The 72,089-nt window shown below is 43.9% G+C and overlaps 1 protein-coding gene across 2 annotated transcripts; it reads right to left on the bottom strand.

The window, feature by feature from the left end:
- Window positions 1–15,573: 15,573 nt before the first annotated feature.
- On the bottom strand, window positions 15,574–42,772 carry SV2B (synaptic vesicle glycoprotein 2B). 2 transcript variants are annotated; one of them, XM_050903411.1, is made up of 12 exons: window positions 42,256–42,772; window positions 30,817–30,997; window positions 30,028–30,179; window positions 28,044–28,177; window positions 27,189–27,278; window positions 24,900–25,010; window positions 23,670–23,758; window positions 22,771–22,935; window positions 20,025–20,158; window positions 19,143–19,343; window positions 16,713–16,872; window positions 15,574–15,757 (listed from the first exon to the last, which is right to left on the bottom strand). In XM_050903411.1, exons 1-12 carry the CDS (start codon window positions 42,770–42,772, stop codon window positions 15,574–15,576), a joined length of 2,118 nt encoding a protein of 705 aa, XP_050759368.1. The 2 variants fall into 2 exon arrangements, with proteins under 2 accessions (XP_050759368.1, XP_050759369.1); XM_050903412.1 differs by lacking the exon at window positions 19,143–19,343.
- Window positions 42,773–72,089: the final 29,317 nt, after the last annotated feature.

Below are 72,089 nucleotides of genomic sequence, written 5' to 3'. Positions count from 1 at the left end.
CAAAAATATTTCAGTAGGATGAATAAATTTTCTCTATGAGGTTTTAATGAGACCATTTAGCTTTTTTTTAAAAAAAAACAAAACCTGAAATGGGCATAATAAGCCAACTCCACCTACATCATGCACTTGGGAAAAACAACAGGCCCCAGTTTTAGACCCTGTCTGAGCTTAATTGTACTTGGAAGAGTACATAATGGAGGACTAATGGTACCTGTGTGTTTAGTTCACTTAGCAGTGCAGAGGGGATGATTTCCTACACACAGTATAGCACTTTGGTTGGCTGTTTTATAAGATAATGATCAGGACACATACATTAGTAACAGACTGCCAGGACTAGCATGTCCTGGGTTATAAACCCCAGCTGATCATGATCATAGTTATTAATGATAACAGTAATCTGCATTTCTAAATCACATCTGACCGCAAGAGCTGCCAGAGTCTGTTTATATAATATACATTATTGCAGTAAGTCTAATTTCATCTGTGTATAAAATAGGGGCATTTTTCAGTGTGGGGGCACGTTTTCAAAGAAACAAAAGCCCAGTTCTTAGAGCAACTCCGTATACTGTGCTGCACACAAAAATACAGCCAGGATTTCAGTACTTTTACTTTTCTGACATCTTCCCATAATATACACAGTGTGTCTATTAATTTCATTAATCCGTTATTGACAAGAAGAGCTCAGGACTTTGATTTTAAATCTCATCTGAGAGTCTGAAAGCCTCTACTCTCCAGCAAGTGCTTGCTCCTGGGTCACTGCTACTATTATATGCTGATTTACATTTACATGTTTTGTTTGGAGGCTGCATTGTATTTGCTTTCTCCTATCTGTTTTTCTTCCTGACACTGAGGATGAAAACAGCAATCAACATGGGACGTCAGCAAGAGCTCACAGCTGTCCCCATCCCTGTTCCCTTCCCTCAGCCTTTCTTAATGTTTTACTGATTATTTTTCAAAATGAGAGGCTTAGAGCCAGGAAATTCCTGAAAAATTAGTTCTGAACTCAAGTGCTAAAAATGTACGTTTCATATAATGCTGAAAAGAAGACAAAGTGATCTCCACTCTACATTTGCCAAAGCGTCTCTGAAATCCAAATAAATTAAACTTCTTATTCAGTCAGCATTGCCAAGTAGATGGGTACAAGCATCTTGTTCTCCTCCAGTAGTGAACATTGGATGACAAGTATATTGGCCATATTCTGGGACTTATTCTGGCGATTGTTTTACCCATAAGGGAGGCACCAGGGCCTTCAAATCCTTGCTGGAGCAGTGTCCTACATCCCTGCTGGAACATCTCCAGAGCTCCTGGTGCTGCCCCAAGCTATGGAGTCAGCTGGGCTTTCACTCTTCTTTCCTCTAAGGATATTCAGACACCACTTAGGAGTGAGATGTCAGGAATATATGGATAAAATGGCCCAAAAGCTGGGATAAAGGCAGCTCAGTAAGAAGCAATTTGCATTATAAAGAAGTCTTATAAGTATGCAGCCTGTTAATAACTGCCTCCGTTTGTGACAAATGTCACCAGGCTGATTTGAGCTGCTTTGGAGGCAGAACGGATAGCAATTATCTATCACCCCAGAAGATGCTCTCAACAAATGATTCACGATTGAAGGGTGGTGGGGTGGTGGGTTTTTTTGTTTTGTTTTCCTGATGAGTAATTTCAACACGAAAGTCCTGGTTTTCAAAGGCTTCAGAACTAGGGTCACCTCTGCAGGCCATTTGCATCTCTCCAGCCCATCAGCCCTATTACACTTTGTGTTGCACAAACTTGAAAGCAAAACGTGAAAAGGATCAGAAAGCAATGGAGAAGATTAAGTCTTTGGGTATTTACATAGCTTCAGAGCTATGATGGCCAAGGAAAAGCTTGCTGCGGCACCTGGAAAGGCAGCAGTCTGCAGATGCAGGCTTTTGGTTTGACATTAGCTCTGGAGTGGGAGAATGGCCCACATTACAGCTGACTCCTCAGCAAAGACCTGCTTAGGCATCCGTTCAACTCTCTCCAGGCATGGGCATAAATAGAACCAGCGTGGTAAAAGAAGAATGCCGGTATCAATATAGTCAACACAGATCTTGCAATGTGCTCCACTGAATTGACTCAAGTTTTCTGGAGTTGTGTCAATGTGGTATCTTAGAGACCTGACCCCTGAAGGTTCTGCTGCAAACTGCAGAAACACAGATGAGCTCAAGAAAATTAGATTCAGCTCCGTCATATGAAAATTTGAGGAATTCGAACTCTGTGGTGCCAGAATGTCACCTTTTTAATCCTGACACCTGTCATCTACACTTTACAGCCACTGTCTTGTCCTTCTGCCTCCAGCCCACTGCAGCCAGATCTTCAATGAACCAAGTACCTCTTGCACATCTGTTGAGAATCACTTCTAAACCTGCGTCTTTCCTCCCCTGCCTTTCTGACAGCTTTCTGTGTTCCTCAGGACATGCAAACTTTAGACAGGAAATTCCTGGGTTCTGGCTAGTCACAGAGTGCTGACTTTAGGACATAATTTTTCTCTTCCAATTGCACACATACCATTAATAGGCAATCAACTTTGAATTTTGAGGTAAGGCACTTGGAGTGATGAGTGAAGATTCAGGAATCATTTGAGTGTGCTTATCTAGCTTATTTATATTTGTGCTTAGTTTGGGGAATAAAATGTGAGTGTAATTGGGCATCTTGAGTGTAGTGTGTAGCTGGTGTAATTTCAGATGTGCGTTTGTGAAAATCTTCTGGAGCTACCTCTCAGAGTCTTCTTCAGAGAAAGGTTTTGCAATTACCTGACCCTCACCGTAGTCTGACACTTTTAAGCAATTTTCTGCAGAAGTGCTGTTACTGAACCCAAGGCATTCAGTGGAGGAAACAAACTCCCACAGAGGCAGAAAAATCTCTCTAATTCACCTGGTGGATTCACTCTTAGCAAAAAGCCCATGAAACAGATCCCATTACCCTGTCCTTGAGTTGGGGACAAGGGGAACAGAATTGGTCACTTCCTCAGGTATCACTGTAGATGGGAGCTGTCGGTCCTCGAGACACCATGAATTGCGGAAGATAGACAGCGAAGTCAGCTGCAAACATTTCAGTTTCCTCCTTCTGTCCCTGCAGATGCATCTTAAACTGGGATGTTTGCAGGGAGAGCCCAATTTCATGCCACCTGCCAGGGGCTGAATCTCCAAATCCCCTGTCATATTCTGCAGCAAGCTGAGACCTTGCTGAAGTCAATGGACTTGGCTCTTTGCAGGACTGGGCTTTCTGCTAGCAGAAGTGATCACACGAGATGTTGTGACAAGCCAGTATCCGATCACATACCTATCCCGATCCAAGCAGGCCCTAACTACAGGCTTAGGCCACGTGAATGGTTTTATATCCTATTATAAAGGCACCAGTTCCTCACTGTCATCCAGTCCTCACCATCTCTCAAGCAGTTTAAGAGACAGTAATGGCACAGTTATCAACACCTTCACATTTTCTGTTTTGTTACCTCCAGTACAAATATCAATTACACAGTCTGACAAGGAGAAAATGAAATTGCAAAGTGTTAGGCTGCAGGTATTTAGTTTAATGATTGGGGCTGTCTTTAAAACACTATAATGACACCATCCAAGCCAGCTAGCAGAGAGATGGGGTATTAAGTGCATTCCTACACTTTGAATTTAAATTAAAATTTGCTGTGATTTAAGATGTTATCTCCTTTGAAGGTCTATACTTTCCTTGGAGAAAATAATTATTCTCAGCTAATAATGCGAGTCGCCAGGCTAGTGATTAGTATATTTGCAACAGGGTAAATTTGCTTCCTATTGTCAAAGACTCAGCTGCATGATAATCTCAATCTGGAATGAATCTTTGACTTGAAAGGACACTATTCTTTAAAGTTCATCATCACCTTGTCCTGCTTTTGCTTATGTCTCAGTTTGGAAGGTACACTTTTCTTTGTGATTTGCAGAAGTCATTACCAAATGCTTGAAAGTCCATCAGCCAGGTTACCTTGATAATTTCTTTTATGAATAGTAATAACAACGACAATAAATAAAGCTAAATTACGTCCAAAAGAAAACAAAGTAATCACTTGTGATTTGTGATTGCAAAGATCGGTAGTAAGGAAGATGCAAGGACATAATATAGATATTGACAGCATCATCCCCCATGTCTCATTTTGAAACCAAATTAATCAGGCCCCCATCCAAGGACTTTACTCATAAGTGCAATGTCAGGCAATAGGTTCTTGTTACAGAGCGAAAGGGGAACACAAGAGCTAATAGCTCAGGGCTATGACCACAGAGCAGCTCAGGACAGAAGATTGTAATGCTTTATCCCTAAATCAGCTCGAGGGCAGACACCAAACTGGATTAGGATCCCTATGTGGCAAACAGACAGATCTAGATGTTACTCCACATTGGCTTTAGTGGTTTGTGCAGTTATACGAGAACGCTTGGTGTGCCCTTTGAAAAGCAGGGCCATTGCAGCGGAAATCTCTGTTGTACAGACATTTCACCTTGTGCTGATTCCTTGTCATGCACGAGGAAATCCTGGCTGAGATATGCCTGGAGATTAGCTCAGCCCTTATTTCTTCCCTGCCACTCTCTCACGTACTGGAGGAATTCATTCTCAATGATTATGTTGCTGATAAGGGAATTCCCAGGACTACAGTGACTGAACATATTGGATTTACATAATCTTGCTTAAAAATTTACATTGCATTTGCATCATGTCACCAGATTCCAACTGCATCAAACGAGGGTGGATACTTGGGGATATCATACCTGAAGATGAAGAGATAAAACAGAGCGAAAGAAAAGGAGACGGAAGGTGATTTTCCCAGATTTTGCTGTGCCATGAATCACCTCAGAGATCTAGTTCAGAAAGGTTTTCTTCTGAAGTGAGAAAGAACTGTCAGCTTTCCAGCGAGCCACACCATCACCCTAATTTTCATTCGGAGAACCTGCCACCCACACCTCCACTAGTTTGGGCTTGCATGCACAATAGGGATTTGGGCTGAGGCCTTTGCCTTTGCTTTGCACCTTGACCAGTGTTGTACTGGGAGAAGCCAGAAGCCATTGGAAAGGCCCATTGCAATGTCTCACACCAAGCGAATACCAATGGTCGGAAGAGGACTATTGTCTTCTGATTAGCTTGGTAATTGCTCATATTTTAGTGCATCCTTCAGCATAAGACCATTGGGGCGAAGACTTTTCAAGAATAGCTACCCTGTTTAAGATCACATGCCCACTTCATCGGAAGCAACTATCTCATGCTTTTTGTCTATGTTGCTTGTAGTTCTTGGAAATTATTTGAGATTGTTCTGTTTCTTTGCAAGGCCTGAGCATTCTGTGCTGGCAAATGCTACCAGAAAGACAACCCTGGAGAATAAAATGTTCTATTTGTCTGATAAAGTCCAGACAATATCACATTAAAATTCCTATGCAAGCCTGCCTCCAAGTCGTAAGCCAGTCCTAAGAAGGGAAAGGTAGTAGACTGAAGGTTGTTGACACATCCCAAGTAGCTCACTCTCTGAGTTTCCCCTCAGCTTGGGCTTGAGTGGAGCCAATCTCAAAGCTACTCCTCTTGTCAATGAATTTCTTCAAAACACCATGCCCATGTGAACAAGATTTCCAGCAAAGGGCCACGAATTCTCCCCTACAAGCACAGGGGGTGAGCTGGGAAAGGCTTTCAACTTGTCTATGACACCATTTACTCCTGCAACAGTGCATATAAGCTTTGGTCTTGTCTCTCTCAGAGGGTATAAGAAGTTTATCTTCTCACTGCTGTTCGTTGAGCAGTTTGAGACAAGTATCACTAGGCTGTTCAGGCTATCTGTGCATTGCCAAGGAGCAGACTGGTATGTCAAAATTTCCAGACAAGAATTTCTCCCACAGCTAAAAGTGGAGTGACCATGAAAACCTGCAATTGCTAAAACTCTGCTTTTAAGACCACATAATGGTCAGAAAAGGGTTTGGGTTTGAATATGGGGTTTTTGTTTGTTTCTTTTTCAACATTTCCCTGCCTCATTTTCCCATTTGGATTTCCTCTTCTTTGTGAAATCCTATCTCTAAAGCCTATCTAAGGCCGTATTTCATCCCCAGTGGACATCGGAAGGTTGCAATAATCATGGTCATGATTTAGGGATACACTTAACTTCAGCCTTGAACTCCTCTGTGGTGGGTGTGGCATTCACCCAGAGTTACTTCTTTTTTCTCCTTAAGCAGCATTTCTCCCACGCAAGTTTTATACTGAACCTTGACCTAAGCAGACAGGGAAACGGGTTACTTGGAGTTAAATTTGCACCACTTAAAAGAAAAAGCTGCTTTGACTGACCTGGAGGAGGGACATGCTGCAATACCAGAGATAAATGCCAGCAAAGTAACAGAGCTTCAGGACATTGAATAGTAACTGGCACTCCAAACCCAAAACCTCTGAAAATCTGCCAAAGAAGGTCTCTCAGGCCCCTAATGCAGGGGTGAACACACACAGAGCAAGAAATCTGCCCCAGAGACCAACACAAAGGTGACACTATTCCTGTCCTCTTCCCGGTGGGATGTGAAAGGGGATGAAGTGACTTAGCAGAGTCCTAAGAGCTGGGCTGAGCCAGGGCTGCAAACTCTTTATGGTCACTTTGGATAGGGTCAAATGAGGGCTGTAAAAAAGTTGTTCTGAAATATTTATAGGCCTAAGGGCTCGGTACGTGACTGGTTTCAGTGGAGCAGTTTGTTGTTCAGGGGTCTAAGGGAAGGAACAGGGCTGCTGGGAAGTTTTCAAAGCTCTTATCCTGAATAAGAAAGGATAAAAGCACTGAATTTATCATTCAAAGATGTATTTCGAGAAGCTGAGTACAATATTCTCTTCCCAGTCTGAAGCAGAAGATTTCAAGGCTAAGAGAGGGCTCCCTCTGGAGAAATATTACCAACTTCTTCTGAAACCCCACAGCCAGCACGGAGCCTGCCCCAGCTGCTGTCCTGCCCGTGGCTCTCCACCACAGAGACAGGCTGCAACCCTGGGAAGATATGTCATCCCTGGAGTAAGTCTCTTCACTTTTCCAGGGTTACAAAAGAGAGGAATGAAGCCACTTGAGATCTGGCTTTGGTCTCCTTGCGATTAGGTCTGTTTGTATTTACTGGATAGCTCTTTTGTTTATTTTCTATTGTGAAGCAAAAGCTTTCCACGGAAACCTAAACTCTTGGTTCTCAGAGAAAAACTGTCAATGTAAAATCTATGGTGGACAGCAGCTGCATCCAGCTGTGGTGGGAGTGAGCTCATAAGGCTGGGGTAAAGCCCAGCTTAACTAGATCACAGGCCTCAGGTTGGGCTCCACAGTTTCTACAAGCTGTAAGAAGGACAACCGCAATGTTCGTTGGTGTTATTTTGTTAATTTTCAGCAGGCTCAGTCCTCTGATCTGAATCACCTACCATCCATATAGGGAAGGCATTGAGCACTTGTGGCCACAGGTTGTTTTGAGGTGATAAGCAAAGCACTTACTTAGAAATATATGTGTTGTCCCTTGTCTTAAATTCATGATACCAGGATGTGGGAGGGGTTCATGAAACCACTCTGGGGAGAAAATCCTCATTTTAAGAGCTTAGATTTTAACTGCAGAAGGTTCTGCCTGTGCTTGAGGCTGGAGAAGGAGGAACCCATGAGGCAATGCTGGTGATATCTTGCCATGATTAGCTGGGCTGGAGACCTTGTCTACAAAACCCGTTCACTGCAGCATCTCAGCAGGCTGCCCTGGGAGTCACTGCTTGTGCTGACCTGTTCCTAGATCTGTGGGTAAGGCACTGGCCAGCCCAGAGCTTTTCTCCTCTAACTGGAGTCTCACCCCATTTTTATAAGGGATTTACATCTCCCCTGGAAAACACTTAGGAGATGCAGGCTAAGAAAGCTTGAAAACCATTGCACTAGTCTACTGAAGCAGAAACTGTCATACTTTTGCCCCCATAATTACATTTGTTTTGCTTCAGGTTTGCACAACTCCTATTTCAAAAGCTGTGGCACTACACAGGGCTATTTCTTCTCTAAACTTTCTAATCGCTGCTCTTTTACCCCCTGTTCCCTGACTTTCCTGGGGGTCAGACCCCTGTGAGGTGTAACTGATGGCACTGCTGCAGCACCCTGTCTGTGCATGATGTGGGTCCTGGCCAGGACTCCTGCTCCTGGGTGCAGCCTCCTGCAGATACTGGGGAGCAGGGAGCTGCAGTCTATGTTGTGTGCAACTGCTGCCATCTTCTGGTCTTATTGAGACTGATTTCGGGCCCAAAAAAGCTGAGACAGACTCAGTAAGGTCAGGTGTAATAATTTAGCTTTACATATAAATGCCTGTGCGTGCATATATATATGCAGGTGTAGATACACACATATTTTTATAGGTGAAACAAGTGCTGAGCAATAAATTTATATCTCACTTGTAATTTTTTCAAATAGTACTTTATGTGTTAGTGCAGTAATAACTGTATACATTTAAAATGTTAAAAATTATATATAAGCCCTAACTGTTTGCATTATCATGGGCCAAGGCAGCTGCAAGTACTTCAGTTAATTCTCCTTGCCCACTGAGAACAGTAAAAAAAAAAATCTGTGGGAACTTCTTTGGCTAGTTCTTTCTGTTTTATACACAGCTGCTTACAAGAAACTGGTCTGAGGAACACAGGCTCACTTAATATCAGCCACAAAGTCTTATCAGTGTTTGTGCGTTGGCAGGGTGCTCAGTCTCCAGCAATTTCTGCCGCAAGCTGGAAAAACAGAGCTCCATTTCCCAGCACCAAGTGCCTGGCCAGGTTATTGCTCTTCCCCTGACTTTTCAATGAATGTGAACTCAAATTGCCCAGTTTGATCTCTACTTTAAGAGTCCCCAAACCAGGGTCTGAGATATAGGAGCACTAATAAAATGATGGGCCAGCTTACCATAATCTAACTCAAATCATATTCCCAGTATCAAGTCACTTCACAATTCAGAAGCATCACTCAGACCTATGGCTGGATTTAGTGGCTGCTGGGAATGCCGTCATTTCCAGCCTTCTTCCTCCACCCGGTAACCTTCTGTGACAGCTTGGGCAAACCTGCACATCCAGGGAATCTGGGTCATTTATTGGTAGCTACAAGAATCTGTGCCAGAAACTCCACATAGTGAGAAACATGAGACAGTCAAGGTAGAATCATCAATACGGAAAAATAGAAACACACATCTGCAAAGGTTTTCTTATCATCCAGTCCATCCTATGCTATCTCAGGCAGTCGTGTCACATAATCCTGCTCTTAAATTTCCTGTGCCCTACTTTAAAATTAGTCAGGATTTTTTTATGCACAGTTTTTATCAGCAACCTTGTCTGAACATTCAAATATGGGATTTTCCTGCTTACTGAGATTTCAGCCTTACGCAGAATGTCAACTAGCCTGGAGTAAGGACCACTCGAAAGCACCTCCAAGGCTTTCAGTGCAAATCTCTGACCTTTATTTAAAAGCCACTTCTTAGAAAATGCTTTTTGACAGTGTTTGCTAATACACAGTTTCCTACATAAAGGCAGAACACACAGAAGGGGCTTACGGACTGTTGACTTCATAGCTCTGTACTCCACAGTCGGACATGAGCATTGCAAAATTCACAGCTGGCAGCTCCCACCTGAGACCAGTCTTTACCACCTCCCACCTGAGACCAGTCCTTACCACCTCCCCCAGACTGCTGCTGGCTTTGGTTCACCCAGTAGGACCCTGGCTCAGATGGCTCCTATGGGACCTAGCTGAACCTGAGCTGAGGAAAAATGCCTGATTTAGTCTCCTGATGACAGAGGTACCTTCATGGTTCCTTATTACATTTCCAATATCTTCTGGCTCTTTATCTCTCACCTGAATATTAGCTTTAGCATGTTGCATATGCAGTGTACGTGAAAAGAGAACTAAACGCTGATTGACCTGACAACCTTTCAGCACCTGAATGTCTTATCAACAAGCCAGAGCTGAGTCAGAATCAAAACCCTGCTGACCTTCATTGTGTCTGGTGGAAGAAACATCGCTGCATTTTATGGAATACATAAAGTTGACATTCATGTATAAACCCCATAGTCTGCCAACCAGCCTCCACTGCTTACACCATGAGCTCTTTTCCCACGCAGCTGATGTTGTGCAGGTCTCTGTCACCCTGCTCTGAAAGCACGGGGTGGATAGTTAGATTTATACAAAGAGCTGCAAATAGAAAAAAGAGCACATATATCCTTAGAAATACATCCATAAGAGTGTATGCTATGGTCAAAAGGTGTGCCAAGCTACAAGAAGAAGCACTTTTTTTTGGACATATTCTTGTTACAAAGCAGAGTTTAGCTTTCCGGTTTTGCATGGCGCTTAAAAATATTTTATGCTTCCTCCACCAGAAAACTTTTCAGAATAAAGATTTTCTCATGCAGTGTGTTAGGAAGCGCACAGTGTGAAAAAATTGTGATAGAAGGAAGACTTAATTGAGGCGGGATTGTATGAGAGAGCAAGGATGTACAAGTAGCAAACATCAGAGGAAGTCCCCACTTTGTCAGGGTACAAAGCCACCCGCAGCAGCCCTTGTAAAAGGACTCAAAGTGCACATTAAACACAAACACTACAGGAGTAATTCTTTTTCTTCCAGCTTTTTAATGTGACAGAGAGAACAAAAACAAAGTCCATTGGAACAGCTGCAATTTCCAGTGACAAGCAGACACAGATCAAATAAAAAAAAAAATAAAAGAAGTGAGGTTTCAAATGAAGAAAAGGAACCAAGGGACTGGAATTGGCTATTTCACACACAGAGTCGACAAAACATCTAAATGAAACGTTTCATTAAATGCATGACACCGGGTGTTATTTACAGGGGAACTTACAGTGTGTGTACATTTATACAGCACTAGCATCACATACAGCAAAAAAATTTCTTTCATTTTGTTTCCTTCACAGTTCCCAGGCTTGATTCTTCCTAAAAGCAGCATTTGCTAATATGAGGGTGAGAAACTGAGGGAGAAACTTGATGGAAATATAACGTATGGGGCTCAAATCTACATAAACCTAAAAATATACTCTCCAGTTTTATGTGTCCTTTGGAAAGTCAAAAGACATAAGCAGGGAACATAAATGGACCTCGGGCCTCCTTAACAGTACCAGAGTATATTCTGTTGTTGGAGGTCTCAAAGCAGGACCTGGAAGAGACCTGCACGTCTGCAGAAAGCTCAGCTCCATGCAGCCTCGCTCTGTGCCCCTGTGTAAACCCAGCCTTGGAGCTGGACTGCTCCCAGGTTCAGGGAATATCCCTTAGTGCACCTCTCCAGCATCACCAAAGGACATCAGGCTGCCTGACCACTCCCCAGTGTGCAGAACAGCTGGCTCTGGATATGGGTTTTCCAAGAGCGACCCTTTTCTTCATCCAAAAGATCCATACACCGCTGTTTGTAAGTCACATATAGCATTTCAAAGGGATGAGGATCATATGGGCAAGGAGGGGATCATTCCGTCCAGCTCCAAGCTGCAGCCACCACCAGTAGGATGTAGCAGAGCCAAAGGCAGTGGCGGGAGTTGTCCTGCACAACTACAGTAAAGGAACAGGCATATGACAACTAGTTAAATCAACAGGGACTATAAGGAGGCAGAACTCTTAGCATAATACCACTGGTCTTCTGTAATAGTATCGACAGTGCTCTAAATGTCTGTTTCTGCATGCTCAGAAGCTCAGTAATGAACTCCTCCTGTGACCCGCATTACACTGCTGTTCAGATAAAGACACGAAGTCACAGCCGGCCAGTTCGAGTTCCCTAGAACCACCTTTCCCATGCCATGAAGTCCCTGGCTAAGTGGCTGGACTGGTGTGCCACACATGCATGAAGAGGTCCAGCTGTCCTCTAGAAGAGGTCTTTGGGATTTAAGGCAAGTCCCCTGTCTTGGTCCTCTGTGCCCCTGTTGCAGTAAAGTTCATGAATCCAAGGAAATAGTGCTCTGCAGGGATCGTCAGTGGACCCGTGGTCAGCAGTTTTCCTCTTCTCTGTGGATGGTCCAGTGTATCAAAACTCCAAGACAAGGACGCTGTTCACTGTGGCAAATGTAGGCAGGGGGAACCACTGGAGGAGGCATGCTGGCCCTTGCACTGCAGGTGTAATGCTGTTTTTACAGTAGAAATAAAGCTGAGCCATCAGAGGAGGTGCCTGATGAGAAATCTCCCCCTGCACGATGCTCCAGGGCTCTGCGGCTCGGGCTCAGCCTAGCAGGTAGCCCATGGCTTGAAACTGATACACAAATCAAAACACAGCCAGTGCTGAGGGGACTGCACCCATCAACCGTTTTGCTCTGGAGAGCAGTAGTGTGAAGCCTACACTGATTTACAGCATGACAAGGACAATAAACAAACACATCAGGAGTATTGACTAAGCCTTGTTCACGCTGAAGTTGGATGGGAGACATCAGCCCAGGTGTCACAAAGGCAAATGCCTGAGCTGGAGCTGTTGCCCTGGATTTCTCTGTTACGGAAGAGGAACAGGGCTATCCAGGGCAAGCCATCTTCTTCTCGGCATGGTGCCTGAGCATGGTCACATATATTGCCTGTGCCTTTCAACTGAGAATAATGGGAACCCAGGGTGATGAGTTCAGATCCAGACATCTAACTCGTAGGTGTCTAAGGCTAGGCGTTATGGTTTCCCCTTAGCTTTTCCTTTCTTCCTTCTCTGTTCATTGTTGTCCTTTCCCAGGCCCTTGTGTACCAGCTGCAGTGTGTGTGTGCCCTTTCCTATTAGGTCATGAACTCCCTGGTCAAGTCAGGGATAGGAGCCTTCTCATGGCACACATGCATCGTCCCCTAGCCCTCAGGTGACTGAACCATGTATTTTAGGGGTGCAAAGAGTTTCTACAGTCACGTGGGTAGCCCGGGTGACATTGACAACAAGATCCTATTGCTCTTTACCTTGTCCCAGCTAATCTCTCGCAGGTGAGGTTTAGCAGCCTGTGAAAGAGCCATTCTGTAAAGAAGAAAGGTTTCTAAGATTGGATAATATCTCCTAATATTACCTTGCCATTTCTATATCTCCTCAAGACCTCAATTTCTTCCTTCTCTGAAAATTAACAGATAAGTTTTGCAAAATAAATTATGTCATTAGTGTCACTGCACAATTTCAATGGAGAACACAAATAGTCAGGTTTGCTGTCAAAGCATTGGATGATACGTAAATAAGAGTGCTTCATAAAATAAATAGAGATAAGTTCTGGCTCCACAGAGCAGCACAACAGAATATTCCAGAAAATGAAACAATTTTTTTTTCCCCCCCAATTGCAATGTGGTAATTGGCATGCATAGCCCAACAAAATGGATGAAACACAAAGACCATGGTGATCTTTTGTGTTGAAATACATATTTAGCTGCTTCTCACCATGCAAAAGGACCAGACATTCTTAGAGAAAAAAAGCCACATTCTGGGCTGTGATTCTCAACAGAAGCTGTGAACCACTGCCAAAGGACATAATTACATTCACTCCTACCTTAGAGAAGGAACCTTGCTGTTTTGAAGACAAATCAAAAAAAGGCCCTAAGCTACCCATAAAATGAAGAAATGAGGCATAATAAGCTCAGTTATTACAGCAGCTTGTGATTTTATCAATTTCATAAACCTCAGAATAAATCTCAAAAATCCCCAAAAGCCCATTGTAGCCTAGCTGCTCCGTAAGTGTTTATCCCTGATTGACATAATGATAAAAATGATGCTTATTATAGGGTTTTGCCTCATCGGCAAGGATTTGCTTCGTGTGATCTAACCACGCTCTGTGTCCTTCAGCTGTCCTCTGCAGCAGCACCGACACTGACTCCCACAGTTGCGTGGGGCTGGCCCTGGTGTCAGCTCTTAATGTATTTGACTGTCTCTGTGCAGCTGAAGGCAGAGGTGTTAGACTTCAGTCCTGCTGGATTTCAGCCTAGCCCTGCGTGTTTTCTTAAAAAAAAAAAAAAAGAAAAAAAAAGAAAAAAAAGAGGGATTCAAAGAAAGGTAAATAGGAAGATCATTAGCAAAAGTACAAAAGAATTTTTTATGTCACAAAATGTCCTGGTGAGAAAAATTCCCTGCATTATGTGACAGTTTCTGATCAATTCTGGTCTATCGCTGAGCTTGTTGAAAGGCTCTAATTAGTGCTATCTAGTCAATTGTGAGCATTGGTGTGTTATTTAACAGTATGCATTTCATTCTTGCTTCCCAAGAAAAGATATCCAAAAATACACAACTCACTCTGCTTCTAGGTGCAACAGGACTTAAGTCATACGATAAAAAGGGCATATGAATTTCAAAAATGGTCTTTACAGGATATCAAACTTAACTGTGCCGCTTAATAGAATTTAACGTTCTGTACAGCGAAAACTTGCTGCTTGCATTCCCTGTGTAACAAGTTAAATGGCTTTAAGTAACTGTGCTTACAGTGTTTCAATGAGACCCAAGTATATAAGAAAATCAAGCATCATATTCTTTAAATAATATGGCTAAAATGCTGGTAAATTCACAGTTACCATACTCTAGGTATTAGACAAAAAGTCCCCTATTTACACTGGATAATATGTACACATTTGGTTTGTGGAGTCCTCCAACATCATATCAATTTCTCCCCTGTGAAAGTTGTAGGAAAAAAATTCTTAATCATCATAGAAATATATATACCCAGCCATCAATACATTTAAATATTTCGTGTCTGGATATAAAGAATGCAGTGTCACTAAGTCGGTCATGACTCCAGATAATCTTGAATTAGTGGGATTAGTTTTTAGTGTCTCTCTTAAGATCTTCTTAAGGGTGCAGAAATTAAAAATTATAAATTTTAATAGCTGATCACTTCAATGTGTGTATGTATGTTTGCAAGTATGTGTAAATACATATATATATATATAAAATTATGTATGTATTTCTCTCCCAGACCAAGAAGGTGCCTAGTGATTCTCTATGCTCAAGTGAAGACAGTAAAGGGCTTTGAGACCCTGATTCTTCTGAGAGCCCAGCACCCGCCCTCATAACCTCCAGAAATCAGGAGACTCTCACTCTTTCAGACGGTTCAGGTGGTAACCCCAAAATCAAGACAGCTCGGGTCACCAGTCACATCTGTAGCTCTTGTCCCTATTGCTGGAGCTCCCCTACAGTAGCTTTGTTATCTGCCTCCCCTTCGGATGCCCCTCGTGTCTGAGCATAGCTGACATGAATTGCCAAGGAGTGCTGGGCCAGGCAGGCAGGCAGTATCTCACGGCTTGGCAAAGGCATAAGGGGGTCAGGATCTGTTCTCCCGTCGGACACGCTCACACCCACGCAGGCGCACACATGCACGAAGCCGCTGTTCGCATCCTGTGTTGTTACACGGGGATGGAGAGGGAAAGGGTAGACTCCCAGTGTAGGCAAGGTTAAACCCAAGCTCTGCAAGGGGTGTAGTAGCTGCATGCACCAGTCAGGGCTGTAAAAGGGTCAGAAACTAGGGGTTTCATTTTTATCCCTTTGGGCTCTTCTTTCCCTCTGCCCTCTCTCTTTGAGGTATCGACAGAACAGTATAGAAATGGACATTTTGCTTTTTCCAAACATGGCTCTTTTTTGTTGTTGTTCTATGTCTGCCCCCCTGGCCCCCCCGGCCTCAGTTGCTCACATCAGGACCTGTTCTCGAGTCTCTGGCAGGCGCAAAGCGAGCAGGCCACCTCCAACCAGAGCAGAGGAAGCCAGAAGGATGGGAACCACCTTGGTTATCCCTACGAAGGAGGCAAAGATTGAATTCCCCAGGATGGCACCAAACTTGCAAAGCCCATTGAGGATGCCAAAGGCCGTTGCCCTGCGGGGAAGAAAAGCAGAAAGCAATGGTTAGGAGGGAGGTGCTCGGCATAACTACAGAAGATCTGGACGGGTAATTTTGCGAATGCTCTTATGCAGCCCAGGCTACGCTTCTAGCAAGTAAAGCCAGGCAGAATAAATAAATAGATAAATAGATGTCGGTGTTTTGCATGTCTGTGTGAATGAGGAGAATGTCTGTGTGTACTCATTTCTCCTTTTCATCTCAGCTTTTCCCTAGCCCTAGAGTGGCCCACTCTGACAGCCTTTGCCCTCCCCAAAGACAGCAGGACACAACCTGCTCTAGAACTTGTCAAAGCCCTTCCAAGCACTGGTTGGTGTGAGCTATCACCAGAGGAACAACCCGGGCTCTCCTCCAAATTCTGCTTCACCCAGCAGCTAAAAGCATGCTGCCTTCAAAGCACCGTCTTTCTCCTTCCCTCCTGGCTTCCCCCAATAGCCTGAAAAAGGCAAAAAAGGCTTATAATGATGTTGCAAGGAAAGATTTCATCTGCAGCACATTCTCCCAAAGTTTCCTGCACTGCCTCATCTCCCAAACCATTCTGTGCACATGGTTGTCTCCAGGTTGTGGAGGGGAAGGCTGTCATGGTGATGAGCTATGACAAGAGGCTGGGGGATACAGTCTGAAAGGCCAAACCTCCATGCACATCCATGGAAATGACAGATTCCATATTTTGTCTGCCTGTAATTTCCATACCCCCACACAAGCGTACCCCCTACCCTGCGTACAAGCCACCGTGCATGCAGAATTATGCTTGCAAATGTCTGTGCTGATCCAACAGAGCTGCAGGACTACCCAACCCTTAAGGACTGGTGAAAACAAAAAAAATACACGTCCCTCATCTACATGTATCTAGAGTGAGCATTGACTTTTTCCATCAGGAACTGAGTGGCCAAAGTCAGAGGGTGGAGACTAAAAGGAGAAATATTCTGAGCACCTTTTGTCAGTGGGGTAGAGCTCCACGGTGATCACGTCCAGGGCGTTCCAGGCGGCAATGCTGGCCCCGCAGAAGAGGCACTGCCAGCCAATCATTGCTGACTCGCTGTTGCCAAAAAAGAGAAAGAAGCAGCACACTGCCGAGATCAACATTGAGCCACCTATGGGGGGAAACCAAGAGGAAAATGTTGGCACCAGTTTCCCCTGTCCACAGTTGAGCAAATACATTTGTTGATAAAGATGGCTTTCAAGTGACGGTGTTTCACCCCAAAACAAATGAATCAAAAAATACCTTGATGCTGCCTATCTGTCATTCTCTGATGCTGGAAACCAGCCTGAAAATGTTCTCAATGACCATCTGATCTTGTGATAGTCCTGCTCTACAGAGACTCTGAAGACAGGCTTTTCCAGGCAGGTTTCCAGCATCTCGGACTTCCAGATGGACTCAGGAAGAGCAGAGGCAAGTAAACATGAAAGTCAATGAGGAGGAAGAATTATTGTGAAGGTTTTCCAGCTTGAGTTTTGAGTGAAGAGCTGGTACATATCATATCATATTGAAATCACTTGACACATTTATAGTCTCAATTAGGATAATTTACAGTCAATTGTATGAAGCACTTGAGGTCTCTTTTAATTATAAGAACATCATTAGATTTCATGGCACATTTGCACAGGAGCCATAATTTTATGAACACCACCGAGGGAGAAAGTGAGAGCATTCATGCTCAGTTAGGCACAGTTCAGATTCAGAAATATTAATGGCTACATCACTGCCTTCTACCCCATAGGGAATTGTCACCTGAAAGATGCAATTTTTGCAAAATCAAAGTATCTTTCACTGGAAATTTCTGTTGTTGCTGAAATATCTCCATTTACTACCAGGAAACCAAACAAGTTTGTTTGTTTGTTTGGGGTGTTTTGAATCAATTTGACGCCATCCAACATAATTTGGATGCTGAACTGGAACTAAATGCTTCATTTTGGACATTATGTTGCATTTTGCCACTGTGGTGCCCTGCCTATGAAAAGCTGCTGTGCAGGACTCCTCTTCCATGGTACCTGGCCAAACTACATCCCCCACCGTGCGGTGTGGATATTCCCTCTGCTGAGGAGGTACAGTGCGTCATTAGGGTCACCGTGTGTGCACCAAGAGATCTGACATTCGGCACAGGAGAGGGTTTAGCAGAACACGACAAAACTGAACTGAAGTCCCAGCGAGGCACATAATGCAAAAGCAAAATTCAGTTTTTATGTTAAGCTGACCAGAAATAATATGTTCAACAGAGTGATACGGGTGGGATGCCAGAAGGCTGTTTCAACTGAAAATTCCATAGTGAAACATTTCAGTGTGTCGTTACTAATTTTTGTCCTGTACTTTTCATTCAGCAGAAGAAATAAGCATTTAGGATTCCAGCTGTCATCTCAATTCCAGATGAAAATGCTGAAATGCTGACACGTTTGCAGGGTGGACAATCTGATTCTCATTCAGCTTTAATTTCTTTCCCGCAGACACTCCGCTTTGTTTGGGTCTTTTCCAAATTCACTACGTGAACGCTTATTTTCCTCCCCAGTGTACATTCCTGACACACCAGTGGGGTCATCTTGCTTACCTTAACCTGTCTGATGGTGAGGCTAAGGTAACTAAACTTCTTCTGTTCTCAGAAGAGAGAGATAGGTGAGCTCAAGAAAGTGAGTCATCCCTTACCCCTGAGCCACATCCCTGATTTTATTAAACTCACTTGAGGCATGATTCCCACAGTACCTGGAGAGCAAGGTCTGAACCCTGGAGGAAGCAACACCAGAAATTCCCAAAGTAAACATAAAGCTGATAAGGTGATAACTTGTTCCCATAATGCTAAAGGGTGGCATCTTTCTTGGCTGTGACATGGTCAGCTATTCTACCATATGCTCTCTGAAGCTGTCTGTAAAATCATTTGAAAATCAGAAAACCAAAAGAGGGTACTCCTGGGCTGTCAAGCAGCCACATCAAATAATCTTTGTGAATATTCATTGCTACAAGCAAAGCGTTTATTTATTTATACAGAGTGCTATGGACATCAGCATCAACTCAACAGCACCAAGAGGTCCTGCTTCAGCTCCGACCCTGTTGTGCTGAGCACTGGATAAACATACAGGCTTTGACATAAAAGTCAAAATAAAAAAGGAGGATGTCACAGATACACAGAAAAGCAGGGTAGGGAGGCGGGGAGCAGGTAACTTGCCCACTGCCACGGAGTAGATCACTTGCCTCACCCTCAAGTCTTTTCTCCCTTCTGCTCCATTTGATATGGGAATGACTCATCCCCACCTGAGCCAGCTTGGCTTGCATTGGTGTGTGCAGATGCAGCGAGACCTTCACACTGACCTTGGCTCTTTCCAGAGTCGTGCTCCCGCCCACGACCTGTGCCATGCACCCATCGTCCCCACTCACCGATCATCTTTATCCTCCCTATTTTGTCCATGAGTAACGCAGAGATGATGTTGCCTGGCAGCACAGACAGGCTGCCCAGGAAGCTGACCAGGTAGATCAGGAAATCGTTGTCCTCCTCAAAGTCCAAGTGACAGCCTTCCTTCTCCTTCAGAAACGTGCTGTTTATGAGCCTGCAGTTGATGAATTTGTGTTCGTAGAGATCTGCAAGGGAAAGAGGCAAAGTCTTGATCCTGCTTGGCTGATCTCCCTTCATACAGCAGCAACAGGAGTCAGGATCAAAACCAAATGAAAGATCTGAGAGGAGCTCCTCATCAAATGGAAATGGCCAGGGAGTTTTTATTTTAGTGGCAAACTCTAGCTGCATGCTTGGCATCTGGTGGGTGTAAGCTCATTCACTCCTTTTATTTGTGGAGTCACCTGGACCAGTATCCCAGTGCCACAAGGACAGGGCAATGCAGGTTCTTGCTTTCCTGGCATTATAGTTTGTTCTCTATTAGAGTAGAAATGAAAAGCTTTTTCAGCACAAATTAATGAATATTTTACTGCTTATGATCATCAACCACAGGCTGGTTAAAATTAAATTTTAAGCCAAATTTGTTGAATCAAGCTGTTAAAGTGCTAAGCATTTTGCCATTACTTTAACCTGCCAAGGTCTGAGCGCAGACTTTTGCATTTCCCACGCAGCAGCCAATGATACCAGAAGTAAAACCACTGATGGAGCAACCTGAAGACTCCTTCCAAATGCATCACCCTCTTTTTTCCATCATCACTTTCATTACTCAGCACACACACAAACACACAGATCCCTATCATCCTTTCTCCCAGAATCTGATAAAATAGTTCCTAATTACAGAGATGAGACCATAGGAGGAATCCCAGTACCGGTATTATAAAAGACAGTAGAGATAATAGTGCAGTTTTCGAAGAAGGTCTCGCTGGATGTCACATCTTCAAAGTAGCATTCCTCAAATATTGAATCCTCAAATCTCACTTCCTTGAATTTCATGCCAATAAATCTGTGGGGCAGGAAACAGAACTTCATTCCGTGCTTTAAGGTATTTTCTACACTATATAGCATGTCATGGCTGTTTCAAGAGACAGAGCACTAATGGCGATTTCTAGGGTCATTTACAGAAAAGGTGCTGCTTGAATGCATAACTGTCCTTCCAACTCCATGCTTACCTATTTTGTATTTTAGTAGGAGAGAAGGGTTTGAAGAGGGTTTTTTTTAGAGAGAGATGGATCTTTTAGGATTTCTGGCAGTTTTTCTGTTCCTCAAAATAGTCACATCTAAGAAAATGTGTTTCTAAGGCTGAGTGGACACAAATCCTCTCACGTTCAGTACTAGCCATCTGACATAAAGCCAAGACATAATTTCACTCAGTGCATGGCATTTTCTTTGTGAGCTGACCTTGCTGCCTTCCTTATTCTGCCCCTTCTTCCAGCATAAATAAAAGCAGACATTATCAGGAGCCCACTGAGCCATTCAGTGAAAGGCTTCTAACAGTTGTTTAAACTCAAAGTGATTTTTTTAAGCAAAAATGCAGTAGGATTTCTAGACAGAGTGGGGAGACTTTCTGAGTTCTGCTTGTAACCATCTCTGTTCGAGGACTATTGCTTATCATGTAATGAAAATAGATTTCACTAAAAATAATCAACTGTGTCAGGTGATTGATTTCTCCTCTGATGGGAAACTTGACATGTCTGACCTACCTGCCTGAAGGATGACACAATATTGATTTACCTGTGAAATTTTGCAGGGACACTGAGAAGATGTATTAGTTAGTGCACAGGCATGTTTGGAAGATGTAAGGAGCTATTAAGAGCAAGCATTATTGCTCTAGTTAAGGAGGCCATGACTGTCACCAAATAAAAAGGCTTCTAACATATACCCAGAAACTTAATTGAATTGAGCACTTACAACGCCGCATAGCATGATGGCTGTTTACACCATTAAACGAGCACTGCAGGGCTTCTTAACTGAAGCTACTAACAGATATTATTAATGCGCAAAATACCACAAGAAGATTATTCAAGTCTTTTGCTCCATGTAGAAGGTCTTGTAGGTTACAGCAAAACTTAAGCTGTTCTGCATTTGCTCAGTAATAGCTTGTGATGTATTTACTCCCAAAGGCTGTTAGAAGTCCTTTTCCTGCAGTTTGCTTTCTTAACATCCATCTTTAAAGAGTCATATAGCAATGGCCTGGTGTTCAATGGAGTTTTAACTCACAGCCAAGGGCTGGAGGGAAAACACAGCTATAAATCATATTGAGATACGCCCTGGGCATTACTGGAATGTAGCTTGATCAGGTTTTGAGTTTTTGAATTGGAGAGGACCAAGGCAGGAGAATAGTGATGTACAGAGTTTTATGTCTTCATCTTGCAAGGTGTTGAGCATCCTCAATTCTCAGTGACGTTAGTGAAAACTGAGCATCTCCTCTGGGCATAAGAGAAGAGTCTCCAATCCCTAAATTTGACCATCATCCACTTCTCACCAGACTTTGGCTGCTTGATAGGCAGGAGAACAGGAATTATGGGGCTATGTTTGCACCATCAAGCACAGCTCCTTGCTGCAGGGAAGGTCTCCGGAAGGACATGGGGACACATGCTGGGGTCCCCCACCAATGTCTATCAGATATACACCAAGGAAATGGAGACAAATAGTTTCTGAGGGGAGAGGAACAACCTGGCTGGGCAATGAGGTATGGTTTCACCCATGAAGATTGAAACAATGAGTGTTTTGTGTAACATTGAACATCCAGTGGGACCTCCCCACACAGTGCAATGCAGCTGGAGCAACACCCTGGGTTGCTATCTGGGGTAATGACCTCTCCACAGAATTTACTTAAGGGTTTTTTTCTACCCATTTTATTGGGATTTAGAAAAGGAATAACAGCCTGCTACAAATCACTAAGATTTATATTGCTGTGGAACATAAACTGATTGGGGTCTGGGCTGGATGCAGAAGAAAAACCACGAGGCCCAGCCCAAATAGGAGAAGAAAGGGAGGAAAGCAATGATGTTCTGCTAGAGTAACTTCACTGACTTCAAAGCACTAAAAGAGAAGGTGACACACTCATTCCGTGGGGAGATGCCGGCCGGTGTGGGAGAAGCACACCAGTACAACTGGCCATGACACAGCTCGCACTAGTGGGCTGCAGGGTGGAGACTGGGGTAAGTCATATCAAGGACTTCAAGGGAAAATAGCTTTTTATTTTGGAAATGCAGCAGCAGAGCAGTTTCATTACAAGTGATGGCCTCTGCTGCCCAAGACCAGTAGATGTCAGTGCATGCTAAGGAAAGAGAAGTCACCTCTGCATCCAGAGCTGCCCAGCACAGCCAGGTGGGCGCCCACTGCCCGGCTCCCAGCAAGGGGCTGCTGGAAGCAGGACTCCTCACAGGCATCCCCTTGGGTCTGGAGATGCAGGTGGCTGAGACAGAGTGTGTGAAAAACAGGATAAAAAGGATGTCTGGTCTGTGGAAAACTGCCTTTGGGATTTGAGAGATGTAGACTGTCTGTCCAAAAGAACAACAGAGATTTTCAAGTTGGTGGAAAATGAAAAAAAAAAAGAGCTTTCTAGAAATGTATTTCAGTTCACATGCATCGAACCAAATTCTGTTCACTTACTTATCATTTCTGTATTCCCCATTTCTATGGATCTGGTTTTCCAGGGTGAAATTAAAGGTGAACTGTGACACTTCTTCCTCATCAAAGATCTTCACTCGGGATTCGTATGCCTCTTCTTGGAGATACCGGATCATATCAGGGAACCAGACAGTAAGGCCATAGTAACTATAGCAGGATGGGAGACATCCATTAGGGATACAAGATACTGGCACTGCAAATATTGCAGTGCTTTTCCAATGATCTACTTCATAACTTGTAAATTTGTTAAACTCCTAATGCAAATGCATTTCTGATACATATTCTTGCTCAGCTCTGACATAGGACCGAGCGAAGTGTCTCCCTACTCTAAACACTCAGCTGATCTCAGAAGGATGTTGATCCATTTTTGTTCACTTAAAGCAGGGCAATTCATTTAAGTTTGACTCCTTGGCTGGGAAATACAGCAATGTGCTATCCTTGCTGCCCAAGAGACTAGCAGAGCAGTAAGAAATTTGGAAAATCCCCCAGAAGGCAGATTTCTGCAAGTGTGAGGTTTAAGTGAGAGTTAGACAAAATGTACCTGTAGTTTGGATTTAGGCTCACCTGAATAATTTTGATCTAGACTAAGGAACAGCTGAGAATCAGGTAGGACAAGATCAAATGAAAGATCTAGAGGTGAGAAAGTCAATATACTACTGCCCTACTGACCACTTCTCAAGTCCTGATTTTTTCAAAGCACCTTGTACTCTCATATAGGCAATCAGATTCATCAATAGTTTGTAGGAGAGCAAGGCTTAGTATACAAAGACTCTTTAAAATAAGATCAGCATTAATTTTGTAATAGTTTATTTAAATGTGTAAATAATTATTCAAACCCTGAGGACCCTCCAGTTTCCTGAAAAAGTTAAAAAGTACCTTACCTTAAGGCCATTGTAAACCAAATCACAGCCAGCATCAGTGTGTTCATCCTGTACTGGGCTGTTAAACAATATAGCACATTGTCCCAGACCTACAAATCCACAAGAAGGAATTAGCTGCAAGGACACCCTAGCAGACTCTTGACAGATTAATTTTTGAGTGCATCATAAATCTAATGTCAGTAAAAAGGGCTCACTGGGGGAAGGTCAGATGTGTGGCTTATATTCAGTGTTTGTTCAAAATTACATTTATCGAGATAGATGGCTTACAAAAAGATCACTTATTCAGCTATGTGCCAGGGAACTTGAACCGAACCTTCTGTAATGAGCTGGAGTGCATGACTAGGGCTGGGCTGGGCTGATGCAGTTGTCTGTCTCAGGTTATATCAGTAAATGTGGATATGAGCCTGCTCTCAGACCCTCTGACAATTTTGTCTTTTCAAATATATGTATGGTCTCAGGGGTGCTTTCAAACCAAGCTCCAAAGCTCACTGAAGAGCAAAAACCCAAACACAGCTGGCACTTCAGGAGGGGTAAGATGAACTCAGGTAGGGATGAAGCCAAGCAGAGCAGGAGGCAGACCAAAATCTGCTCTTCTTGACCTGTTGCAGAAAATACTGCCAGGAACATGAGGGGATGTAACTCCTCATGTCTTAACTTGCCACATAAATATAGTAATAGTATAGCACCTGCACTGCTATTAATTAAGAAAGACTCTCCTTTACTTTAAGCTCATCCTCCTAGACTAGAAAATCTAGCAAGATTTTCCACAAAGTTCTGCATGGGCATAGGTAAGCAGCATAGCATGTGTGAAAGGTTAAATTAGCTGAAGAGATGATATAACATTGTTAGAAACTCAGTCTCAGCAGAACAAGGAGGAAACACTCTTCTGAATCCACTGCGGGTGGTAAATTCACTTAGGCTTGGGGGAGAGGGAATCAATATCTGCTCAGAAGGAGAGTCAAGCGCTTGGGGCTGTGGCTCATCCTGGAAGCTCTGCACAGCTGGACTGCTGTGTTGCTCACAGGGGCATTTGGGGACCTGGCTGGCAGTGTGGCAGTTTGCAGATGCACACATCTGCATAGAAAGTGCAAGCGGATTACAGCCCTTTGCAAACACCAGCAGATTTTTTTGAGTGAGAGTCAAGGTTTCAAGACACAGTGACCTGAAGCAACGAGGCACTGGAGCCCAAAGCTCAAAAGCCCTTGTGGGATGTTTTTTTCTTCTCTTTACCTGTTTGAAAGTAGTCGTGATCCTGACCAGCCACCGCTGGTACCAGGTCCCCGTTGAGCTCTGTATTTCAATAAATTCATCTACTTGCTTTGGAGTTTTAATATAGGAAACCTGGGGGGAAAAAAAAGGGAGAAAAAGAAATTGGACTGAAGTTTCTAGAATTAATCTTGGGTGGATTTTAAATTCCACTGTCTTCTGGGCAATGTTTCCACCTGATATCCCTTACTATCTTTTCCTTGAATGTTATCACTAACAATTGAGCTAACTGATTTAATTACAGCAAGAGATTTTGTTATAGAAAGAAGCCTGCCCTCCTTCCTTCCTTTCATCCGTCCCTCCACCCTTTCTCTCTCTCTCTCTCTCTCTCCCCTTCCATGAAATATTTTAAGTGCATCACATCCACTTCAATCTTTCATTTATTGGCTAATGTGCCTGTGTACTACCTTATTTCTCTATCCCTTAGATTCCCACTAGAAATTAGGACTAGGCAATTGTAGCAAAAATTATCTCCAAGATCAGCCACTTATATCTGCATCAAACTGTGCCCTCAGGATCTCTTTCTTCAAAGACAACTGTCAGGAATATTTCTCATTCAGCACCTTTTAAGTACCACTGGCAGAACTTCTATGACAAATGAATGTGTAGATGGGAATCTTTGCATCTGAGAATGCATCCTGTCATCAAGTGAGCCCACACCACGCAATCGATTCGCTTCACCAAAACTGTTTCAATTTTGAAAACTGAACACCTGAACTGGACCGCTCAAGAAGCCTTAAAAATGGGCCCCAGATAATATTTGCTCAGTCACTTTAAATAAAGGACATATTCAAGGAAACCAGATCTGTTTGTAAACACAAGAAGGAGGTGAAAATTTACCGAATAAATTTCTGAGTATGAATGAGCATTTGGCTCAGCTGTGGAGGCTCTGTGTTCCTCTTGCTGGCACCGTTTAAATGTCAGATCTGGGAACTGTCCTGGTACCAGCTGACTCACCACAAACTGGCAACTTCTGGACTATCAGAAAAACACAAAATCCGACAGTTTGTGCTACACCTGCCGCTCTGATCATCCACCCGTGCCAATGGATGTCAGTAAATCTTGATTTAGCCGGCGCGCCATACCTCAAGGTGCAATACTGAGATCAGCTCATGCCGTAGCAGTCATGACACTGTTGGATGGAGTAATGAGCACTAATGGGTGCTGTACAGCTGCCCCTTCATTCTCCTACTCAGCTTAAACTCTCATAGTGCCCTACTTTGAGAGAGACAGAGAGATAGATGTATATATATTTGAGTTTCAGTCCTCGTTTTCTCCTGCCACACGGCAGGACTGGCCAGCCCAGCTCGGCATTACAGCAACGCCAGGTAGGGATTTAAAGAGACTGTCTCTCTCACCTTTGCTATCAAGGTTCACATTAGTCAAAAGGTTGGTAGCCTAAAAAATAACACATGCTCATTAAGTTCCTACCTGAACCGGCACAGAATTGTCATGCATAGATATTAAACTTTAATTTTCTTGAAGGATCACTCCTGAAGGGCCCTGTTTCGTGACAACCCTTCTGAACACAGCACCTTGCTCTTCTTCTTGTTCAAAAAGACGTTTTCCACACAACCATATCTCCTTTTCTCCATCCTTTAAGAGCACGTCCTCTCATCTTTAAAAGCATAAATCAAGAGCTATTCCCTGGCTGGCTCACTAGGAGTTTACAACTGAATTATAGCAATTTGCAACTAACCCCAGCATACACCTTTTACCTGATTTTACTGTTAATGAAGTCCACTGGTGTGACCTTTTTCACAACAAGCAGCAGACTAATGAGTAATAGCCACTCATCCCACTTTCCCTTGGAGAGATTAAAGGTTGGGTATGAGGCAGGTGGAGTTTGGGAAGCTCATTAGAAGATATGTGAAGTTTAATCAGAGTTTGATTAGAAGCCAGAATGGAGAAAGGAGTGACTCCCACATGACTAATATCTCTCTTATTTGGTTTTAGTCTCTTAGAGCAGACCAATTAAGCGTGTGTGTAATCGGAAAATCACTGGTCTATATGCTGTAGAGTAACACCAGGAATGAAGAGTACTCACTGCAATTCACAGGATTGACTAATTCTTGAAAAAACAGACTAGCATCTAACTTTAAATGCACAAAATGTATCTCAGAGTCCTTTTTCTGATTGCTGGGAGAGGTTACGTTGAAAGAGTCCCAAGGAGGAATAAACTGGTGCTGTGCTGCACCAAGGAAGGTATGTCCAGCTTTTCTTTTTACATGCTGATGGCTTTGTTAAACTCACCGTAAACACCCTCTCTGGCTCGCCCTTGGCCCGCATGTTGGTGTCATGAACTTGCTTGAGGATCATCCAGGCTTCATCATGTTTACCCATCTGAAAACACCAAAGAAAAGGAAAACAAATGTTGGAGTTCCCAGCTCTGTAATTTATCAAAGCATAGAGAGAAACCAATTCTAGAGGTCCAATATAGTGGAGAAGCACACACACAGCACTGGCTGCATTAAACACAAAGAGCTGAAAGCACGGTTTGTATTCACAGAGTGCAGCATCTCTGTGCTGGAGAAAGGAGTTACCCTAAAACTGTCTGAGGCAGGAGAGGAGTCAGGAACAGAGCTTTAAAACCAGATGAAAGAAGAGGAGATGGATGAGGAGCCCTGGGTTCTAATCCCACCTCTGCTAAAGAATTGCAGGGTTAACTTGAGGTAGGTATTGCCGCATTTCACATTTGTGAAATGGGAATAAAGAATATTTGCTTAAGATTTCTGAGATTTATGTATTTTACTCAGTAAAATGTACTCTGTCCTTTGCTCTTCCACCAGGATTCAGTAGTTACATGCCCAAATTCTGTGAGATGTTTTCAAAATGTGTTTGTTGGACTTATAAAATTCCCAGCCCTCGCCACCTTCTTTCTGTACTGCATTTGGCAGCGAAACACCAACCATCATTGATTGACCCCATAGTCTGTAGTCTTTGGGGTTTAAGCAATCTGTGGAGCTAGCGTAGACATGTAGGAGTGGTTTTGCCTCTGAGCTTGTGCTATGCGTGTTTGATGGGATAAAGACAGACAGACGGTGACACATTAGGGACCAGCTATCCCCTGCTAATATCAGACTGCAACGTTCAGATGAATCGTCTTACCTCCAGCAAAAACCGCGGGCTTTCAGGCATGAATTTCAGTGCCACCAGAGAGGCGATACAGGGCAGAGAGCAGACAAGTACAAAGACTCTCCAGCTGTGGAAGTGGTACTTGGTTCCCATACTGAACCCCCAGCCTGGAAACAGCAAGAGCCAAAAAATAAAAATACTGACCAGGCATTCTGAGTTTTTCTCTCCTAAAGCAGCTCTGAACTTTACAGCTCTGTATGACACGGGGACAGGTTGAAAGTTTGCTATTCTTAGTAATGACGGCTCTTAAAGGCTCAATAGCATGCTCAGTAGATAACAGCAAGTGAGTTCATGTTCATTACAGAAAATGTAACATACTTGCTCAGGCTCTGCCTTTTAAAAACCTTCTTTTATCTTTGAGTTTAGAAATCATCTAGTGATAAGAATAGCTCCATGCAGCTGGAGGCAAGTAAGGCTGGGAATGGGTAGGGGAATCAGGGCCATAATTTATTGCTGCTTGGTGATGTTACTAAAAGTTTACAAAGGTTAAATCTTCTCTGATCTGAGAGGCATGTTAGAGACGGCTCCTTTCCATCTCGTACATCACACATGTATTTCACATTTTATAGAAGTTAGCTAGGAAAGCAAGTTTATTTTTTTCCAAACCTACAAAAGCTGAGCCGGGATTCAAATTTAGAAGAATCAAGATCCTAATCCTGCATTTGAGATTCCCCCTCTCCTGCTTTTTTCCTGATGTCTGACCAGGTCACGTATTCCCCTGCTAAGGACTAGAAAGTACAGCATCGTTCCTGCATTGCTCCATTTACTTTCCCTAGGCTCAAATCTCAGAAGGAATGTTTAATTCAATTTTTTTTGATAAACATTTTTATTCACACAATAAGGAAATCATCAAGCAATGGTTTTTGCAGAGGTCTCATCTGAGTCAATCATGATGTTCTACTCATTTCACAAAGTTCCAAAATAGTAGGTGGAACATGGGAAATAAAAAAGAGAAGCTATAAAAACACAACATCAAAAAGTCATCCGAAAAATAAATGTAATGTAAATACACAAGGGCTTTTTAAAGCAAATGTAGTTGCAGATAACAGAATTATTTCAACCTGACACCACTATGCAATAAGTTTGCCTATTTGTTCCAACAATCTCTGTCATATCAATCAAAAGCATGAACATTTCTTTATACTGAGTGTACTTGAAACATGGTAAAAATGGATTGATAGATAGGTAAGCGTTAAGTGTTTTTCTTCATGGTCTTTGTGGCCTGTCCTACTTTCCTCAAACGGGATTTTGCAAACAGCTGGTGTCACTCAATACTGAGGGAATTAATCTTTTCCAGTAGATATTTGCTTCTGATGTTTTCCTAGGACATACATGAGTTACAAGGAATACCATGTGACATGCAGATTTTTGCTCCTCAGAGCACGAATATGTTTCAGAGTATACTCATCTACTTTTTCTCTCCCACTTCCAGCTCTGGGCAGGGAACCCCTTCCACTCCTGAACCCATTTAGGTGAAGTCAGATGTGACTCCAGCCCATCACGTGCTGGGGAGACGTGTCACCAGATACATAGCCCCAAGAATGTTGACACTTGGCTAAGGAAAAGAACATGTGCTGTCCTCACTGCTATCATTCATAGCACCCAGTAATGCCCAGATTAAAGCTACTTATTTTTGATAACTGGATCAATTTGTGCAATATAATCTGAGTCCAGTTTTCCCTGAATGCACTGACATTTCGATTAAGAGCTCAGGCTCTGGCAGTATAATTCAAGGGGTGTATCTGAAGCTTTTGATACAAAGCAGCCCTCATTAGTCCTATTTACAGCCTTAGTATCAGTCAATCAATCATGCAGTCAATTTATCAGACCTTTTGTGTGCACTTCAAGTATCTATTATTTTCAGTGTTGTTTATGCTGGTACCTGTGCGGCATTTTGGGGTAGTGTAGTGATGCAGGAATACAGTGTTGTCAAAAGTCAAAAGCACAAACCAATTACCGTAATGTGGGATGATGCTCCAAGCCATTGCTGAAGCAAAAATGCCACCAATCATCCAGAACATGCAAAGCCAGCTCAGGTGTTCCCCCCTCTTCTCACGAGACAGGAACTCAGAGAAATAGGCAAACACGATGGGGAGGGATCCCCCAATACTGAGAAGAAAAAAACAGCACATGGGAAGAATAAGAGTATTCTTCAATGTCTTTATAGTTAGGATTGCACATATGAAGAGGGAAGGTCACACTCACAGACGCGCTGCACAAAAGTGAGACTTGTAGGAAAAATGCAAATCTCTCTTTGGCTGGACTGGTTTTAGACATCAAAGATCAACAAGATCCTTCTCATGCTCTGAAAGCTGAATTTACTGTACAGTTTGTATAAAGCCAGTGTAATGCCCCGCTCTTCACCTAGACATCTCTATTGTTATTTTGTGATCACTCATTTTAGGGAGGCAAAATACAGGCAGGCAATGGGAACTGCTGAGGGTCTCACTGGAGGCCCTGGCAGTCAGGATTGTAAACCGAGGTGGGCATTTATCAGTCTCACTCGCCTTTCTGCACAATTTGGGCAGTACCAGAAGAATGTCAATGACCAAACTTCCCTACTGCTAACACTTTAAGGGTCAAGAGCGAGGTAACGCAACCACACGTGCTAAACAGCAGTGCCATCCTGGCTCAGTACCAGAGAAGCATCTCCTGAGCAGCCTTCCTTCTGCCACCCCGCACACCCAAACTGCCGAGCTGTGATGGGACTCCTCTAGGACATGGGACGGATTCACCAGTTACCCACCCGAGGCCCGAGATAAGGCGGCAGAAGAGGAAGAATCCGTATCCCTGGACGAAAGAGGAGAGGAACGCGAAGGCAGCATTGATTGTAAGTGATATGATGAGGCATTTCTTTCTTCCCAGTTTATCAGCGAGGCTGCCCAGCATGACAGCCCCCACCATCATTCCTAAGTAGACTATCAAGCCTGGAAGTAAGAGAGAGAGACAGTGAGTTTGGTAACCAGGTGGAAATAGCATGCAATGTAGAAGCAGATTTTAAAGCACCCATATGGCAGCTGATGTTGATGTAGCATAATATGTAACAAAGCAGAGATACTCCCATTCTCCCCAAATTAGCTATATCTCAGGTGCCAGAAACTCTATCCATTGGCGGAACCTAATTTTCCCATCTTGTGCCCATGAGCTTGCATCACTCCCTACTGCACTACATCATGCAATCTAGATATACCCTCATTTGACCAGACCCACATCTTTCTTTCCCAACCTTGCTGCTCACATATCCCCTGCACGTAAGCAATGGCCAGGCATAAGCAGCTTAGGATGCACGTGTCCCAGCTATGTGCCATCAACGGTACAACAGAAGTCTGATGTCTTAACTCCGCTAACCCCCCTGAGCGCAATAGGACTGAGGATGTGTAGGGAGGAAGCTGTCTCTGGCTGCTGTTTAAGTTCAGAAAGCTGTGGGAGCAGAGAGACTGCTAAAGCATGGCTAAATCTCTTTGCAGGTTACCTATCCTACCCATGCTTCCTTTGCAGTATATCATCTCTTTCACTCTCTGCTTTTGCTAGCTTTATCTGAAAGGATCAGTCCGTTACCAAGACTCACCTTGTGTAGAACAGCTACTTCCTTCATTACTAAGCCAAGATCTGGCATCTAACTAAAGGACAGCTTACAGAAAAGAGTACAGTCTTGATCTGAAAGTTTGAGGACAAGGGAGAACCTGCTGCTTGTCTTGACAGTTTGCTCTATAGAGTTATCACTCTGACATTGTTAAGAGAAATGGATTCTTCTTTTTAACTTGACTTTGTTAGATCTTCTACTATGGGGTACTCAAAAAACAGTTTCAATGACTACATTTAGTGCCAAGCTGAATAGGAGAAAATGGTTTCCATCTCCAAATAGGCTCCCTGTACCCAACTCACTATGTGCTTGCAACTCTGGCCTAGAAAACATGGCTGTTGTCCTTGGCTCTTCTACTGACACTGCCGCCAGAAGGGCCACCTATTATATTGCCTTTTCCTTTATGTGCGTACCAGTGTAAATAGGACTAATCAATAATGCTCAAAGGTCCAGGAATATTTTTTTTTTCATTTATTTTATCTGCTTTCCAGATGTAGAGACTTCAGTGAGCAATAGTCCTAGGAAGAACCACAAGCTATGGTCCTTTTGCTGGCAAAATTCCTGTTGAAGTCTGCAGGAGCTACGATGTGAAAGGACAGCAGGATCAGATATTAAGCATTTAAAATCTAATAGCAATCAGTCCTGGAGGGTTGGAAACATTGATCAGCTAGAGTGAAATGATTTGCACTGCTGTTAAGGAATAACATCTGGGAACTGATCAGTCCAGCAGCTGGCAGCACATGAACCAGGTCTTTGAAGGCTGTATTGGCCTCTGGGCTTCAGATTTTTGTTTTAGGCTTGTCTGTGAACAAATCTCTGTTCATTCCTTTGAGCCAGGAAAGATGTAGGGATGAAGGGATCAGGCAGGAGCATACGTCTCTAAGGCTCCTCTGAAAAAGCCCAGATGAAGCAAGACCACAAGGAGACAGACTATTAGCAGGTGGCTCGATGCTACTGAAGTTATTCTCAGTTTCAAAGCCCTTCATGCTTTGTCTGCTTGCTCTATGTGGATGTGGCTGCCTCTGCCTTAACACGGCAGGACCAAAACACTTGGTGACCAGGTGACTTTCCTGCATGCTCTGATGGCTCTGCCAGCTGCTGACATAGAAGGCTTTGGGGCAGCACATCCAAGCACACTATTACTGCATTGGCAGCTCCTTGGCTACTACGCTGCCTATGTCTCAGAGCTCTCTACTGCAAGCTAGTGGTCCACAGAGTAGGAGCAGTGTCACCATCGCAACATTTCAGAAGAAAGTGGTGGCGACCACTGTGTTTCCTGGGGAGCACAGAAGTGCAGGAGGCTGTTCCCAGGACACCTCCTGTATCATCTCAGATGCCATAGGCAGGATTACAGTCTATGCTTGTAGGCTGCACAGTCCTGCTGTGGAGATCTTAATGGGGCCTGATCATGGCTGGATATGACCCAGAGGAGCTGAACTATGTCACGATGGAGGAATATATGCTTGCTGGAAGGCAGAACTTGCAGTGCAGGGAGTTCTTGAAGGAAAAAATGATGCTTGGAGATGTTTGGACACTGGGGGCATGTCAGGTTCAAGACCCAGCTGAGCAGGGGATGAAGGAAACACCACAACTCAAGAAAAGCAGCAGTGTTCTCTGCATCCCTGGCCCCTACTGAAGGCAATGGATGCTGAGCAAGTAGATACACTGCCTTAATAGGAAACATTCCTATTTGCTGACTGAAGAAATGCAGCTAAAAGAAACATTTTTCAGGCAAGGTTGAAGAACATCCCTTTAGAGGGTCATTCCTCACCTTCAACCAAGTGTTGACTTCTCTTGAGAGCGAACGTCTTCCCCAGGACCTGTTCTGTCAAACACCTCACTTGGGAAACCAGTGATTACAATTCATTAATGTTTAAAAAAGACGATCAGTCTGATGGCTGAAGGCTGTTCTGTGCCATCCAGCAAAGCTAGCTAAGGTCTAATGCAGAGAGTTATTTGGCAGTTGATTCTGTCTTTCTTTTGATTGCAAATGCCTACACTTGATTTGAAATGCATTACTAAATTAAAAGCTATGCAGCAAAGATCCACTGCAGCATTTGAAGGATGCTTGTCTCACGTTGAGCAGAAGTGGAAAACTTCGGACTTTTGAAATGTCCCCTGTTCCATAGCAGGGTGGTGGGGCCACCTCTCTGTCAACGGTTCTGCTTTCTTTTCTATCCATACGATGTCTAATGGGCAATCAGGATTTTGTAGGTCAAAGGCAAAAAAATCTGTTCTTGCCTCTTAACACCCTTTGTACCAGAACTGTGGCATAGGATTTTGCCAGTGCCATTGTACCTCCACCATAAGCATGTGGCTCTGTGCAATCAATACCCACACTCCCTGCCCTACCCTCCTGACCCGAGCTGTCCTGGTGAGGTGATCTGAAGGTGTGTAAAGGTTTCAGATACTGATCTGCAGCAGTCAGAGAAGATACGTACACATCTGAGAATCTGGGATCTCTTTCTCTATTAACTTTGGCCTCCAGCTTGTTCACTGAAGTGCAAACTACAAGGGAGAGCTGAGGCAAAAAGCTGTTTCAGTCCAAAATGTTTCTGAAGGAAGAATCTTAATGCAGTGCTGTAAGGCTTAATGCTTTTACCCTGGCTCCTGAGCTACATTAATGGAGCAGCTCTGATCGCAGCCAGCAGACGGAAGTGATGATGTACCCTGTATCTACTCACTGGTGCATCGCAGCCACCCATCTGACAGTGAGCCCTGCCAGCACCGTGCAAGCAGCTCACAGCACAGCTCAGCCCACACCACCAGACTCCGATGAGGAAGAAAAAATGATCTGCTAGAGTTAATTTTTTTTTTTTTTTTTTTTTTCTGGAGAAAATCCCTGGATGGCAGATGTTCATCCAAATCCTCTTAGTAAAAGAAAATGCCCCAGGCCAGGAGGAGGTGGAGGAGATTGTTACTGTCTTCTAGCTGGTAGTATATTGCAGCCGAGTACCCTGCCTGGTGGCAAGGAAGCCAACTCTCTGGCCAGGGGAAGAGTGGGCTTAGCATGGGATGTGGCAGTGTTTGAAACCAGGTATCAAGAAGTGGAGTGGAGCTGCTTTTGTGGGCAAACCCCTGCAGATTCTGACTGAGGAGCCACAACTTGTGATGGAAGGGAAGATTATATCTCTGCAACACAGCATCCATCAAACAGCGAGCAACATAAAACACAGCAGAGCTGTTAATGTCACAAACTCACTTAGAGGATGTGGCTTTAATTGGTTATCATATGTGATAAACCAATGGATGCATTGTCCCCTAGAAATTTAAAACAATTAAAATCTGTAGTAAAGGAAACCTCAGGGATGACCAGAGACTGTTCGCTTGGCCAGTTTCTGAAGGGAAGGATCCTGGTTATACAAATGCGTACTTCAGGGCTGAAACAAAATCAGCAGGACGCTTTATTATGATGGAGAGGTCTCTTTTGGGAAGACTGCATGTTCTGGCCAATATCATTAGAACTTCTGGGGCAGCTGCTATAAAACACTCTGTCAGCTGATGAATCTTGGGACCCAAGGTGCAGAACAACGTCAGGCTTTGCAGATTACTATGTCCTGGATTAACAATAAGGTGGCAGGGATCCAGGGAGGAGTAGAATAGTTACTCATACAGTCTCCATGCAGGAGAGACAGTCTTCTGGAGCACACAGTGATGGTTGTTACATCTGAAAGAGATCCAGCTCGTATCAAGGAAACTCAAATTTTAAGGAGAATTAGACCAAGAAAAGTGATCACTAAATGGTATTTCTTTTTCTGTGTTACTTCTGTCCACCAAATATTCTACGGAACAACGTTACAATGGTCTGTACCAGAAACTTGACTTCAAACCTCAGCTTCAAACCATGCAGACCTAGAATGTGCTAGAAGGGCTCAGCTTCCAAATTAACACATGCAGTGGCTACGTGAAATGTTAAGGGCAACTCTGCATAAGCCATTATTTGCGGACTATTCCGCGAGTAATGGAGTATAATGAATGCCTGTGGGAAAGTCTGCAATAGTCTCCCATAAAATCGGTTGAAAACCAAAGAGCAGAAATTCTAAGAATAAATTTTGGGTTATGACTCATCCAATGCTGAAGTTATAAGGAAAATATGTGACCACCGACTGGGCTTATTCACATTAGAAAAGAGGTAACATACATAGCATTTTCACACCAAGAAATTTATTAGCGTTTATGGTAGTTGTGTGCTCCATGTTAGACAGGAATTATGGACTTAAAAGCTGAAGTTCTAAGAATAAGGCAGATACAGTATAAGGCTATGTGTGTGCTAAACTGTATTTTTACTATTTCAATATAATTAAAAGTAGACTCATAAGGGTTTCAGAAAGAAAACAAAAAATTCAAAGTTTACCTAAATCTCCATCACAAGCATGAATTTCTTTCATTGACAGTTAATGGGATTGAAGTTCTTAAAAATGAGGCACATCTGAAAATAATCCCTTTCAAGTCAGGACAAGGACTCATGGAATAAATGGAAAATTTGAGCAGAAAAAAAACCCAGCTCAATGGGAAGAAGTCCCAGAGTCCTTGGGGCTGTCAGGAAGGTGAGGAGGCTGCCTAGGCCCAGGTGCAGGGTTGTCTCACCTCTGCTAACAGGTCTGCATGGAGTCAGTAACCACAGGAATGTGGAAGCTCCTACCTGCCTTCAAAGCCCAGGCCACTACCAGTATAGCCCTACAGTAAAAAAAGATGGCTTTTGAAGAGGGAAAGCATTTGGACAACAGAAAAGGATTAGGACCTCATATATCTTGCAATTCAAGCTGTAATAAAACTGAAATCCAAACACTCTTACCGGTGTAAGAGTTATCTTACGGCATCTGTTATACATGGATGCACTTTATGGACACAAACAAAATTTTGTGAGTCAGGTCTGGACAATTTGGGAGATGGATGAGGCAAGGCGCAGGATCCGATCGTGCATAAGTAATTTAAAGAGAGGAATAAACCAGTGGTAGTCCTGACTGTCTTGTGCTCTAGCAATGGCCGGCGTGTCCCAGAACAGGGGACAGTCTCAGCAGAAGATGAGCTGAGGGCTGAGCGGCCTTTTTTCCCCTTCTTCCTGAAATTTCTAATCTGCTTTTCCTTGTAGGCTTATTAGTGCTTTCCTCATGAATCTACTTGACCTTGTAAATGGAAATCAAATGAAAGGGTAGTCTCGTTGCACTTGCCTTGTTGATTAAGTACAAGCAGAGAGACTTCATCTACAGCTAATGGCTCTGCCACTGAGAAATGGATCTCCCGTGTGAAAGGCAGCTTTCCGTTTTCAGAGATCTGGGGGTGGATATCGGGCAAATCTGGCTGCTGAGATTGAGGGGATTCTGCACATTAAAGCCAAAGGTGGATGCGTGAATCCATGAGTGCTTTGACGCAGCACTGGCGAGGCAACGCACACCGAACACTTCAGCGAGCGCTGCCAGCAGGGTGTGGGCGGCTGTTTACACTCAGCCGGCTTCACAGTCCCCCCACGGGACTTGTCCATCACCACAATATTCATGGGACCATCTGGTTCCCCCCACCCAACCCCTCTGCTAAAGCAAAGTTTTCAACAGAGGAAGCCAAACAAATCCTTTGCTGTTAAACGAAAACCTGTTCATGCTGGCTCTCGTCAGATGAAATCCCCGCAGTGTTTATAAATGGGGATGCAAGCATCCCCATGTTGGACCTGCACAAGATGTGGGGTGTTCCCAAATCACAAAACCACCTTTTTTCCCCTAACATATCCCTACTGCTCAGGGTGATGATGCTTCTTGGGCTGCGGGAGCATTTCTGCCCAAGAGGAAACTTGCAGCCAGGAATTTGTGCCCGATGCTCGGGACGTGGACACAGGCAGGTCTCGTCAGGGTTTAGCTGGCTGCCGTGTTGGGGATTCACGTGGAGGTGCCAAACTGGCAGCCACAGGCCACGGCAGAGCAAGGGAGCCACGGCTGGGCTTGTCTGTGCTTGAAAAAGAAGTGGAGAAAAGCCACTGAGCTCTGCAGAGGGGATTAGGATTTACTGTCATATCAGGTCAATTCAAGTCAATGAGAAGCTGAGGCCAGATTTTATCTCAGCTGATAATAAAACATCCTCTTCACACAACTAAAAGCAGGGATATTGTTACACATTCTATTTAACTTGACTCACACAGCCAAACTTGAATTGCTACATAACTGCATAATTACTAATAGGATCTTTTTTCTTTTTTTTTTATATAACTTTGCGAGGTTAAGAGTCTGTAAGATGATATTCTCCTTAAAATATTATTATTAAATCATAAAAAGGAAAAGGGAGCTGCGTGCCTGAAAAACCAATTTTATTCTCAGCAACGGCGTGGCTGTTTTGCAGTTATGGGCAAAGCCCTTAAAAATTTTCTTCTCTCAGTTTACTGGACTGTGAAATGATGATAACACAACTGCAGCTCTGGGGATCTGGGAAGTCTGATGCTTTAACTGTGTCTTGAGTTTTTTATATGTAGGATGTGAAAAAGTTTAAAACATTACTCTGGCACTATCTTTTATACTTGCTGTGTACTTACTGCTCTACGCTTGCAAATATGATATTTAGTCCTCTGAGAGGTGATTAAAAGCACTTGAAGATACACATTTATATGATATTTCTCCAAATAATGATACTGTGTGCCTTTCAGCAAATGAGTAAATACAAATTTTATGACTCTTCATATGATTATCCTTAGCAAATAAAAAAAATTCTTTCTGACAGGATGTATTATACTGAAAAGGAATATTCTGTTTCAGTAAATTTAAGAAATAATTAACTATTATTACGACTACTGCTGGTGAAAGCTCAGCAAAGCAGATTTATCAAATGAATATGTAAAAATAACGTTGTTACAAGTTACCTAACTTATTCTTAACAACTAGTGTTAAAACCTGATGAAATCAAACTGCTAAATTATCTACAGTTGTTGTTTCTTTTTTTTTTTTGTAATACCCCTGCAACCATCTTCAAAATAGCATTTCGCATAACAGAAAAACTCCAGATATGTGTTTTATCCCACTAGGGATATTTATGGCTAAAATAGCTGTTAATTTGCATCTGATGGTGAGATGTTTATTTTCAGAACAAAATGTAAACGTTTTCTAAGATGTGTCATACTCATTTCACACATTTGATGAAACTCTGTGGGCATCTGTTTATTTGTAATTTTTGCATAATTTGGCCATAATTTGCTTGATATTTTTCCATGCTTGCTTTCCGAGGGAGGAAAAACATGCAATATACAGAGTATTTAATGCAAAATGTCCTTTTAGCAGAAGCTGAACTTCACTAAATTGGTCTTTAGGGGGCATCTACTTTAGCTCTCTTGTTTGTTCCTTCCTATTTCTGCAAGAGTTTGATTACTTACCTGACTTATTTCTCATTTTTTCCCTCCTGGCCTCTTTCATTATGATTGAGACCTTCTCATGTGTTTAAATGTTAGCAGCTGCCTGGAAGCAACCTTAGCTCCACCTGGGATAACCTGATTATGTTTCCTTAGCAAAAACGTGTTGAGATGAACGGTCGCTTGGGAATAAACACGAGCTCATCTGTAGACATCTATTGGTATGTGGGGATAAGGTAAGAGGTAGTAACTCACGTGTGGATAATAACCCCGCTTCCCTAAAACCTCATGATAATTTGAGGGAAAGCTGTGCCTTCTCTAATCAACCCTCCGTTCACTCTGTGCAGACACACTCTTGCAAGATCGTCACTGCACATTAGGCAGAAATTGAGGTGAAGAGCTCTGATCGCCACCAAGTCAGCCTATAAGTATCATTGAACCCTGAGTATTAGCAAGATCAATTTGCAGTAGCACAACCCATAGACCGTCGAGGGAATGGAAACACCGAGGGAAATGAGCATGTGTTAAAGGCTCTGAGCTTTGTTAGGAGATATCTTTTTTCTAGTTGCAGGTGGATGGGTGCTGAAGCTAATCCAGGAAAGGTTTTGAGGAAGGTTATGTTCTTGTCTCCATCAATAGCACTTCCCCAGCCTTTCCCTTCAGGAGTTGATATCTGTCTGTCCTTATCATGCCGTGTACCCGCAGCTGCTCAGAAAAGGGATGAAACCCTCTTGCAGGGACAGTACTTGGGACACCGGGCTGTGCTGGAGGCAGGTCTGCACCCAAACCTTGTGTCCCTGCACTGCCTTGCTGCCTGCCAAACCTCCAACACCCTCCACTGCCTGCTGCTGCCCTTAGTTTGGCAGAAAGCGCTCCTCCTCCTCTCCAGACCCAGAGATCTGCACTCTTCCCCTCTTTCTTAAGCCCTTCAGCAGCCCCACACCCACTCCAGCCTCCTCGCACCCTCACTTCTTGATGCCCTTGGGTATTCTTTACTCATGTCAGTGCACGGCTCTGCAATCTAAGGCTTTCTAAGCCATGCTTAATTCATTTTCACAAAGGATCATCTCACAAACCTCAGATCCAAGAGGAAACCTGCAGCAGAGAAATATCCAGCAGACAAGAAAGTATGTTTAAAAATAAGATGGACTGAATCAGAGACCTGCCTCATGTACAACACCAACCAGTAACAACTGATTGCTACCATAAATATCCACTTTCCTCTCTGCCTCAAATGAATCAACTTTCATTACTTTTAGGAAAATTCTTTTTTTTCTTCATATTTAAGCCACAAAATAGTGTGAATACAAGCTTTGACAGCAGATCCCCCAAACAAACAAGCTAAGGACAGAAGAAATTGTTCTGCAAAACCAGGTTCTCAAAAGTTGTCTTCAAAGTGGGCAGGAAAGGTAGCAAAAAGAGTGCTCTCCCCCTAATTAGCAGTTCCAGATTAGCTTGGTTAATGTGCAGGAGGCTGGAGCTGGGATTGCATATGGACCCAAAAGTCTCCTTGCTTATTCAGAGCTTATTAGAACACCCTGAACTTTCAGCCTTGCAAATACTGAGCTGGAAAAAGCAGAATGAGCTCTCTGGGGAGATTTCTTGTTCATTTTTACCTGTGGTTGGGCCAGAAATACTTCAAAGATAGATTTTCTTGTTACATTTGAAGTTTTCTGACTCAGGTGCCTGCCAGAGCTTGAGCTCTACGGAGACAGATATTTATGGGGTCAGAGTTTCAGAAGATCTCGGCTTTCATATAGTCACCAAAATAAATGACCCGTTTTTCAAAAAAGGTCTCATCACTGAAAAGGCACCCGGCCTGGTGTCCCATAGGGAGCTGGTGAATTCAGAAGTGCTTTTGAAATCAGGATCCAATTGTGAGTGATTTGCTTTTAGATATCTGACCTGAGATATTTCGAGCTAGAAATTTTAAGTGGTTTGTGACGCAAAAAAAGTTAGTAAACTCTTTAAGGCACAAAACTAAGTACAAATCTAGCTAACTGTAGAAATAAACATCCTGTTCCTCAAGTTCAAAGAAAAAAAGAAGAAACAGAAAAGAAAAGTGTCTAGGACCTCAGTACCCCAAGATGAGAGGTCTATATAAGGTCATTGCCTTTGTCACATGAAAATAACGCAAATAGAATGGAGTCAAGGGCTGGGGTCTAATCCAAAATCTGCATTTGCCTTGCATCAGGCAGGGCTTCTGGGTCAGAATGTATGAACTACAGGCCCTGGTGATTCCCCTACAACCCCAGTCCATGTCCATCAAGACACACTCTCCCCCTCCTAAAGCAGTTCTTCCAAGAGCTACTTTATTTTCCTTCCAGATGTGCTGTACTATTGCATGGCTGGCTCTCACTACAGGCCAGGCTGGATACTTTCCTGATTCTTGGAGATCTGGGAGGCTTTGCTGTCTTTGGCTTACAATGTGCAAGGGAAAAAATTGTTCATCCAAACCTTTCCACCCAGTCTCACTCCCAATAACTAAACCTTTGTATTTTGACCACAGGGAGATGTCAATGGTGATGCTAAAGGGATGTTGCCAGTAGCCTCAGCCTTTAATCCCCATGCAGCACATTAATTGCATTCCACAGACCTAAGAAGAAACCTCCATTGGCTATTTCTGATCCCGTACGTATTGGCAAACTGCTCTGACCAAGAAGTTAGCATGCAGAAGGAACCAACTGCACAGCTGATTTGCCAGTTGGGACTTTAGGCTGAACAAAAGGGGAACCTGGGCAAAGAGGAAAACTTGGGAGAGCAGGACAGCATCAGGAGCCACAATGGAACAGCCAAGTGATCCAGAGCAAACAGACCCCTGTCTTATAACTGTCATACTTGGATGGTACTGCTTTGTGGACTTCTCATTGCAATGCAGTTTCTAAAAGCACTGAAATCTGAGTCACTAGATCGTCAAGTAGGAAAAGCCACCTTTAACCTTTCACTTATTTGTCCTTGAACACCCCTATGAGTTTTGTCCTGTGGACCTTCTGACTGTGAGCTGCCTTGTTCAGATCCAGCCTGCAGTGACCAGCACTGGGGCCACAGCACATTCATAAGGTGGGCTTAGATGTGGTGCAATTCTACCGCTTTTGAGTAGCTGCTTTCTCAGCAGCATGCAAACTCCTCTTGAGTCAGATCCACCCAGCCGTGACTATGCATGACATACAACACAAGAGGAGAGGCATCAGAAGATCCTGAAATCAGCTGGTCACTAGAAAAAGATGATCTAGCTACTGTCTACTGCATTAGAATGGCTATTTGCAAGTGACGCTTACCTAGCATCCCTTTGTTCGAACTGGATAAGCACATATCCTTCTCAGCACTGGGAAGAACAAATCCAACCACAAACACTTCCACCCCATCTGCCATCAGTGCCAACCCTAAAACAAAGAAGAGGGTCCACTGGAAGCGTCCGTGGCCACACTCCTCAATGATGTTCTCGTACTGGTGGGCAAGTTGCTCCTCGTCCTCCATCCTCTCTGCCATAAGGTCAGCACGGTCTCTGTACTCATCAGCCACGGCAGGAGCTCGCTTCTTCTGCTTTTCTTTAATGTCATCTGGGTGCGGGATTCCTTGGTACTCCCCCTCATAGACCTCATCATCTTCATCATGGCCTTCTGTAACATCACTCTGGGCATCTTCTTCATGAGTGGGCTCATCCCCGCCACGGTAGTAGCCATCATTGGGTGCATACCCTTCATAGTTACCATCCTGGTACCTGTAGTCGTCTAAGACTTGATTTGCCTCCCTGCCCCCTTGATAGAGGTTTGTGTTTCTATATCCATCATCCATTCTGAATGGAGATTTCTAAATGCTGTAGATCACTGTGTGTAGATACTCCAATATATGTAATGATTTGTGCAATTTCTGGTATTGGTTACTTGAACATATCCTCTCTGTTCTTTGGAACTGATGGGATACACAGCTTCCCAGGCTCAGAAGGAGAATTACTATATAAAGTTTCTCTTTGACAGAGTCTCACACAGCTTTTGATAATGCTTCACTTTTCAGCTGTCATTTGTGACTTGCTGGCTGCTTCTGTGCTTTGGGTGGGAAGAGCTGCTGTCTGGTGAACAGCAAGGGAACAGCAAATTGCACAGCCAGGGAGCTAGGAGGATTTGTCAGGTTTTTCCTGATTCATTGTGGTGGTGAAGGTCATGTCCTGAGAAAAAGGAAACAATAGCAATGAGACAGCAGTAAGGTTGCAAGCACACATGCATGGAGTTTAATGCTCAACATTTTGAATACATGTTTTTCCATTGCAAAAAAATGGCAACCGCGTGTCTGAGGAATGTTTTTGCATTGTCAAAACCTAAAGCCTCAGAAGAAAAAAGCATTAAAAATTACCAAGTTAAGTGGGAACGTAAAGCAGAATGTGAAGTAATGTGTGGTCCCAATTTCTGTCGTTCCCAGAAGTCCTGCCTCCCACATGTGGTCCTGGTTTCTACAGAGAGCAGAACAGTACTGGGCTGGGTTGCTGGAACAGAGGTCTCAGGTTGCTAAATATGTTTCTGTCCATCTACCCAGAGCATGCTCAGCCCTGGTATCTACAACTGGCTAACATCATAATGACACCAAATATGAGCTTGGTTTTCTTTTTCTTCCAGATCCCAAACTTAATTTTATTTATCGGCTTCTTTTTTCCCCTAGTGTCTCTCCATCTGTGTGACAGATGTACAACTAGCATGCAGTGTCTGCCAAGATAAAGTCACCGAAAGTCACACCAAGTCTGTTCTTCCCATATCTAACCATCAATGGAGGATGATTTTCACAGAGAGCAAAAAACAAAGCTAATATAGAATCACTGCTCTCTGCAGGGAAAACCAAGGGAAGCCAAGTCACATCTAAACACATTCTCATTTTGGACACCTGATTTCCATTATTTTTTAAGCGGTTTTCAGCCAGCTGGCTCTCCAGTGTTCGCCTGCATTTGTTGCCGCACACAGCTGTAGACAAGAAGTTTGAAAGGACACTCACGTGGGAAACTGAGTAGAGTCACGCTAGAGGAGCCAGCACAGCGTAGGCATGTGGACTCCACTTCAAGCTTTGAGCTACTTGCCTAAATAAAGTGTAAATGAGCTATGAAATGACACGGGCAGGCACATGTCTGTATATATGTGGGCATTGTTACTTACACAGTCAGTTGACCTATAGAAGTGTACACAAATGCACACACTGTAAATACCAGTGCTACCTCTGCCCTTCGGGATCTTATTTGGCAGACAGTATGGCTTTAAATAACATGCAGCTAAAATGACTTCAGAGGAGAAATTCAGTAGAAGCACTCTCACAAAATGCTCAGAAGGGCATCACTCCTGCAAATGCTGTGATTTTTTGGCAGCCCAAATATTCAGCATAAGGAAAGAGCAGAGGCTTGACTTCTCTGCATGGAGTTGTGGCCATGCCTTGCCTATGCTGTTCATGGGAGCTGCTCCAAGAAACTTCATAAAAGCTTCCCCTTCATTTCTGTTTAGCTACCTATATATTTATGGCATGTAATTACGACATGGCCTCTGCAGGCTCCGCCAGAACATCTTCCTTTTCTCTGACCTCTCTGCCATTTGTCACTGCATTCAACGTGTTTCCTCTTCCCTTTCTTTATGCTGAATCACACAAAACATTTTGCGTGAAGTTAAGAAGGCAGCAGGGCATTCTTCCAGGGCTGAAAAAGAGCAATTAATAAAGTAAAAAAAAATTTTTTAAAATCCCAAAGGCATTCTGATCAGGTTAGAAAGATCAGGAGACTACAGTGCAGGTAGCAGTAAAGAGAAGTATTTGCATCTGCAATGGAGATGTTAATGTGCAGGGGAGTGAATACATCTGACAGCCATCAGAAGCACTTAAGTGGGTTCTACAGCTCTTGTTTCAATGCTAGAATGTCACCACTAATGGTTAAAAAATCCAAGAGTACTTTTGAGTCTCAGAACCTCCCAATCTTGAAGTAACTTTCTTGATTACACAAAGATTTGTGTCATGACTGAACATCATGTTCTCCAAGGCAGTAAAAATGTAGCTCCACAGAGACATATCTTCTTTTGAAAAGTAGGGGAAAGAGCCTGTTTTAAAAAAAAAAAGAAAGAGGAACAACATGTGCAAAGGAGCATTAGGCCTTGCTTTGGAAGTCTTTAATTATCATGTGTTGGCAGGTTATGTTTCAAAGCGACCTCAAACATCGGAGCAGGAAGCGCAGTGACCTCACCATATTTGTCCCCTTCTGGTTGCTACAAAAGTGCATTGAAAGCTCGTCTTAGGAAATGAAGTAATAATAACAGTAATGATCAGTAACAGAACTGGTCAGATTCTGGGTCTCCACAGACCCTACCCCTAGCCTTACACCTGCTTTTTCAAAAGGTAAAAGTATGTTCTTGAAGGCCCAGCACTGGAAATCTTTTCGTTTATTAAAAAGCTGTCAAGGCTGGAAGCTGGGGTCTTTGCCTCCCGCAATAACAGGACCAAAGAAGATCACACACTTAGAAAAGACCTGTTGAAGCATCCGTGCTCTTTCACTGATAGACAAAGATTATTATTTACCACATGGGATCACTTACATCTTGGGCAGCATAGGATATAATGTCATATACCAGTGACAGCCACTTGTGTCAGGAAGAATGTGTAATTCAGAAAAAAGGTCATGGCAAACAATAGTCACCGGGTTCCCATTCAGTTTGTAGGATGGATATTTTCTGGGATCACCCTAGGAGAAGGGGCAGTGCCCAGAGGCAGGCAACTTAGGACTCTTGAATGCTTTACTTGATACTTCACACTACATGTTTCCTTTCATTGCCACATATGCACAGGCTGATTCACTCTAGACCTTATTCTTTAACACCCTTTCACTCAAGCTGAGCGGCACTTACTCATATTAGCAGCCCCATTTAGCATTAGATGCGAAATCATGACTTATAAAGATTGCAGGCTTGGATTGCGATAATGCCCTTCACAGTGATGCATGAGAGCTTGAGACGAATATACACATCACATGGAGCCTATTACAACCTTGGGCCCTTCTAAACTGACAGCTACCTTTCTAAGACACGCAAGTGAGGTTTAAACACATGACAAATGTAAGGCTCCATAAGGCAGCGTCTGCAGGGGAGGGAGGAGTAGAGGCAGGAAGGCCTCATTCTGGGTCTCCCCAAAGTAGCCCGTTAAACTGAGCTTTGGACACAAAAACCTGAAGTACCTGGGAATACAGTTCCTTTCCTCGCTTGTAATTTTCCATAGCACAGTACTTATTTCTCAATACATTACCTTGCTTTTTCTTCCCCTCTAAGTAATTTTTGCACTATAGCTTTTCCTCTATATTCTGCTTCTTATTTACCTTAAACTTATTTCCTCACCAAACAGTCTATCATCTCATCAGTTATCTGATGCTAGCAAGCATCCTTCACTTAGTCCTGTATCTTGCACACTCTTATTTAACAGCAACTCTTTAACACACACTATTCACCTTGCAGTTTTCTTGCACTCCTTAGCTCTTTAGTCAGCTCAGATGTTGCATACTTAGCCAGGAATTCAGTCATTTGAGCTCTGCAACTTAAAATAGTAACTTAAAGTCTTGGTTATACTCATAATAGAAACGGTATCTACTCTAGGAAAAGGGACCTTTAAGAAGAGCAGCTTAACACCTCCATTTGCCCCTGTGAAAGAACATATAAGGGAGGTGCCTGGCATGCTCAGGTGATAAACTGTGGGCTGAAGGGCAGCAGAGCTTGGAGGGGATGCAGAGAAGGGTGAGTGCCTGACACTAAATGAAGAGACTCCAGGGCTTGTTAGAGAGCTGAGCTGTAGCAGAGAACAGACCTTATAGCAAATTAGTGAGCAGGGCAGTTATGGAGAGGTGATTTCTTATCAAATATATTGACCCTTGAGGTGCAATGGAGTTTCTGGAAAAGTAAAGAGAGTAAGGTTGTTGCTTTGTGGGAGCTGGAGCTGAAGGGAGCCATGGGTGCATATATGTATGCAGCAGGGAGAGAGCCAAGGCTAGGAGCTGGCATCCAGATCCTTCTCTTTGCCTTTGCATGGTCAGAAAGGGAAAACTCTCAAAGTCAACAGCTGAAGGGAGAGGTTGTATGAATATTAAGGATAAGGAGCAGTACAGGGACACCATAAAAATGCTTTCAAGGGATATTTAGCATTCACCAGAATAATCCCTGTAAAACAGATGGCAGAGCAGTTTAATATTCTGCCTGAAGGACAACTCCTCTAGCAAAACATCCTCACCCCCAGAGCTGCTTTCTGCTGGCAGCAACAGAAAGATGCCCAGATCCTACAGTGACCATAAGGACACTCTGCAGTCACAAAGCTGACTGTAAAAAAAAAATCCAGAGAGGAAGTTTTCCTTGCTGAAAGGAGAAAGGAAATGGTGCAGATAGGTTTTTGTGATGTTCCAATCTCAGACTCTTAATGAGGATGCAATTAACGGATCCATTTGTACACACGAAGGACCAGATTTTTGAGATGCTTAACAACTCACAGCTCCCAGAGGAGCAGTATCCTGGATTTCAGGCAGCCAGCAATTACACAAATATTATTAGACAGACTGAGTACTATAGCAACGTCTGATCGCCATGTTGCAGTGTTGCAGTGCCTGGGACACACTCTGTGCTGCAGGCTGAGCATCCTTGTGTCTGTCCCTTGGCTTCTTGGCATTTTCGTGTCCCTCCAGACTGCACATCGGAACAGCACAGCCTTCCTCTGGTGTGACTTGCAGATCTGTTTCTCAAATCCCTTGCAGCTGTGGCTATATGAATAGATGGCAACTGGTGCCCCCAAAAGCCTAAATAAACCAGAAATTGGAGAAAAGAGGTCCCTGTGCTCCCTGCTTCACAGCTGAGGCCCAGGGAAAGTAAGAGGTTTGCCCAGAGTCCTTGTTGAGTTCTCACTGAACTCTTGCAGTCTAGCCTTTTTTTTTTTAACCAAGAAAACTGCCATTTTCCCCCAGGAGGATTTTAAAAATTTCCCTCTTCCCAACCAGTATAAATAATAATAATAAAAATTCTAAAAAATTAGTCTGCAACACCATAATTCACAAAAAGAATACTTTCAGATCAGGTCCATTAAAAATGTTTCATCTTATACTGTAAAATGGTGCCCTTTTCATTGGCACCAAAAAAAAAGCAGGTGCATGGAGAGTTGTTTCAAACTGAAAAACAAACATTTAATTTAAGAAATGCCAGCGTGTCAGCTGCTTGATCCATTTTTTATTAGAAACATTTGTTGAAACTGAATTTTTTTCCCCTAAAAAAGTCAGGTTTTGAAAAACTGGCATTTTCTTATCGACAAAAATTGCATCAGAATCTCTCCAATTTTACTCTCATGGATATAATATTATCTCAAGTGCATCTTTAAGAAGACAATATAGAGAAATATAATATAGGAAAAGTAATCCTGCTAGTTATATGCATACAACTAAAAGTATCTGACCTCTGCGCTGTGAGGCAGAAAAGGGCTTTTCTTCCACAGGGCTCTGATTATTCTTTTTTTGCTAACGTTAACATTGCTGCTGCAGCCACACGATTCAACATCCAGAAGAGAGCTGAGCAGTATCATCATTTTCCTGGACAGATGGCAAGGCTGGGTTGTTGGCAAGGATCCTGCAGAGGGAAAAGCAGCAAGATCTGGAGAGAATATATATGTGAGTGAAGTTAGAAAAAGGAAATGAGGAGACTTCTAATGCAGAGAGGTAGAAACCAAGTGAAATCAGAAGTCAAGGAGCAAGGACAGGGATTAATGGTCCAAATTGTGCTCAGAATAAGAGGGAAATTGCCAGGGAAGGATAGAAGCCCTGACACATTATTGATCCACAAACTGTGGAAGAAAAAATGACACCTACTGCTTAGTAATAACAGCAGCTCTCGCCTTCATATCTAAGGATTATAAACTCATTTCTGTTAGAGCTCAGCCCTAATCCTTACTAATTCTTGCTTGACTTTTTGCAACTCTATTTCACTGCCAAAATAATAAACAGACAGGGAGAAAAGTCTCAGAGCATAGGGCTCCGAAACACTTTTGGAAGAAGTTGGCTGTGGGAAACACCACTCAGTTAAAAAAAAATTAAAAAAAAGAAATAAAATTATTGACTGCTATTTAAGGGGGTGATTGTGTCAAAATAGGTCACATCTCTTGCAGGGCTTAAGCAGTCACTTTCCTTACTTTGCCTTTCCATCAAATATCCTAATCAGATGGTGGTGATGAGAAATGAGTCCCTGGGGAATTTCCAGTAGGATGTCCTCAGGTCTGAACACTGGCCAGTGAATCAGTGTGATTTAATCAGCTGAAGACCTGGTCTCTTTTTTGGAAATGTGGGTCAGCCCTCGGGATGCAAGTTTATATATGATTGTAGACAGGTAAGGGAGTGCTATATACACCACTAGGAAAAAAATTCCTTCTGATTCCTCCCATTCCATCTCCAGTCTCACAAGACTGGAAGTAAAATTTGTCCTTGCGATTAATGTCCAAAAGAAAACATGGTCATCAAGTATTCTTGAGGGAGGACTATATCACTGTCCCAGGTTGGAAACCCCTTGCATCTGGAGGAATGTCAGCTCCAGATGTAATTTCTTAGGTCTCTTTTCTGCTCTTGTTCAGAAAAATCAAGGTGGATACGCGAGTTTCCTAATTTTCTTAATCAGTGACATGGTAACTGGAAGCAAAAAGGAGCTACTTTGCCACCAAAGACACCATGATGATGTGTGTGGACATGTCAATATATGGTTTTCAGGCATAAAGTTACATGTTAATGGCTACAACAATCAACTGTGGCTGCAGATACTTACAGGAGGCTAACTGGGTCTGGACAACAAGAGATTTAAAAACCAAAGTCTGCAGCAGGGCTTACCTTAAAAAGAGTTTGCTTTGAACTCTGGACAAAGAGGTGTCTCTTGTTGTGGCTTCAGAGGAGAGTGCTGCATTAAGTGAAAACTAAGGATAAAACCAAGTTTCTCCCGAGACTTTTTTTATTATTAAGAAATTATTTGATAGATAAGTAACACAGGTTCAAAAACTCTCCATGGAGCTTATTAAGCAAGCTATCTGTGCCACAGATTCTGTATTAGTAGCTGTGAGTGAAAAGAAGAGCAAGGTATTTGAAAGTCATTGACTTGAAATCATCTGGTTCAAAGAACTGGCTTTCAGCAGTACAGATGGCACCTAATGCTTGCTCCCCTGCAGCACAGGTAGGACACGTAGGGTAGAAGTCCTCCGTTCAGTATAAAAATCATTGATTTGCTCTAAGATGCTGCTGGGGTCTCTGGGACAGGACTCATTTATTGACTTTTCCCATGCTGTAGACTGGAAGAAAATTGGTGCTGATGCAGCCCTGGTATATTGAGAAATGCAGGGAAAACAGAGCTGAAGCAATTTAGTGTCTTACCAGCAGATCAGATTAATTATTTACCAGAGAAAGCATTTTAGTTCAAAATTCTCTGCTACAGAGTCTATTGAACTTAAGTCATCTTACAGTTTCTGGATAATCTCTATTGATCTGTGGTGGTTTTTACACATTTCTGTGTAGATGTATACTGTGTATGTTTTGTTCCACCATGACAAAATACTTACTGTGTAATTTGGTCCTAGAGTCCTGCATTACTTTGCTACAGCAACACATTTTTCTTTGAAGAGAAGCTATAATGTTTGAAGATGAGGCGTTTACAATAGCTCATGAATTTGGGCAGAGCTGGCCATGGTATGAACACAAATTGTTCAGTTGTGTTTGCTTGAACTATCCTGATTTATGTTAAGTAAGAATCTGGCTGTACTGCTCTAGTGCCATTACACTTTTTCATACTAACCCATACCGAGCGCACTGGGGGAGATTTCTGGTTTCCAGCACATCGGGCACTAAAATGCCATTGCCTTATGTGGTGGTGACTTTCACAGAAAAGTGGCTGTGGGCTGAATTTGACTCGTAATCCACTATGTTATGTTATGAACTAAGGGACAGAAAGTCCCTCAGATTGTTAAAGGGAGATTATATCTTAAAACCTGATATTCTGTTGGTGCAGATGCTTTAAAGGTCATATCTAAGACAGTATGTGCTGCAGCAAGCTGGCACAGTGAATATGTAGCAGATGAAACAAGGAACAAGCATCAGTCAAGCAGAATAAACAGCTTTTCTGAAGTTAAGGACACAGACTAGCAAGTTGGATGTTCGTGAGATATAGAGAGGAATGTTTAACAGTAGGAGTTGGAAAGCAATGGCTTAGCAGCACAAAGCTATATAAGGAGGGACAGACTACACATTAGGATTCCAGAGAAAGGCCATAAAAGGTCAATTTGACAAGCTGAATATGGATAATGAGTTGAGACAGATGGTATAAGAATATGGTAGCTAATAAATAATGAACAGACTTGCTTCAAGGAGCAAAAGCAGGGAGAAATCACAGCTGAGAGCTTAGTCAGAAGGGAGATGGTGAAGGGGAAAAGAACAAAACCATGGAGGATGGGGGAGAATCACAGCAGGAGGACTAGTGCGAGAGGAGTATCTGGTTTCAAGTGCCAGAGTTTTGTGGAGATGATAATTTACTCCAAGAAAACTTAGAAATGCATATGCCTGAAATGGAATTTGGCCATCTTATTGAGAGTAACAATCTTTTAACTGAGAAAATACTCCTGGTCTCTCAACTTTTCCTAGATATCGATTCCCTCTTCTCCTCCTCTCCCGTTATCATAGTGCCTAAGCAGCCTACAGTGCCCACAGCTCCCATGAAAGGCTGGGAAAAGTTCTTAGGTTTGTTTTGCACATCATGACCTGAGGCAGAGAGAGACTAAAACTTCATCTGAGCATTGAAAAGAAAATGTTGTGTGCTGTGTCCCATCCTCCTGTGGTGCCTGTAGACCAGCAAGCTAAGGCCTCCTTCCAACCTTCACATCCAGCTACCTTTGACATGATGACCAAGATAAAGGTGAGCATTGCTGCCCCACAAATCTTTTCCTAATGTGGAGCTGATGCACAAACCCTGACCTGGATACCAAGGAATACTCAGAGATGTCCCAATGTAGATGTAAATCAAGAAGCTTTCCCAAGATCACCTGGGGAAGCCATATCAGTGCCAAACATCCAGTGCATGTTTCTGTTATGTCCTTCTCTTTTTAAATATCATAGAGAGCTAGAGCCTTCAGGGCTTTACTGCTTATTAATAAACCAACCCCTCTATCAGCATTGCACCTGGCAGTATAAACCAATAGGTAATTTAGTGTTGATTCAGAAACAACGATGCCCTTTAATGAGTTTGAGCATTTCTAAGTGTGTTTGCCCTTGGACAGCTTATTAGGTCTAACCTTACTGGGCTTGGAGGCCCTGACAAGCTCCCAGAGATGAGTGTAAGCAATAACCTTGGAAATAAACTGCCTGCAATTCAGCAAATTCTGCCTGTGTCAGACAGCAAACATGCCTGATTAACTACGAACTGCTTAGCTTATTGGCAAAGATGCGCCTCTAGCTACAAAGGGGACTTTTATTTCATCACACTTGCAACCTGTGTTATTAAATAACGAGCCACTTAATTAACTAATTCATTAATACATGGCTGTGATGAATAGATTTGCTCCAGTGACAGAGTCATGAAAGCAGACACAACCCCGAGTGATTTCTACATACTGCTTTCTTTCAGAAGGGATTTTATTTGAGCAAGTATCTTTATTAAATACCTCATTCTTTCTCCTGCCTCTAGCTAACAGAGCAGCATCGAAGTCTGCTGTATCTGTTTCCCCTCCTCGCCCCAGCACTCCCTACTCTTGTCCTTCCCTCCTTTCTGCCTTGCTGAAGCCTGAAGCTCCCCCTCTCCTTTGGCTCCATGCAGTCAAGGTGTCTTCGGTGTGTTGTGCCACAAAATCACGCTTTGCCCAGTTACCACACTGCTGTGGCCAGGATGCAGTGTCTCCTCATCTCCTATCTCAAATGGGAAATGACTGCAGTGTTTCAGGTACAGAAAAGCATCATCAGTTATTGTCCATGATCACCTTCCCATTGCTGGGGGACCAACAAACCACCCCACAAACTGGAGACAGAAGGACAAACCATTTAATGCACCTCACAGCAGCCCTTGCAGGGTTCTTGTCTCCTGTTTTCCACCATGGTATCGGACCGTGTTAAGAAAGTACTCTAACAGACATTTCCACAGGCTGAGAGATCTCCCTGCAGGGAACCATTCCTGCTATTGGGAACAGCTCTTTCCCAGCCCGGGATGCTCAGGCATCAGTCTCTAGAGACAGTTGCTTGCCAGCTCCAGTGAAGTGTACCAAGGCAGCGGCCATGCCAGAATTCAGGCTCATTCCAAGAAATCCCCTGTGCCGCAGCCTGCCGCAGTCGCAGCCAACCTTATGCTTCCATCATGCTCTTTAATAGGTTTGATACTTGTGTTTCCCTTCGGGGCTCCTCAAAGATCAAGTCTGAGGAGCACAGTTATTACGATGCTAAGATTGAGATTAAATAAGAAGGGTTGTTCTCAAACTAAATTCAGCCTCTTTCTTTTTTGCATGAGCCCTCCAATACAATTGTTTTGTGGCCACAAGAGCTTTCAAAATTGCAAATGCACTGTTCATTATGCACCTTGCCTGTGGAGAAATACAAGTGCAAGCAGTAGCAGATTTAAAGAGATGTTCACTCTGAGACTCCTTTCAAGGTTATGTAGCAGGGAAAATACTGGAGCAATTGCTTTTGCTCCATCCATTTTCATAGCATTTTGATTAGTTTGACCATTTTTTTGGATATGAAATGCTACTGAGGAGACCTGAGCTTTGTCGCATCCATGATCATTCAGCAGATTCTGTTATCTGGTTATCAAATTCACTATGTGCACCACATATATCACTGCAGCACAAACAAAATATACCCACAAAGTGATGTTTTCTTCTGTAAGCAGGCAATTTGCAAAGCCTGTCTTAGCTGGGAGACTTCACCTTGAATATCTCAGATTCCCAGATCTTTGAAGAACCTGCTTTTGAAACAAGCATCTTGCAGAAAATCACAAAAATAGATATTGACTGGATGCACAAACTAAAATTGCCATAGGGCCTGGAATATGTTGGCACTGACTTAACAGTAACATAAGACCTCACGTATAGCAACACTACATTTATACTCATGTTTTATACCCATATGGAGACTTTCAACTCAAAAGAGCCCCTGGCAGTTTTTTTGCACTATACAGCAGAAGAGGAGTACGGCTAATTCCAGCACACGTAGTGGGCCCCCTAACATTATGGAAAGGTGGGTTGCTTGGCAGTGGTTTTTCCCAAGCATCCCATATTCCTTTCTTGTTCCTGCATGAATCTTTAGGATAGCTCTTTGCAAAAGCAGCACATTTACACAGAGCCTTAAGCTTGGGCAGTATCTTGACAACCCCAAGTCATGTGGTTCTCAGCTGTGCCATGGGTCATCTACCGTCTCAGTCTTCTGAAAATGATGTTCGTGCCTCTGTTGAATGGGAGAGGAAGAGGAGGAAAGGAGAAAACCACTGAAACAAGGAGCAGATACTGCAGGAGTCAAAGAATGAGAGAAGGCAACAGCAGAGCATGAGATATAGCAAAGGAGGTAGGACAAGGCAGGGGGTGGGAAGGTGAAGGTCAGAAAGGAGGGGAGAGGAGAAGGCATAACAGTAGCTGGAGTATCCAGTCTTGGAAACTAATGTTGCCTTGAACCAGCAAAAGGGAGGGGGGGGAAAAAAAGCAATTAAGCGTACCACTTCATAGTGGTGAGAAGGCTGTGCATTTGCCTCCCAAACAGCCTAATAAATTCCTGTGTTCAGGCTGGACATTAATGATGAAAAAGCTTCATTTCCCAAAATTAATAGCGACAATACATCATCAGGCTATAGCACCATAGCTCATGTGTATGCAGAGAGAAAATCCTTAAAATCACCTGTCAAGGCAGAAGAAGGATTTGGCTATTATTTATTGCTTAGTGTGACTCATGCTTGTGGGTAGGGGCGCGACAGTACAGATGGGAGTTAAAGTCAAATTGCCGTCAGTGTAATTTATGCCAGCAGAGTTGAATTCAGGCTACTTCTGCTTATGTTTTACCTGTAATTCTGCTGTAAAATATGAAAAGGGTAAGAAAACAGTTTGAAAAATACATGCCTGTGCAGCCGTTTGTCAGGACTCAGGCAGGTTTGGTTAGAAGAAAGATGGCTTAATGGTTCGGGCAGCATCAAGAACTCCGTACAGTTTTCTGTAATGCCACAAATGGCTCGATTAACCTTAGAGAAGACATTTAGTTACTCTTAGGCTTAGTTCCTTGTCTGCAAAATAGCTGTAATAACTTACCTTCTCTACCTGTCAGAGATTGTGTAGGGAAAATACATGCATAACTGAAAAGTGAATCTTGTAACCACCAATGGAGAGCTCAAAAGTTCAACTTTCTGGACTTCAGATTGTCCTTGCCAAAACCACTGCGATCCTGAAATTATCCTCACAAGGACAGAGTCTCCTGTGAATGACCTCCAATGCACTGTTTCTAACCAGAATCAATAATACTTCCAGCCTGTTTCATAGCTGTCCTTCCATTACTCTTATTTCAGTTCTACCCAAAGAAGACGTGCTAAAGCCACTAATAGTCATCAGACCCCCTAAAAATGGAAAGGCAATGGAGAGAGATCCTGAAGCTCTGGTGTCCCCATGCAAAGGAGCTGCTCTGGCAGCTGGGGAGGGCAGAGATCTTGTAACCTGGGGACCAGTCCTCATCGTCCCTGGTCTAAGCGTGCTTCTTCCTGCAGATACTGAAATGAGGGGAATCCCTCTACCCCATCCCAAAGTCCAGGCTCTTTGACCCAGCTCAAGCCTGCCAATGGGCTGTACAGCAGAAATTCCAGCTGCAGTCTCCCTGGAAATGACTTCAATGGAGAAATATGGCTTTTAGCAAGATTTAAGCACTGAGGGACTCAGCATCTTCCTCCCTGATGGGAGTCAGGGACATAGTGTATCCCACCGCTGCTGTCACCATGTGCCCTGGTGCATGTCACCGACAGACAGGACTCAAAGCTGTCTGCTCCCACACAGTTGGCTGGCCTCCTCTTCTCCTTAGCCTGCTTGCAAAAATGTTATTTGGCACTGGGATGCCCTCTCGCCTTCATGCCTCTCTAAACCTCAGCTGGAGCATGGCTCTTGTCAGCAGGCATATTGTGGTGGGCAGCTGCACTTGGCCCCTTCTGAGGACTTCATCTGTCAGCATGTTATTATCCAGCTTCCAGTCCACGTCCTGACGCGCTGAGATCAAACCTCGCCAGGCTCCTCAGGGCCATTTTGACTGCCCGTCCTTTTGACTGTCATTTTGATAGTCTTGAGATTTAGGAAAGCTGGCCATGCTCCGTGTGCTGCAGAGCCAGGCACAACGGGCCTTAAAGAGCATGGAAAGCTACTCTTGAAAAGCATGCTAGGGACTGCCTGCCAGGAATTGGGCTTCGAGTACACCTATTGCCAACTCTCCCCACAGCAGTGTCCCTCCACCTGGCTTCTGATGAGCAGATGAGTGGGATCAGAGAGCGCGGGCTTTCCTCTAGCTCCTGCTTTCCCCAGTACTCGTAGGGGAACTCCTGAATTTGGCAGTCTGCAGCCCAGTGCAGCCTGAAATGTGTTGATCACACTTACTCCTACTGTTGATACTATTCATCCCCACCTAGCTTTAGAGATCATGTCCTGCACCGCTGCGCAGAGCTCTATTTTTGTTCCTCCCTTCACCCCCAAGTCAGTTGGCAACGCTTCTGCAAGACGCCTTCTCGGGACTGGGTGAAGTCACCCGCTGGCAGATGGCACTGGTGGCCAAGCAGCTGCCAGATCAGCATGCACCCAAGCCCCGTGTTGGGTGGAAGGGAAGGCATGATGAGGCAGCAGGCTTGGTAAGGGGGCTCCACGCAGTATCTGCCGCCTTTACCCCTTGTGTGGGCTCTGTTTCCAAGCATGCTCTGGGACATGAAAACTATTTCTTGCAATAGGGAAGAAAAGGAAAAAATCAGTCTCTTTTTGTCCTAAAAATGTAAATGAGATGGACTTACTTGCAGTCTCATAATAGGAGACAAAGGGACGTTCAGGAAATTTGAAAGGCAAGAGACTGAAATCCTGCACAAAGAAAGCCCTATCTACACACTAACCTGTGGGGCTCCTGGGAATAGAAGGCAAGGCCTTGGCAGCATTGAAAGCAGGGACTGGATGTATTTAAGGGAAAGGAGAACATGAGTTTCATTTGAGTTTCTACAACCTTTTTTTCTACGGGGAGAAATAAGTTCTTCTTCAAGACATCAGGCAAACATCAAGAGAACTTCATTCTGGTGTAGGCTATTCTGTAACTGTCCACCGAGGAGTTTCTTGGATGTATTTGGTGGTGCTCACTGTCAGAGAGGGGATCCCAGGCTAGAGGGTTCCCTGGGTGGTTGATCGTGGGTAGCAGTAACAGGAAGGCTGTGAAATGGCTTTCCCTTGACCAGCTACATTGGGACTGTTCACACAGAAATGACACCAGAAGATAGTGCTATCACAGCAAATGGCTTCTGCTCCTGAGGGGGAAGAGAGAAGTACAGTCTATCACACCCTGAGTAAACCTAAGATAAAACAAATTCAAGATTTTTGCTAAAAGCAGGAATCCTGGATGATATACGGGAGAAGGCAGGCAAGAAATGGAGTGTGAGAGCAGGTGTCCTCCAGATGGTGAGCCTGGGGGGATTAGCTGGCAAATTTCAAGGGGATAACAAATACTTCAAGGCAGATCATGCTAGCACCTCTTCAGGGGAAAGAGGATAGAATACCCCAGGTGAAGAAAGTGGCAAGAAGGAAATGATGATCAAAAGTTATTTATCAAAGTGTAACATCAGACTTACTTGACGGGGAGCCAGGGAATGGCCTGCAGACGGTGAGTGGATATCAAGCCTTTCATCTAACCCAGACTGGCTAGGGAAAAAGACTGCTTTCTCATGGCACTTTAGTGACAGATGCAAAATCTGCTGGTGGTTGAAAAATCTTTCTGGTTACCCAGGAATAAGCAGCCAGAGCACCGAAGCCCACAGTGCCAAGCCTGCAGTAACAGATCCCATCACTGCAAGCTAAGCAGAAGGGGCAAGAGCTGTCCAGTTCCCCTCTTGCTTGCATGAGATTCCTGGAAGGAAGTGATGGTAGGAAGAGGAATATGGACCCATGATTAACATATCAATTTTGGACATTTAATATAGAAAGTTCTTTCTCTGCAACAGAATTTTTGTAAGGCTCTGTGCTGTCTCTGCCTCTATTTCCCATTTTGGGAATGGGATTGAGTGCTTTCTACCTCTCCGAATCTACCAAATGTGCTGTGAGATGCTTGGGAACAGAGGCAGATAATGTTGTATCATCTCAGCTGCACAAGGGCAGCTAAAAGGCTGTTGCTTGGGAAAACTGGTATGCTTGTGCTGCAGAGGAGGTTGGTTTTCAGGGCTGTAAAGTTGGTGCTTTGCCTGAACACTAAATTCACTTGTTAGCTTTCTCCTGCGAGGCACAGATATGAGGAATCCAGGTAATGAATTTGGAACGAGGACAGCTCTGAGTGTCTGCAGTTCCTGCGCACATGAGAACCACAAATGTATCTAGTGATGGGCACAGAGCTGTGAGCAAAAGGCACTGATGTGCCTGTTGTGTTTTAAGCTCAGTGCTGGCAGAGGGCCAGGCGCCGCCTGCCTCTATTCAACCGTAAATGGGTTTGCTGCTGTGATTGGGATGAGATGGGTTTTAAAACTGGTCTGTGGAAGGATCTTTTATTTCCAAATAAAACACATTTCTCGCTTCCCTGTAGAGAAGCGGAGGGTCAGACATGCTTTGGATAGCGAAGGCTTCCATAGTTACTAATAAACCATGACCGGGGCTGGGTCCTGCCCAGACTTCCATGCTTTGCAGTGCTGGTGCCCAGATTTTCCTCCAGGACTGGCCCATGGCCGTTAGTGGAGGCACTCATGGGCCACATGCCACTGCTGCCCCAACACGACACATGGTTATTCACAGCTCACTGCTTTCCATTGCCATGCACTGCTGTGCAAGTCTGTTCACCACCACATAGGATCCAGATACAATATTTTTTCCGCAGGGCTAGAGAGCAGAAAACAGGCCAAGCAACACTACACCTCCAAACTAACCCGAGCCAGATACAACATCCTCCAGGTGAGGCATTTGGCCCATTGTGGTTTTTTGGGTTTTAGTAAGGCCATATCTCTTGTAAAAGTTGGTGTCTAAAAGCAGAGTCCATCCTCCACAGACTGCAGGTGACAGCTTTACCTGCTTCCTAAGTGTCACCTGCCCAACTGTTCTCATCAAGACTCTCTTTCCAAGGCTGGTGGAGATCCAGGCTCTGCAGGAGGTCTCTGTTCAACACCAGCCGCATAGTGCCTGAATTTGGGGTACCAGAGTTTGATGCAGAGTTGAGAAGATTGCAGACATTTCCTGTTTGCAAGGAATGTACCTTGAAATTTTACTGTGAGATGAGCAGGATTTTCTCTGGGAAATAACTCCACCTGATCTCTTAGAAATTAGTCTCCTCACTTGTTGGAAACTGAGAAAATGTTTCGCTCTGAGGGTCCCCAATCTGCTGCTATATGTCTGACTGTTACAAAGTCTGAGGGAACTCCCCTGTGGTCAGACGGGGGTGGCCAGCACAAGTGCGCTACTCAGTACAGTGGATTGCAAAACATAGTGGGGCTTCATGAACCCAAATTCATCCCTGATATTTGCCCACTATGATCCCAAGGGTGCCTCAGTGCTGTTCCTACAGATCGACAGCTACTTCTGCCCAGCTCATTCAGGGCACCCACCTCTCCCTGAGAGCCAGCTTGAAGTCGCCCAGCCCCCTGTACAGGCAGGGAATTTTTGCCTAACTTTTCTTTCTGCTTCTCGCATCTTGTGTGCTTTGTAGGGAGGAAGCACTGCCCGTGGTCTCTGCAGCAAGGGGTTCCCCTGCAGCATGACATCATGCAGAGAGCTCCCTTGGCTCATGGACAGCGCTGATTTCTTCTGGTAGAGTAACCCTGGCTGCCAAGTGAAGGCAAAACTGCTGATCCTTCTGTACAACACCCTCAGCACCTGTCCCCAGCCACAGATTAGATCCTTCTCAGAGCCGTTTTAACACTAACCTGACAAATCGCCTGCTGCGCGGCTACAGATGGTTGAGGCACTGCTGACTTTCTCTGCTGGAAGGTGGTGAAGCTCTCCTGCCCTTCCTGGCTCCTTTCTAGCTCAGTCATTCTCTGTGGTTTATTTTTTTTTAACACATTCAATATACTTTGTAGGAACTTACTAGCCACATTGGCTCATGCTGCTGGTCTATTCATCCCTGAGCTCTGGGCTGCTGCTGAGCAGTATCTAACACTTCAAAGGATGCTAAAAATCATTCGTGCTTTCCTTGCTGTATGAGACTGGATGAAGAGAGAGATGGAGAATCCAAATCAGCCCCCTGAGCTGATCAACTCTGAGAAGGGTAAGATCAGAGGATATTTAATTAGGTTCCTAATTACAGCGGTTATTAGCTGTCATGAAATCACCTGGGTTTGGATCCCAGAGCAATGTGAACTGCAGATTTCAGAGATATGCTTTGCATAGATAAACATGATTATTCCTTTGGCTTGATCCCAATTGGAAGAATAGCAAGCTGCACTATCAACGACTGAAGATTGAACTCTGATGTGTCATTTGTTCTTTCCACAATAAAAGCAATATAAAGAAATAACATAGGCACAGCTGGGTTCAAATACCACTCGACCCACAGTATTTCAATCCTAAAGTAAATTCAAAATAAGAAAAAAAGGGGAGCACCATTGGAAAGCCCACTATTACTTGAACAAATACAACCTTACCTCTATTTTCTGCATCCCTTCTAAAAATAGAGCTCTGCTGATAGGAACAGACATTGTTTCTTCCACATGATTCTGACTAAGAGAGCCCAGCAAATGGGGAATCTACTAGAAACTAGTGGAATAACTTTGAATATTAAAAAAATCAGTCTGAAGTGTTTTCTGCTCCTTGCTTGTCTGTTTGTTTCATTCAGGCAGACAAAGCAGGGAGAAAGGGTCAAAAAATAGTCTAGTTTTCTATGAAAAAAGAGATGTTAATAAACTTTTTCTTCATATCAGTCAATATTTTTCTTAAAAATTTGGCAGGTTTTCCCCAAGGATTCAGACTTCTGCAGTGGGTTCAGTCATTTTCAGTGAAAATGGACAAAAGAAAACATTTGCTTCTCAAATATTTCTAATTTGTCCAGAACAGTTCTTTTTTCTTTTGAGAATAAAAAGTTTGGATAAACATTCTTTGACCAGAAGGGAGGAGCAGATTCTCCAAAGAGAGATGGGGAGCTTCTCTTTTACATTTACCCATCAGCTTCATTGGATAGTGTTAATGGACCATCCATACTGTCCAGCTGGACCCAGCTGTGCTGAGAGCAGTGGAAGAGAAAATGGATGAAAAAATGCTCCTAATCTAATGTGGATGCAAGAACAAGGAGACTGTGAACTGGCTGGAAAGACATTTCAACTGGGAATAAAAAGAAAATTTCTAAGCAATCAACGAGACAAAAAACCCCACCCTGTCTACTTCTTAAACAGAGCTGGCTACGTTTGCCTGGGGAGTATACTGGGGAGCAAGTTGGAGTGCTGCATTCCTACTGATCTATTCCCAGTCACACCGAATGAGAGATCAGCTTGGCCAGGTGCTGGGGCATTTACAGCAGATGTGAAAGCCTGAAATTCAAACTGAGGCTGAAGTTTAGCCAAAGCTTCCTGACAGCAATATTTCTGGGGCTGAAGGACAAGATGTCAAGGGGGAAAGACAGAAACCTCATCACTGGGGTTGCTGAAAATCAAAGGCGAACTGGTGGGAAGTAACCCAGAAGTGTGAGCCCCGCACTGACTGTACAGCTGAGCCAGACGATGTAAGAGACCTTGCTTTAACCCCTCTATGAATTAAAGATGGAAAAGACACCAGAGCACGATAGCAGAGGGGTAGTACTGTTATTGGCTACCAACTTGCATAGGGTGTGAGGACCAGCTTGTTTTCTACATCAGCCAGTGGCCAGTAGATTGAGCACCAGCCGGTGGCTACTGCATGTGCCTGACTGCTGGCAGGCTCTGAAAGAGCATCCAAATGCCACCCAGCATTAAGGGGATAAGGCCAAGGCTGCCAGGGGAGGTAAATCCAGGGAGCTTCATCTATTTGTGCGTTTTTCTTGAGTCATTGTTGCTTTTGCAGTTGAGGAGCTCTTCACTGCAGGCAGAGCAGAGTGCGGCAAGCCTCAGGGAGTGTTGAGACTCATGAAATATAGATAGGAGCTAGGCAGGCTCCTAGAGCTGGGTAAATACGTGCATGGTAATTGGCTCTGTCTTCAAGCAGGAAACGTTTTGCATAAGGATGCAGAAAGGGCATGTTCAGTAAACTTTGATATACACACTTGACTCAGCAATTGCTGGAAAAAAAGAAAGAAAAACCCTCCTCCATGCTCAGTAACTGAACAAGCAACTCCATTTTCACCCTTTATCCCTTTTCACTCCACCTTTTTTTCCATCACCCAGTCAGAAGACTGTTATCTCCAATGTCCTTTAGAAAGAGTATCTGATGAAAGCAGACACAGCACAGATGCAATATCCTGATCCAAACCATTCACAGTCTCCATAACACCCCCAAAGAAAACATCTGTCTACCTGGAATTGGCAGGAAACAAAGAGTCGCTGATGCACAGGTCTTAGCATGGAGACAAGCCAATGGCTAAATGGTTACTATTGTAATGGGCATTTATTAACAGTTTTTTTCCAGCTGCAAGGACAGGCATGCTCACTGGGATGCTCTGAGTATGTGCAAACCAGAATGGTTGCTCCCTGTGAAATTACTAAAGGCTTTGTAGATCCCGTCTGTCCTTTGCAGGTGAGCTGGATCCTGAGAAATCTCTGCCTTTATATGTGCTTTAACCATGCATGGCTGGTCAGAGCAAGCCTCTGCTCCTGCAACCACAGCAAATTAATTATTTCTAGACACCTCTCAGGAGCCTCTCATGCTTAACCTGATCTCCCTCGTTTGGAGCAAGCAAGATTCCCCTTCCTAGTTGGAAGATGGAACCTGAATGACTACCCCTGGCAAGGGCAAGGCAGTCCAGACATGAGCAAACAGGGCCAAACGGATGCAAAATGAAGCCATATAGGAAGACTCTGCACTGAAATCTCATGTAGATTGAATCTCATGATGGAATCTCACAGTGGAAACAGCCGTAGCATCTCCTGCTCAAATGCTTGTTTTGAAACAGATCTTGAAAATTATTTTCACTAATGGTGGGGATGAAATTCACCCCAAACCCACTCAGCTCCAAGCTGCATTTGTGGACAAATTAGCAATGCCATTTTGCCAGCATCCTATATTCGACCGCTAATTAACTCAGCAGCTGCTGCCAGAGTTAATCAGGGCAGCAGCTCCATTAACCCCTGTACTCCCACAGGGTAGGGATCCACCAGCTGCCACCACACAGCCCATTGTAAAGGCAGGGCGAGGAGCTGCTCGTTTTGCTGCTGTTGAAAGACCACTGAAGCACCCGTCGGCTCCCCGGCGGGGAGGTGGATGTCTGTGGGTGGATGGCCCTGAGCCCTGCACCTTCGCTCCTGCAGCCGTCCCTCTGCGACAGCCTTTCTCATCCAGGAGAGATCCCTCCACGGTGAGTCCCTCCCACGCACTTTAAACTGAAAGAAAGGAGGAATGAAAGCAAGGAAGAAGCTGAACAACAGCTAGACTTCCTAATTGGAAGAAGACAAAGGTTGTCTCTTATAATTCAGGTGCCACAGCCTCCGTGGGAGTTAAAGAGCTCCTTTTGCTGAGAGCAGTAGGTTGTACACAGCAGGGCTCAGCTTCTGCCCTGAGCCCACAGCCCCTGGGCTGCTGCCTTCACAAAGCATCAAAAGGGGAAAATCCTCTCATTCAGCTAGTCCTGGGCAAGGAAGATGCACAGGAGATCCAGACCCCTGGAAAATGTCTGTTCTGAGCTGAACTGTTTACCTGGGGAGCTTTATTGCAACTTTTTGGGGTTGGCAGACCCTGCGTTATTTCCCACTTGAGGGAAAACCTGTGTAGCACAGATGTAATAGATTGCATTTTCTTCCTTACATGTCACACACTTCTGCTGAGCCACATGGTCTCAGATGTTGTAAGCCTGCCAAAATCATAGTATCATTTCATCGCAGGTATATGAGGGAAAAAAAACCAAAAATGGTTAATTAAATAGTTACTATCAGGTCCTGCATTTTACTGCACACTGTTGGAGATGGAAATTCTGGATGGTTTTTAATCAAATGGCTTATCTAAATCTAGTAGGAATAAAAGTCTATTTCAGAATTTGATTTTTAAATGCTAAAGGAAATATATTTTTTTTGAAGTCTTCCAGATGGAATACTTCCCAGTGCAAAGACAACTTTTTTTATAACAATTAGGAAAAAAAATTGAAACTGAACAGCTACGCTAGATGCTCTGAAAGAACAAAAAAGATGTCAAAATTATATCAAATGACTTTCAGCATGAACACACATCCCATTCTAATAACACCAGTCTGGATTTTTAATTTGATTTCAAATATGTTACGGATCAGAACGTCAGGGCTGTAGATTAATCCAGATTTGCTCAGCTGAGAATCCAACCATTAGCCCTGTTGTGATTATGTTCTTCTAATCAAGTACAATTAACAATTGTCACGTAAGACCACTAAAAAACACTTAGGAACTGATCAATGGCTACTATAAGCTGAACTGATTAATATAATTTTTTAAATCAAGTTTCAGTTAGCTCTAAAGAATAATGAAAATGTGAACAGCAAATTCTGTTGCAGGCATACCACCTTAGTTTGAACAAGAAAGATAAATATGATCCCTTTTTCCTGACCATTGAAAAAAATTAGCTGCTAAATTCCTTGTTGGGTTTAGCAAATACTGTCCAGTTCACTTAGGCTGTAAGCAAAGCTTTGCTTGTACGTTTACTCACAGACGTTTCTACAGGACTCCTCTACCATAGGATGCTACCATCAAACTCCAGAACTATTTAGTAAAATTATGGCAGATTTGACTGAATTTATAGATGAAAACAACCAGAAACCAATTTTCAGTGATGATTATATATTGAAACAAATGCAGTCCAATGCAAGGACTAAATTCCCCTTGCAGGAAGGATGGAAACGCTGCCTCTCCTTTCTCTGCCCGAACCTCTACATGACCCAGTGGGACCAGTAGCTATTTACCCAGCTTGTCCTTTTCCCCCAGGCTGGATGGCCTGGTACTTTGATGGCAGACTGTCTCCCTTCCCTCTCTCTGCCTGCATCTCCATCCATCACTGTCTCTCCCAGGGTGCCGGGGGTGTGTGGGAGGTGAGCCTGGAGCAAAGCTGCTGTGTGAACACGCAAACCTCAGGCGTTAGCTCCCATCACAACCAGCCTTTGAGCACCCACAACAGCCTCTGAATGCCACAAGGTCTCTCTGATAATTCAGCCTGACCCCCATCTGCGATACGCCCCTCCCTGAGCTCTCCCACACCTTGGCTCCGAAAAGGAGTAACCCAAACCCACATCCTAATGGTGCCTTTACGTTAAAACCCCCAAAGCTATTTTTGGTCTGTTTATGGTCAGCCATATTTAAACAGAGACTAATTGCACTAGCATAAACTTGTCCTCGCATAACTTCATTTTCATCCAGACAGAAGCTTTCAAGCGACAGCAACCAAACCCGTTCAATATTTAATCAGCTGCACGGCCTGAAAGAGCGGGGACTGGCAGCAGCTGCCTGGCGCAGAGTGGGTGAGGGAGGGTGAGCGCTCTTGTCCTCATCGAGCATCTCTCCACCCTGAGCACTCGCCTCCTTTGCACGCTTGCTGTGGTAGAAAGCCAAACGGGAGCCCCGTTTCAGCCTGCTGCTTTAGCCCTGGCAGCTTTCAAACAGCATGGTTTTGAAGCACCTTATTTTTCGTTCCTCTCTTCCAACTTCCCAGCTGCCTTCCAGGTGTAAATCTTACTTTCTTTCCTACTGATGGCTGGGAAATTGCTGTACTCAGCACCCTGTAATTGTAAGTCAGCAGGACTTGAGCTCTCTCTCACTTCTTTCTGGTTTTAAAGCAGGCAGAGTGTAAATCTGGGCTACAGACAAGGCTTTGCAGAACTTGCAGTGTGTGGGGGCAAATTTAGACTTTTCCTAATCTTTCCTCATTCCCTTAGTGCCTGTCCTGTGTGTGTTAAGCGGATTAGAGGGGTTGAAAGGACATCATCCTTCAGTGGGTTGGCTCTGCAGCATTCAGTGCAGACAGCTTTTAGCCCCCATGGTAAAGAAGTGTTGCTTTAAAATAAAGCCGTAAGAAGGAGCCCCTGAAGTGTTCTGCTTTAGTCAGTGGTCATGGCTGGCTTTTCAAAAACCTAAGTAAGTGTCAAAATACCAAATGCCTTCTGGTCAGAAATGGTCCACGAGCGTTTCCTACCAGAGCCCCTGGGTCCTGCACCCTCCCCAGCCCTTTGCGGCCCCCCCAGCAGCCCAGCGAGGCTCTGACTTCTCCATCCCCCGCTGCTGGACACCCTGGGCTGGAGGTGCCCATGCTGCCTGGCACCCATGGGCACCACGCCAGACATGGCCACAGCAAAGGCAGCATCTCAAATGATTTGCAGTGTCTGAGCTCCTAAGAACAAAGAATCCTGTCTTGCTGGCGTTATAAAATAGATACTAATAACCAATCCTAAACACCCTTATCTAAAAGAAGAAAAAAAGCGCTAAAAGCATATTCAATTAGTGATAAATAATAAATACAAGATTAATTAAAATTACTCTGCTCTGAATTCCCATCCTCTGGCTCTGAGAATGCAAAAGGCATTCCCCATGTTCCCAAGGGCGGCCCGACGTCAGAGCATCACACAGTCCCCAGAGGGCTAATGAATGACAGCGATGACGGCAGGATTCATCATGCACGTGCCAGCCCCACTGGAAACGAGCTCCATGCTCCTTTCATGCTGGTCACAGCTAGCCTTGGCTTACCAGGGAGGCTCAGCCTCCACCAAGCATGGCAACTTTGGGTCTGTATCGCAAGTGAAAAGGCTCCTCAGCTCCTCCTGAATGCCAGGGAAGGTTGACTAACTGCCAACAGCGGCTACACATCAGGAGAAGAAACCACTGGGATTCTTCAATCTGGGTCTGTGTGTAAATCATTTAACACCTTATCTACACATGCTCGTAATTAATGCATATGAGATCCCTGCGATGAGACAGCCCTAACGTCTGTGAATTTTGGCTGTGAGTGCATGTGGTGTGGGGGTGCAGAAAGACAAATGTACCCCCCCAGAAGTGGCTGATCTCACTAGTGCCCACTCTGAGCTTCAGTGGAAGTAGGTGAGAGGAATTTGGGTCAGATTTCCTCCCTTGCAGTGGGCTGAAAGCGTTTGACAACCAGTTCCCAGTTTTTGCAGGGCTTTGTAAAAAGCCCACACCTCTTGTGGCCCCAAGCAGCCATGAGACCAAATCTCCCCCTCTTCTCCTCCCTCCCATCTATCAGGGCAGAGAGCGCCCTGGGCCCCGTGCACAGAGAGCAGAATGATCACTTTTTGTGTTTATTACATTATGAGGTGCCATATCCCTCATAATAGCCCATATATCTCTTATTCTGGTATAAGTCCAGAGCAATTTTGCTTATTTTACTGGATTTACAGCCCTGAGACTAAAATCCACCCACCCAGGATAGCTTGTAAATCTAAAAGAGCTTTTATCCATCAGTATGAGTGTCCGGTGCAATAGATCCTCTGTGCCAAGTACAGCCAGAGAAGTATTTTTGCGTACTTCCATTCTTGTCCCCCAAACCTCACCAATCCCTCAATCATCCTCATGGAGGCATCCAATTCAGTCTGCCTCAGAGGAGGATGGTAGCTGCAAAACTAGATGTCACCAGGCTTGTTTGAGGACCATCACACTACTTGTAGGACTGCTACATAAATGAGGTTCCTCAAAGAAGCCACCACCACCACCTCTACGGGGGTTTCCTCTGAGTGCCAAGGCAGAGGGGAGACACCAGGAACATCACGCATGCCCAAGAAGGGCATGGGTATGAGCTCAGAAGGTCAGGAACATGTCAGCTGCAATACTTAGAGCAGTTAAAGCTGGCAAATCTGCAGCAGCCTGACCACCTGCCATAAAGGGCAAGAGAAATGTCCCACGCAGGAGGAAGGTTTTTCCCTGCTGCCTGGAGGGATGTGGTGGGAACAGTCTCCGAGACCTGGCTGTGACCACTTGTGTCTTAACAGAGGACCTGCCTTCAGCTCACCGCTGCAGTACCCGAGCTCAGTCCTCGAGAGTAGGAGGGGTGTAAAACATACATATCACGTGCAGGAGCAGATTGGCTCCCATAGCACTTTCCCCATGGTCAAAAACCTCCTGCAGGGATTTTACTCACCCTCTCACATTTTACAAAACACCTCACAGGGATCACCTTCAGGCCAGGACTGGGAAACTCTCCATGTTGCAATGGTGCCCAGGGTCCTGCTGGGTAGAAATACCAGGGCTGCCTTGTCCTGAGGACACCACTCTTCTCACTCGCTGTCAGCTGGGGAGGATGGGAGGCCAGGGAGGCAGCTGCTGTGCTGGCAGCACGGTGGGAACCAGAGCTTGAACAAATCCATCCATCACCCAGTCAGGAGTGGATGAATTCCAGCTTCCTGCAAACCCATCTCCCACAAGAGCTGCTGTGAATCACAGCAAAACACCAAGTTTAACTGGAAACACTGAATCATTGAGAACCAGTTGCCGCACAGTCCTGCAGCATCTCCTGTAGCAGCCTGCCCAGCATCAGGCCTGCCGCAGTCCTTACGCAAAAGCGCTGGGTCTCTCTCCTAGGCAGGACAACAGCAACCATGAAGCAGAAGGGAGAGGGCGTCTCTCACATGGCTGTGTCCATGCATAGGCCATCACAAGCAATTTCTTCAGTCAAAAGTGATGCTTTGGGGCTCACATACTGCTTTCCATTCTTTCCCAGCATCTCCACTGTTGAATATAACATATTCTGCTCTCCTGGCTGCTCTGCTCCACTGAAAAGATGGCTGCTTTCAGCCATGGGTGGGCGATCCCCCTCATTATAGATCCGTCTCATTAGAGAAAAAGCACACCAGGCATGAGTGACTGTTACATAAGCTGAGCTAAGCCAGGTCATGACACCCCAAATCTCTGGCACACAGTCTACAGGACCCTCACAGCTGTGGGAGCTCTCCTGCTCATGCCCTCCCTTAAGAGCTGGGAGAAGAAAACACACCTGAGTACATCTCAGCACATCCAGCTTTTTTTTTTCTCTGGCATCTTACAAAGCACCGTCAGTATCTATATCTTATCTATATAAGGGTACAGATAGATTCAGGCTGGTTGGACATAGGGCAGTTCTGGACTGGAAGCCATGTTCGCCATAGCAGTGCTTATTATTTGGAGACAGTAATTTAGATTATGGGCCAGGACTGCCTCACATTTGAACGGTCAGGTAGAGGCATCTTGGATCTGTACCTGGCTTCTATTAGCTAGTTCTGATGTTGCCTGGGTTTTGGACTTGAAGAGACAGTCAACAGCCCTACTCACTGTCTCCATGTCGCTCACAACTTTGTAGATCTCTATCACATCCCTCTATGTCTATAATCATATCCCCAGGTTTGTCACACCAAAGTGAGAAGAAAACATCTCTGAAAACCTGTAGCCCCTGCACTTTAATGAGGCAGATTAAAATACCATAAAGTACTCTCACATTTCAGCCACCTCCAAGCAAGAAAAGCCGTAATTTCTTCTTCCTCCCTGGCATTAAGGCAGTCAAGAACATGCCCAGGTGAGCTATGTCACCTTAGACGTGGCAGAGTCTATGATGTCTAATCGTAAAGATTCCCTAGGATAGCACTAGGAAAAGAGAAGATTTGTCCTCAAAGTGCCCTGAACTTCCTGGCTCCCTTGCCCTGGTTTAATTCTCTTTCACAAGAGGTTCTTCTCCCTCTTTTCACCCAACTCCTCTTTCAAATTCAACCCAGCCAAGGGAATCTGCAAGGCCATCTCTTCCTTCTCCCCCCAACACCAGTGTGTTTCTACTGACATAAACGTGATCACAAAGTCGTGACTGCACGGGAAGAACAAACAGGCTGAGCAGATGGGTTGTGCGGGAGGAAGCCCTCATTTAAAACGCAAATAGCTGGTGGTAATTTAGCAGATGTGGTAAGAAAAATCTGGAGAGACAAGCATGAGGTGACTGGATTCCAATTTCAATCAAATAATGTGGAAGTTTCCCTGGCAAGGAAATGTTTCATCTTCCATCTCTTTGATTACCTTGTCTTGAAGAGATAATGACACTGATGTCAAGTGTCTTCACAGGAATGATCTGGAGTATTCTTCATTTAGGATCTCATATGACTCCCTGCCCTTACCAAATGGATTTTTTCACAAGGGAAATCCATTCTTTGTAGCCCAAATGTCCATGAGAAAAGACTAAAATTCAATTAGAAGTCATAACATTCATTAATTCTGTAGCACATTCAATTCTGTTTCCATCCAGAGACAAAGACTTCAGGATCTGTCCTTCACTTCCCCAACATCAAATCAGCATCTCTCAGGAAATATCTTTGGGATGCTATAAAAATCCGTACATCTAGCATATCGTAATATTCATTTGGCCCCAGAATTTCGTCTTGGCAGATGTACCAAAATTACCACAGATGGGTATGAGGATTTTCTCGTTATAAACATTACAGAACCATTAATTAAACAGGGGAAATTAACCCTTCCAGGCAGCACTGCAGCAGGGACCAGGAAAGCACAGTCACCGCTGGCCAACATCTCAGACTGAACGTGGGAGAAAAGTCAAGTGCACACAAACACAAAACTGACAGCAAAGATACTCTGACATCAACATTCCTGCAGGTTTTAGAAGCTAATTCAACAAGAAAAACAATTTATAGAAATTTCTGGTGCTCAGAAGTGTTTTGTGGGAAACATGGAATGAAGGGTTTTCAACCTTTTGAAACAAACCACAGTGTTTTGGTTAGAGGAAGCAAAAGCTGTTCTCTCTAAGAAGATTTCCTCACAGATACAATCATCAACCCCCCAAAGACAACAAATTTGGCAATTCCTGCACTCTCTCCTTCTTGCACAGGGCTGGGATTCAGAGTCACGCAAAGCCCCTTCCACTTTCCTGTGTTCACTTCACCCACTGTTTGCCAGACACAGATTTGGTACAAAAGATTGTCACCCTGAAACATATATGAAACAAAAATCCAAGCCAAAACTTGCTGCTTACGAGAAGAGGATCTTTTTCTTTAGATTTAATGTAACTGGTGCTTGAAACTTCAAGGTTGCTCTAGAATAAGCACAATACCAGAGTGCCCCACTCTAAGTGTCACGATATCTAACATCAAAGAGTAGGAAATGTGTGAGTTTTTAGCAAGTTGCGATTTCTGTATGAATATATCATGAGAGGAATATTTTTATAAACAAATCATCTCTGCAATGTTCTCCAGGAGTGGTTTTTAACTCTGCCTGTCATAAATAAATCCAGAAAGAATTTGTTTTGGTATCCCCAAACCAAATTTTGTACCAGTTTTTGGGTGGAACACAGGTCTGTCAAGAAGGTCATAGCTTTGTACCTGTCAGCAAAATTGCTAAAGCTTCACCGCTGTATTTTTCCTTTGTTCTTTGTCAACAGAGGTATGTTATGTACAGACCTTTGCAGATTCAATACAGCCAGATTGCAGTCTGCTCTTAGGTTTATTATTCCCTGATCCTCTTTAAACAAGGGCCCTAAATTCATCCCTAGCGTAAGAGCTCTTCTGTCACTCGACTTAGAAGCAGGACACCCATTTTGAGAGTCCTGTGAGATAAACCAACTTGCAAACCTCTCATTTAGAGTAAGCCAATGTCCAGGACATCAGATAGCTCACAGTCCCAGCAGTGTGTAGTCCAGCTAGACCCTCTTCTTTCCAAACATCTTTATCTGCACCTCTCTATATAGCCGCTATTCGCAGCACCTAGGGGACTGGTTTCAGGGAAAAATGCAGTTAGACTTCACGATGGAGAGAGTTTATCAGCTAGAAAAGTTGAGGGGCTTTATGCATCAACTTAGGGGCAAGAATTCTTGAATGACCTTCCCAAACTCCTGCAGTAAAGAGCATAAG

Source organism: Gymnogyps californianus, chromosome 11 (genome assembly GCF_018139145.2).
Source record: "Gymnogyps californianus isolate 813 chromosome 11, ASM1813914v2, whole genome shotgun sequence".
Lineage (NCBI taxonomy): Eukaryota > Metazoa > Chordata > Aves > Accipitriformes > Cathartidae > Gymnogyps > Gymnogyps californianus.
This window is presented reverse-complemented; position numbering and strand designations above follow the sequence as displayed.

Bases quoted from the DNA above. Each gene is read 5' to 3' on its own strand.
- SV2B (XM_050903411.1), bottom strand. From the start codon at position 42,772: ATGGATGATGGATATAGAAACACAAACCTCTATCAAGGGGGCAGGGAG. The intron at 25,011-27,188 runs GTGAGTTTAACA...TTTTCCCCCCAG, and splicing joins AGCCAGAGAGGGTGTTTACG to GTTTCCTATATTAAAACTCC. The intron at 23,759-24,899 runs GTAAAGAGAAGA...GTGGATTTGTAG, and splicing joins TCACGACTACTTTCAAACAG to GTCTGGGACAATGTGCTATA.